General features: G+C 34.1%; 5 protein-coding genes across 6 annotated transcripts; 4 read left to right on the top strand and 1 right to left on the bottom strand.

Moving 5' to 3' along the window:
* Positions 1-2,770: 2,770 nt before the first annotated feature.
* Positions 2,771-6,131, bottom strand: LOC106720187 (juvenile hormone epoxide hydrolase). Of its 2 annotated transcripts, none has more exons than XM_045684266.1 (7): positions 5,975-6,131; positions 5,416-5,598; positions 4,983-5,231; positions 4,720-4,866; positions 4,268-4,613; positions 3,569-3,797; positions 2,771-2,990 (listed from the first exon to the last, which is right to left on the bottom strand). In XM_045684266.1, the coding sequence occupies exons 1-7, from the start codon at positions 6,065-6,067 to the stop codon at positions 2,777-2,779; spliced, it is 1,461 nt and encodes a 486-aa protein (XP_045540222.1). In that variant the 5' UTR covers positions 6,068-6,131; the 3' UTR covers positions 2,771-2,776. The 2 variants fall into 2 exon arrangements, with proteins under 2 accessions (XP_045540222.1, XP_045540223.1); XM_045684267.1 differs by having other exon boundaries at positions 5,990-6,131.
* A 17,207-nt stretch (positions 6,132-23,338) lies between these two features.
* On the top strand, positions 23,339-31,810 carry LOC106718894. Its single transcript, XM_045684138.1, has 5 exons — positions 23,339-24,671; positions 27,863-27,869; positions 28,328-29,573; positions 30,317-30,341; positions 30,525-31,810. Exons 1-5 carry the CDS (start codon positions 23,490-23,492, stop codon positions 31,734-31,736), a joined length of 3,672 nt encoding a protein of 1,223 aa, XP_045540094.1. The 5' UTR covers positions 23,339-23,489; the 3' UTR covers positions 31,737-31,810.
* Positions 31,811-37,447: 5,637 nt separating this feature from the next.
* LOC106718976 (serine protease inhibitor 77Ba-like) lies at positions 37,448-38,958 on the top strand. The gene has a single exon (XM_014513240.2). It carries the CDS (start codon positions 37,542-37,544, stop codon positions 38,730-38,732), a length of 1,191 nt encoding a protein of 396 aa, XP_014368726.2. The 5' UTR covers positions 37,448-37,541; the 3' UTR covers positions 38,733-38,958.
* Positions 38,959-44,557: 5,599 nt separating this feature from the next.
* LOC106719069 (DExH-box ATP-dependent RNA helicase DExH6-like) lies at positions 44,558-62,379 on the top strand. Its single transcript, XM_045684137.1, has 22 exons — positions 44,558-44,760; positions 45,250-45,402; positions 46,457-46,661; positions 47,374-47,594; positions 48,513-48,605; positions 48,817-48,876; positions 49,742-49,886; positions 53,059-53,254; positions 53,634-53,751; positions 54,118-54,274; positions 54,386-54,545; positions 54,932-55,086; positions 55,304-55,467; positions 56,251-56,331; positions 56,991-57,063; positions 57,595-57,731; positions 58,342-58,530; positions 59,399-59,563; positions 60,348-60,549; positions 61,423-61,615; positions 61,692-61,765; positions 62,175-62,379. Exons 1-22 carry the CDS (start codon positions 44,646-44,648, stop codon positions 62,377-62,379), a joined length of 3,261 nt encoding a protein of 1,086 aa, XP_045540093.1. The 5' UTR covers positions 44,558-44,645.
* An 813-nt stretch (positions 62,380-63,192) lies between these two features.
* Positions 63,193-64,750, top strand: LOC106719702 (serine protease inhibitor 77Ba). Its single transcript, XM_014514163.2, has one exon. The coding sequence runs from the start codon at positions 63,488-63,490 to the stop codon at positions 64,709-64,711; it is 1,224 nt and encodes a 407-aa protein (XP_014369649.2). The 5' UTR covers positions 63,193-63,487; the 3' UTR covers positions 64,712-64,750.
* The last annotated feature ends 7,339 nt before the right edge of the window (positions 64,751-72,089 follow it).

Genomic DNA, 72,089 nt, shown 5'->3' with positions numbered 1-72,089 from the left:
ATGCTTTTACGCATATACTCGTAATGAAATATACTACTTCGAACCTTCTTTTTATTTTGTCCTGTTGGTCACGTCTTTCCCGGACGTTCTGATGCATACACTTGCACGCGAACTTCACATATATCAATTATCAACTCATTCGTTCACCATTCGAGTCGCCGACAGTCGTCTAACATAGCTGTACTTACGAGCGTGGCGTGGCGCGTAATTTAAACAAAATAACAGCACGTCCCAAAGTTTCTAATTTAACGATTAACGGACTTTTATTAACGGAAGTTGAGTTTAACGGAAGTTAACAAAAGCGTTAACACTTTTTGAAGTTAACTTAAAAGTTAATCCGTTAAGCAAAATGTTAACTTCGTTAATTAACGATTAACGGATTAACGAGTTAATGCCCAGCTCTGAAGAAATGTAAATCGTCGAAACTAATATCGCATTGTTGCGTCGCGAGAATCGCTTGTACAAGCAACGTTGAATCTTCAACACGAGTTATCTATTCGGTCAATACAATAATTATTAGTACAACAATAATAAAATTAGAGCGACTTTTCTCACGACGATCTTGAAACACAGATTGCGAGGGACGTCATTTGCGAAGCCAAATAGAAATGTCGACAACGAGTGGAGTGCACGAAGCCCTATAATATTATATGGCCTCTTACTTAGCGACTTAAATGCCTAGTATATGAAGGGCCTTACCGTGAATTACTATTGCCGTAACATCAATACAAACCATCGATATCATTGTTTTTAAAAAAAGGTTGAGGGGAAAAATATATTCTTACACAAGTTAATCAACAGTTGAAACCCACAAAACAGAACAGAAAGTAAATATCTCTGAATTGTTGAATCAAAGAAATTGTGTTAATCGATTATTATGTAATTTCCATTTTGAAACTTAGTACTATATATCTTGGAGATATTAAATCAAGAATTTTATAAGTTTACTAGCTTTTCCCCGCGACTCCGTCCGCGAGGAATAAAAAATAGAAAACAGGGTAAAAATTATCCTATGTCTGTTTGTAGGTAGCTTAGAACCAGGAAATCCACCAATTTTCAGTCAATCGGCTGAATCGAGCCGTTCTTGAGTTATAAATAATGTAACTAACACGACTTTCTTTTATATACGAGTATATAGATAGATTAAATTGCTGCTTAAGGCATCTTAACTAAAAATAGAATTCTTAAATCCCTCTTTTGAGAATGATGTGAAGCGTAAACTGTTACGCTCTTCAAATTCAATTTACTGAAATCCCTTTTGCCGAATACTAAGATAGTGAATAAAACGCAGGCTTTCCTTAGTAGCAATTCACTGCAGATAAGATTTCAGACACAGATTCTTGCTAAGAAATTATTATTCGTCGTTAGCTAAGAAGTCGAGCCTACGCTATGTTGACTAGGCCTTAGTTAAGCAAGTCCTGTATGGTTGATTGACTTCACAATGTTTTCCATCGCCGTAAGAACTTCGGATAAATGTACATATGAAATTATAAAATCAAAATACACATTGGTACAAGGTGGGTAATGAATCTGAACCTGTAAAAAACCACTGCTCCACCCGGAAATTAACAAAGATATTATATATACAATATTGGGAACGTATTGGACAATCCAAAACCCATCAAAGGAAAACAAGATGTAAAATCGTTAGTTAGAAAATTCCCATTCTCACAAATAATTTAAAACATTTCCATCTGTCCATTAAATCGCTTGAAGAATCAACAAGAGAGCTAAAACGAACGGAAACGTTCAACATATTTAAGATAGTAATTTAAGTCCTTCGTAGTACTTAAACGCCAAGCCTAACCACTGAATCGTTTTAAAAATCCCCACAGATTTTAACTCCAAGGGTATCGCAGTTTATGGTAAAGTACAGTCTATAGACTACATTATGTATTTCTTTGGCTTATTTACTACTCGCAGTCACCCGCGACTCCGTCCGTGCGTAATAAAAAAATAATAAGTAGCCTATGCGTTCTTCCAGACTATGTTCTAAATCTGTGCCAAAGGAGAAAATTCTTAAAACAGAATTCTTTTTAAAAATTTAGATGGATGGATGGATAATGATGTTTGTTTGAAGGTATCTCCAGAAAGACTTAATGTATCTTAATGAAATAAAACATAGTCTGGAAGAACATATAAGCTACATATTATTTATTTTTTTAAATTCCGCGCAGACGAAGTCGCGGACGACAGCTAGTAAATAATACTTATGCCAGTCGTTACAATGTACGTTATTGGATTTTGGACGAAATGACACGTGATCAACTATATTGGCTTAACTATAATAATATGCTAGTCCATTTTTATCTAACCCAGTACACTTTAAAAGAGTATCTTTTTTTCCACTATTAAGACAAACAAAAGAAACATTGGTACGGAATGCGATGAGAATCGAGAAAAGCAATTTAAGTAATTCAAAAGCATTTCAGCGCAAGTTTAAACGCTTTGAATTCATTTAACGATCTACAAATGCTTTGTCGCAACTCTCTTCTTACTTTAAATATTGATAATGACGTAAATGGAAGCTTAACTACTGTTTAAATTCGTGAGATAATCAACTTGTCTTTCTTACGAAAAGAAACAGCCAAGAAAAGGGTCAAGAACCAGTTTGAACATGTTGATATAGTTATTTCTGAATAAGAGATCACCTTCATTCGATTACATTGTCACTTAACATAAGATTATGTGCTTAAAAAATATCTGCGTACAAAAATTCCTTAGATTTTGGATGGAAATAAACATAATAAATAGAAAATCTTCATTTGAATTAAATTTATTTCTTTCTATAAAATTCTAGAAAACTTTTCACAGCTTTAAAAACATCAGCTGCTAATTCTTTAGGTTTCTCCAAGGCAGCGAAATGTCCACCGTCATTTAATGAGGTGGTACCAAGTAACGAAGGGTATTTCAATTTAAGAAGCCAGTCCGGATGATAGCACAATTCGTATTTTAACCTTAGAGCCCAAGTAGGTACAGGAGTTGGGATTCTGAAACAGAAATTCAAAACAAATATGAAATTAAACAAGGAAAACCAGATCTTTGAGACATACATTATTATATTTACAGTGATTTTGCCTTCATATTTTTGGAATCTTTGAATAAAAACAAATAATAACACAATTCTGCAGCAATATTCGTTTTGTAACACTAAAACAGGACCACACAGAGGACAGGTTTGAAGTGGAAGTAAATCCGCGTCTTGTCTGTTGAATGTGCATGCCGAGGGCCTTATTTTAGTCCTCTTTCACCCTTTTCTTAGAAAGTAAAGGATGGTAATGGGATGGGAATTCGTCGGAGGAGGGGACGCATAGCATAGGGAAATGTTCTCTTTCTATGCGTCTCCTCCTCTGTCGATTAAAGGTAGGCAACGCATCTGCCATTGTGGATGTCTGTGGGCAGCGTTCGCTTCGTTATTTCGGGGAATTCGAGTGGCTGCATGCACTTTTGACACCTTACAAAAAAATTACCTTTTATCATGAAGTATTTCACTTTTAAAGTCGTAAAAATAATTACAGTCCTTTGTATTCTGAACTATGAAATTTAAAAAAAATGTTCAATAGATTACCTTGCCAAAATCAATTCCGTTTCACTAGCAAAAGTCTCTTTGTACAGTCTCATAGCTGACGTCATAGAACCTGTTATCCAGTACAGCATCACATTATCCAGCATGTCAAAAGTGGATATATTATCTAAGCCACCTTCTTCTGTATTCTTGAACGAAGAGTTTGAGAACGCCATGTATCTGTCAAGCATATACGCAGCTAGTCCAACGGGGGAGTCTTGTAAAACGTACCCTGTTTTAAATTAAAACATTAATTAGTGACGGTTAGACACCTAATACCGACTACGATTACAAACACACTTATCATTGGTTTCTGAGACCAAAATCTGTGTATTAAATATGTCATCATCCCTATCATTATCTTTGACAAAACAGAGATAATATTAATCTTACTTTTATTATAAAAACGAATGTTTAGATGGATGGATGTTTGTTTGAAGGTATCTCCAGAACGGCGCAAAAGATCTTGATGCAATTTGGCACTGATGTTGAACATCTGTAAGAACACATAGGCTGCTTATTACGTTTATTTTTTAAATCCGCGCGGACGGAGTCGCGGGCGACTGCTAGTAGTATATAAACGAGTATTTTGGTCCAGTAATGCACGGTTAGTTAGCATCTCCATGAATCATTAAAATTCAATGTGGAACAAAAGTGTATATCGAAATGTTATATTTATTACGAATAATTATAAAAACATACCTATCGTGTCGGGCTTGGTACCCTGTAAATGCATATAACCAGATTCTTCCAAATAATAACTCAATTTCTCGCTAATCGGATACATTTTATCCGCCTGATCTCCAGCAACCAATGTTGGCCAAATAGATCCAAGTAGCCAAATCAAATTAGCCAACTTGGAAGCATTAATTGGCGTATTCGTGTGGAAGCCTAGCACTTGATCAGGGAATAATGTTGCCATATGTGATCCTATAAAATGACCAATATCACCAGCTTGAATAAAGAACTTCTCATGACCGATCTTCTTCATCAGGTTTCGGAGAATTACAGCTATTTGAGTTGGTGCCAATCCACGTTTATTAGTGGCCTGAAAATTTTTGATGCTATGAAATTTATCCACAAAACTGCTGTATAACTGTGTGTTGGAAACGCATTTTCTTCTGGCAAAAATCGAAAAAAATATCAAAGAATACCTGTGAATAAACATATCCAGGCAAACTGGGGACGATGACTTCGAATACGAAATCATATCCAGGTCTTGGTGTGGTTAAAATTGGTATCACATCGTAAAAGTCCTTGAAAGTACTTGGCCATCCGTGAATAAGTAGGATTGGAAAAACCTGAAAGAAAAACATTTCTTACATTGTTTTGTTTTTAAAATGACGTGTGAAGACAACCTTCTCAGAATGTGTCCTCTATTAATTCATTTTTTATCTATAAGTATCTGAACATCTACCTTTATGTTTGCATCAACTTTAGGCTTCACATGAACGAAATGGATATCCAATCCTTGTATATAAGTTTTGAAATGCTCGTACTTATTAAGATATCTCACACGATCTCTAAACGGATACTTAAATTGCCACTGCGCGAAGAATTGTCCAAAAGCATCAGAGTGTACGCCATAGCTCGAATTTTCGGTTAAACTTTTCAACTTTGGATGTCTACGGTAACTGTCGAATAATCGACGAAGACCTTCTTGCATCTGGAAATTATATATACTGGCTAATAAGTAAAGGTAAGACAAGATTCAGAACTGTGATTACTTCATTTCGTGTCTGTGAAAAAGTTTGGCCATAAAAATATTTGGTTTCTGATCGACCCTTCCCTCATATAAATGCTCTGCTTTCGCTGGTTCTAGATTAATTGATATCGTATTAAATACTTACAGAATCAATGTATAAAACTCTAAATGGTCTTATAGAAGTATCTTTTGGTTTGGTCGTGTTGGTACCCCACCATTCGTTCAAATCTATCGCTGGTAAATTTGGAACTGCAATCACGTTGACATAAAATTGGAAACAAGCCAGACCAACTAGAAGAGCTATTATAGATGTTACTAATAAACAGATCTGGAATTTAAATAACAATTATTACAAAAATATCGATGTTTTGAAATCATCATCAGCTCACTATACGTCCCCACCGAGGGGCTCGGTGCCTACCCCAAGTTAGGGGTGACTAGGCCATAGTCAACCACGCTGGCCAAGTGCGGGTTGGTTGACTTCACACATATCATTGAATTTCTTCTCAGATATGTGCAGCATCACGATGTTTTCCTTCACCGTAAGAACGTCGGGTAAATGTACATATGTAAATCGAAAATCGAAAAACATATTGGTACATGGCGGGATTCGAATCCAGGACCTGCATGTTGCAAGTCAAGTGCTTAACCCCTGAGCCACCGATTGTTTTGATATAATTTGATAAAATATTATAATTACTTACATTGCTAGAACCGATTTTTTTTGTTTCTTGAACTACTTTTTGTTCTGTAACAGAACTAGCTTTCTTCTTTTGTACTTTATTTTTCTTTGCCATTTTACAAATTTATTTATTAAAAAAAACTTAATCACATTGCAAATCACTTAATAAAACGACTTGTCCTGTCTACTATATAAATTAAACTACTATCAAGAGTATATACAATCTTATCAATAAAGTAATCGGTTAAAAAAATCAATGTGTTTATTATGGATTGGATTGTCACTATCTAATCTGACCTTTTGGGGATTAAATTGTACGTTGATTTTTTAAATACCCAACGAAGTTATAACATTAAATATTTTGATATGTTATCATTTAACATTACTTATAGACGAATTTATGATCAAAGAAACTTGTAACTAATGAAAAAAAGGACAAAATAGCCTTATTATCCGACTGCAAAAACGAGGAGGTTATCAATTGGACTTTATTTTTTCAATCTTTTTGTAACTATTGAAGAAAGATATCCATCCATTCAACCTCGTTACGCCCACTGCTGGGCATAGGCCTCCCCCAAAGATCGCAACGATGATCGGTCCTGTGCAACCTGCATCCAGGATACTCCCGCAACCTTAACCAGATCATTGGTCCATCTTGCGGGAGCCGCTATTCCAGTACTTTGCTGCCCCATCGGCCGCAAAAGAAAGAAAGCTATAAAAGACTTTAATTCATATTAGCAGTCAACCGTGATTTAGTCAGCGCGCATTAAAAATTAGCCTATAATACTCCCGCGTACATCAGCTACCTTCTACTCAAAGTCCCGTCAAAATCAGTCCGGCCGTTCCGGAGATTACCCGGAACAAATGTGGATTTGCGAGCTATGAATAGGAATGGAAAAAGCTTAGTTGTTTAAGTAAACAAAGTCATCAATTCGTCGTTCCTTTTTCAACGTATTTCGAAGTTAAATACGCGAGTTTTTCTAGGTCATTCGGTCTACGCGGTGGAGGTAACAAAGCACATTTTGCTCTCACATAGTCTGAATAAAACACGTCAGCTACGTTGTAAAACAAGTGGAACTCGCATGAGTAAATACTTTTCTAGTTTGACAATGTTTTTCTGCATTTTTTGAATGGAAAACTTTTGTATCGCACTCTTTAATAAAACAGGAAAACTTTTCTAGTCTAGCAAAATAAATGCTGCAAAATGTTCTGTTAAAATTGCCATTTAAACTACGTATTCTATAATTTTAATTAGCTTAAGACATTACTTTCTTTATTTTAAGACTTCAGTTTTCGTTCTAATTAGTTTTCATGAAAAAATCACGTTACCATTTTTACAATAAAAAATTTATTGAAACTCACAATAAATATTTCGGTAGTATGTGTCAACGTGTTCAAATGTTGGAAAATGCATGCTAACTTATGTTGCCGTAGACCTCATTTTAGTTCGCGTTCCATCCTTAGGGAGGGAGAAGTGGCGGAGGAGAGAACACATAGGTAGGCGAAATATCGTCTTCCTGTGTGTCCCTTCCTTCGTTGGTTAAAAGTAGGCAACCCATCTGCGGCAAAGGTTACTTCGTTGTTTGGCGAATTCAAGTGGCCGCATGCTTGTTTGCCACCTTATAATAAAAAATAAAAGTTTTTGCGAAGCGAATTCTACAAAATACACAAATCGTACATTTAAAAATCTAACGTGAAGAAATATTTTATCGTAATCTTCGTTCCGTTTTCAGTATAAATAACACCGATTTTTTTCTATCTGCATCCGAACGTCGCGACATCGGATATTACATAATTTCAGAATGTAACTAAGCGAGAATTGAACTGAAATATCAATGAGATATGTTTCAAGCATACCGTAAGTTTCCTCTAAAGAACGTTCATGGTTTAAAATGGCATTTCAATCAGCAATTTCATGAAACAAAATCTTAAAAATCTACAAAAAGCCTCCTGCACGCTTGATCGCCGCAACATCGTAAATTTGCAAAGACGCCAGCTGTGCATGAAACCTTTTATCTGAATTGAATCGTTCACGAGTCTGCAGTTTATATTCAGACATTCAGGGATGTAGGCAGGGACTGGGAAAAGAAATTTACATCAACGGATTATTCATAATTTCTCAAGGACAAAAATTTTAACATGGAGATAAGATTTTCGCCATTTTCATTCAATCTCAGAGAGGTTCTTAATGTATTTGTCATTTGTAACAAGACAATTATAAGTTGATAGTAAAAAAAGATGAAAAGGTTTTTTTTTTATAGACGTAGGAAGACAAAGCAGCGGACACCTTTTTCGTGCAAGTAAAGGATAGAAAGGGGAAGTGGAAGTGACGAGAAGGGGACGCATTAGAGGATATACCTTTTTTCTGTGCATACCCTTCTCTGTTGATTAAAAGTAAGCAACGCTACAGATGTCAATGGGCAGAGGTCACTTTGCTATTTTGTCGAATTCCAGAGGTTGCTCGTCTGTCACCTTATGAAAAAAAAATATTCTTTGTACGTACGTTTCAAGTAATTTACCTAAGAATATGTCAATTTTTCTTCGTCGTCATATGATGAATATAAATTAGAGTCGTTGAGGCGCTTCAATTCTGATAAAAGGTTTCACGCACATCTGCTAAAGTTTCTTCAATATTCATTATATTTAGGCTTCCTTACACGAGCAAAGGTAACTTTGTTGTTAATAATTTTAAAACTGTACGATAAGTTTAATAATATATTCAACGTAAGGCCTGTTACACAATACTCAAGTAAAGTGCTAGAACTTACAAATAAATTAACTGATATATTAGGTCCTTACATATGAAATTGGCGTTTTGTATGGGAGGACCAAAAAGTCGAATATTTTTTAATATAATATATTTAATTAATCAAAGTATGAACCATTATTTTCTATGCACTTTTGCCATCTCATAGGTAGTTCATTGATCCCTTTACTAAAAAAACCAGTCGGACGGGAATCAATAAAATCTTTGAAGGCAATTTGGACTGCCCCATCGGAGTTGAATTTTTTCCCTTGCAAGAAGTTATCCAAATTTCGAAAATAATGGTAATCTGTTGGAGCAAGGTCCGGGGAGTAAGGAGGATGTCTTAGACTTTCCAATTGAAGCTCTTCTAATTTAGTAGCCGTCTTTTGCGCAGTGTGTGGTCTAGCGTTGTCGTGAAGCAGCAGTGGCGTGGAGCGATTGACCAGCCTAGGTTGTTTAGCCGCTAGCTTTTCCATCATGGTTTGCAATTGCTGACAATAGACATCAGCCTTAATAGTCTGGCCAGATTTCAGAAAACTGTAATGAACAATACCGGCACTAGTCCACCAAACGCTTACAAGTAAATTTTTGGGGGTTAATTTTCGCTTGGGGCAGGATTTGGCTGGCTGGCCAGGATCCAACCATTGCGCTGAGCGCTTCCGATTATCGTAAAGAACCCATTTTTCATCACAGGTAATGATTCGGTTTAAAATACCTTCATTATTGTGCCGGTTTAGTAATGTAACGCAACAGTCGACGCGCGTTTGCCGGTTTGCTTCAGTCAATTCGTGAGGTACCCACATTTCAAGCTTTTTAATCTTCCCAATTTGCTTCAAGTGAATTAAAACAGTTTTATCACTAACATCGCAGCCTGCAGCTAACTCGGACGTGGTTTGCGATGGATCCGCTTCCACAATAGCCTTCAACTCTTCATTATCAACTTGAGTCTCAGGCCGTCCACGGGGCTTGTTCTGCAGATCGAAATTTCCAGAACGAAAACGTTGGAACCAAAAACGAACTGTGTTTTCTTTTGCAACACGACCGCCATACAAATCATTCACCCTTCGAGTCGTTTCCGCAGCACTAGTGCCACGGCGGAACTCGTACTCGTAAATAATGCGATATTTTAAGTTTTCCATTTTGTAAAATGAGTGACGCAAACAGAAAAAAACAGAAGAAAAAAAACAAATGAATGACGGCCATCGAACCACAAATACATGAGTCTATAGCTGTACAAATTTGAATTTGGAATTCCTTACCAAAGAGGAGAAATTCGTGATTAAAGTGGCCAGTACGAAAAACGCCAATTTCATATGTAAGGACCTAATATAATACTTCCTGTCAAAATAGTTTGCGTTTCACAACTCATTTGGAGATTGTGAATCGTTAACGACTTTATTTGTCAAATAAGTTCCAACAAGTTTATTCAAAACTTACGAAAAAAAAATGATCTCATTCATATCCCGTCAATGTAAAATTAACAGTTTTCGTTCTTCAAATCGATCTATCTAAAATTACTTTAAGAGCGTTAAAAAGAAAACCGTGTTTTCTAGAATAAGTTCAAAAATCACTGAATGTATAAAAATGTTTAATTAACTTATTCAAACTCAACATCAAGGGCAGGAAAAGTAAAAGTTATCAAGTATTTGGTAAGCTAATAGGCCGTAATATTCTCTTCTGCATGAGACTAACATTTGAATTGCAAATAGCAACAGAATGGGCGTCTTGTAACTTTAGCATTAATTTTGCGTAACAACATTATGTAAATCGTGTAGTCCTTGAAAATTTATGCACAAATATAGAACAAGAAGTTATTTACTTTTGAAATTCTTTTTGAGTTTTTTTTTTTTTTTGAAAGCTCCATAAAAAAGTATCGAACTACATCTAACATAAAATCTATCTATATATATATAAAAGAAAGTCGTGTTAGTTACACTTTTATATAACTCAAGAAAGGCTTAATCGATTTGACTGAAAATTGGTGGGCAGGTAGCTTAGAACCAGGAAAAGGACATAGGATAATTTTTACCCCGTTTTCTATTTTTTATTCCGCGCGGACGGAGTCGCGGGTAAAAGCTAGTAAGGTATAAAACGTTTTAATTTGCCTGATTATAGTATTACTAATATTATAAATGCGAATGTTTAGATGGATGTTTGTTTGAAGGTATCTTCGTAACGGCTCAACGGATATTGAAAAAAATTGATACAGATGTAGAACATAGTCTGGAAGAACACATAGGCTACTTAAGTTTTTTTTTAATTGCGCGCGGACGGAGTAATTTATAGTCATCTGCAAAACAATAAATAGTGTTATAGACACTTTGTTATTAGGAAAGGAACTCCTAGAATATAAAAACAAGAATATGTTTAACTATCTATTAGTTTAGAGACACTTCGAATTTAAATTAATTTAAAAACATATGCCATTTCCCGAGACAACGAACGAACTATAAGAAATGTATTTATTTAAAGAGAGGCAACATATCTCCAATTGCAGTTATCCATTAGCAGCGGTTGATTCGTTATATCGACGAATTTAGGAGACCGCTTGCTCGTTTGCCACAAAATAAAGTTATGCATACATGATGATGAAATTGTTCGCGGCAGAATCAAATTAACTGACAGTAACTTAATAAGGTTAAAAATCACATTTATCTAAATTTCAGTCAAGATTTCGAAAAACGATTACGTAAGAATATAAAGGACGGCAACGTGAAAGAAAAATTTACGTGTAATTTCGCTTGAAATTTTTTCTACAGAAGCAAGTTCTTCACATAATCGAATCGTCGTTCGAAGGATCGTCTCATTGATATTCCAAATTCAATCTCCACTTACATTCCAAGCCGGCGATTTGTCCGAGCAAAAAACAAATTTCACATAAAAATACGATTATGCACAAATACTCTCTGATCTAAATTATTAAAATTCTAATACTGAGTTTGAGTTTTGCGGCTTTACGAGTATATTCCCCTCTCCAGGTGGACCGATGACTCAGTGCGAACGGCAAGAAGACCATACACTATGGAAGGCAATGGAGTAGGCCAATATCCAGCAGTGAGCAGAAAAAGGCTGAAGATAATGATAATATTTGAGGTACTTTTCGATAGTCGAACTTTTTCCTTTGAATAGAAATTTTCTTTAGACACACGTATATATATATATACGTATATGTATATATATTATATACACGCTAATAATACTTTGAATTTCTAATCTAGAAATGTAATAAGAGTATAGTTATATTATTTTGCAAATGAGAAGGATGTAAACATTGTTTTTATTATAGTTGTTCCGATAATGGTGACAAAGGAAGAAAGTTGGTATGACCTAACCTTAATTAAAAAAACCGACTGACTCAGGCTCTAATGGATGACCATCTATTGGCTGCAGTTTAAAGCAAAGATTTTTTAATTTAAACTAAATAAACTATTATGTTATTTGTAGCAGCTACCTGCCCACCAATTTTCAGTCAAATCGATTCAGCCGTTCTTGAGTTATAAATAGTGTAACTAACACGACTTTCTTTTATATATATAGATTTAGACAACTCACTCGTCAATATCTGTTCAATAGTTTAGGCTCTAAGCCGTCACAATTGAATTTACATACACACAAACTCACATACATAAAAACAAACTTTCAAACACGCGAAATACATTACCCTCTTAGTCAGGGAATAGCTAATATTAATATATGCAATTAAAAATATATCTCATCTTCTCATCTCATCTCATCTTATCTATATTATATTAAATATTCGTGATATCCAAAATCCCTCTATACCCAAGAATACACAGACATCCACAAATTGGCGTAGTGAATATATCATAATTTCCACCACTTTATGACGCAACCCATCTGTAATTGACTGAGATGGATTATGAAATTCCTACTCTTGATAGTGTATTTGACAGCAACAATGTAACTTACGTCGGTAGTGTATTTGACCTACTATTAATTTAATAAAAAAATATTAAACTGTACACAATATCTTTTGCTACAATTAACATAATATTATGACATACTAGCTGTCGCCCGCGACTCCGTCCGCGCGCAGTTAAAAAAAAAATTAAAAATAGATGTTGGCCGATTCTCAGACCTACTGAATATGCTCACAAATTTCATGAGAATCGGTCAAGCCGTTTCGGAGGAGTACGGGAACGAAAACTGTACACGAGAATTTTATATATTAGATAAAACGACAATCAATTTTGAAACATAATCACAACTATGTTTTAAATCTTTGCCAAAAAAGTATAACCGATTACTTAAGTGAAAGCAATCGTTATAATAAATTACTACAGAAAATTTAAGTTTTCTACAAAAGACAAGTTTCACTGAAATAATAATAATATTCAAGAAAAATTAAATGACAAAGATACTAATACGAACTTAATTTCCCTGGAGACTGTAGTTGACTCATATGGATCAATTACGTTGACATTAACAGGAATTCATTTATGGTGATGTCACAAACATTATTGATGAGGTTTCAAATGAACGTCAGTTTCAATGTGTTTTATTACATCATCAAATATTAGTGTACACGCCCTTCGAATGTTACTGTCAGCCTAATTCTATAATTACTATAACAACTTAGTGTAAACCAATCTTTAGAAGTATAGTAGACGACATTTGACTTGTCACGTCGGTGTAAGATAACTATTCTGGTCGAAGTGCCAACTCAAGTACGATTAATATCATTAAAAAATAGTTAAATTATGTTGTTGATTCTTAGTTCTTATGATGATGTTTAATAGAGTCATAACTTAATATTTTAAGCCTGCTAAAGATATTTAGTTTTAAATTACAACTCTCGAACTGTTCGGTTAAAAGTGAACGTCCGTAGCGGGCTTTACACGTACTACGTACGACGGAATGGAGTCTGGGTGATTTTTTAGTAAACTCCATCGCATATTAATGACAAAATACATTGTTATTTTTTGCTTACTTAAACACCTGATACATGTATAAAGTAAATAACGTAACAGTAAACCGTTTTGACCATATTATAAAAACATTCAAAATGTTCTTCAAAAACATATTTAACAATCCCTTGGGGTGCAATACAAAACTATACCTCTGTGAGTTGTCTAGCAAGTGAAATATTTCTTATCCCATAGGACTCTTGAATTTTGAAACATGTAACCTATCTCTGAATACTATGCTATGCGACTTTTTTCTTTTAGTTATTCTTCTACAGTTTATTAAATAAACCCATATAAATGTAGACAGTGGCTCGTATTAAAAAAAAAAAAACAATATCATCGTAAAACTTCTATCATCTAACATCTTTACATTTTACATCGTCGTTCCTTCTTCAAAATCTTCTTCTATTTACAACATTACAACAATCATAATAATTTCACGAACCCTTTTAGTATTGTCAAAAACCACTTTTATATCCTGCTTTGGCGGAAATTCTATATTCATCTTTTATTTTATTTTTAATTTCCAATGAACTTCCGGCCAAATTATTTTTCGTTCAGAAATATAAACATACATAAATATGAGACATACGAAAAGATTACGATTACATTGACACCACAATTTTCGAAAAAGGCAATGCCGTCACTTTTTTTATGTTATCTGGGAGGAAATCTTAAAAAAGGTACTCCGCTCCCGGAACAAGTTTATGTGGTGTTTCACACACTAAAACCCCCTGGGTGGCCATATAGTGCCACCGGCGGGTCTCCGGGATCTCCGGTGGTACGGACTGGTGCCCCACTGCACTCAGCTTGCTAGCTACCCAAGAAGCAAGCACGCTCCTATATAAAAATGCTACAACAACATGTGATCACGCCGTATTGCTCTCTTCCCTGGATCTATTACACATACTGATACTTTCCCAGTAAAGTTTATTCATAAAACTAAATATGTTATTAATTATTATCAAAAACAATCTTACTAATATTATAAATGCGAATATTTGGATGTATGGATGGATGTTTCTTTGACCTGGCTGATATTTGGCATAGTTTGGAAGAACACATAGGCTACTAACTTAGGTTTCTTTTATAATTCTGCGGACGACAGCTAGTATTAAACATAAAATATACTTGAAGACAATGGCCATTAAAAAGCTCACAAATTAAGCTAGACGTAGAGTCAGCAGAAATACTTCATTAAGTAAAGAGACATCCATAACAACATATGTTGTTTGTACACGAGAACTCAACTCATGAAATGATTTCCCAAGAGGCGGCACTACTGCTTTTGTAAGATTACGTATGCTTCTCGTATACTGTGTAGTTTACAACACTTTTTATTTCACTGTAGTGGACGAATTAATAAAAAGTACTCAGATCAAAATCTTCTAATATATAAAATTCTCGTGTCACAGTTTTCGTTGCCATACTCCTCCAAAACGGCTTGACCGATTCTCATGAAATTTTGTGAGCATATTCAGTAGGTCTGAGAATCGGCCAACATCTATTTTTCATTTTTTTTTAACTGCGCGCGGACGGAGTCGCGGGCTACAGCTAGTATTAACTATAATAAGCACACTAGGCCAAGCTTGTCACGCAAATATGTCATACTTATTTTTCTCACGACACACAACTTACAAGAAACTAATGATAGGGATAACAGAATAAACTGTCGATGATACCGATGTTTTTTTTTTAATCGTCAAATTTTAAATACATTGTCTTGTCTACGAAGGGCTTAAACGTACAGTATAAAGGTAAACGTAGAACATATTCTTTTCAAAGCATTGGAACGTAAAGATAAAACGCATGCACGGCACGTCGCAGCCATTTTTAGGTAAATTTACCGCAACCCCTGTGGAAATGTTTACTTTATAAACGTGACGGAACTGCGCGGAGTATGGCGTTTATTTCAACGGGAAAACTCTAAACCATTAAGCAATATCTTCAGGTATCTTCCTTTATAATGCATGTTACGTTAAATAAGTCTTTGTCGTTTTATCTTAAAAGGGATAAAAGTTTCCTTTGCAGTATAATAGTTTTATCTTTTAAACTATTGTATTTCCTTAAGCATGTATTCATAATCATATTTTCATCATTCCAACCGTCTTTAAAAAAGTGAGAGAAGTGAGCAAGGAATTCTCACTAAAAAGAGGAAAGATTGTATATTTGTTCGCATTAAATAGGTTCCGGAACTACTGAACGGATTTGAAATATTCTTTCACTGTTGGGAAGCTACATTATCCCCGAGTGACATAGGCTACATTTATTACTAGCTTTTTTTATTCCGCGCGTACGATATCCCGAGCAACTGTTAGACTTGTATAAATTAACCTGCAAAATTGTAAAATTATTTATTTGCGATTCAGGAACATGGTGGTAATTTTTAACTGTTAACTTTCATAGCAGTATAAGAATAATTAAAATTGCAAGTACACTGGTAACACTGCTTTAATTTTCCCGTTTCATTTAGCGCGCTAGTTATCATGGCGGCGATATTAATGATGCAACACTTCCGCTTCCGGAGGCTGTATCGCTCGGTTGTTGGCCACGAAAAACTTTTTAGAATTTACTTGAACGTAGAATTGTTGTTTATTAGCAACTCTATATGGTTACCCGTATGTACATTATGAAACAAAAAATAATCTGTTTAAATATTTTACATTATAATAACATTTGCCTTAACAATTTAAACAAAAGTTGCATTTCTAAAGATTTGCTATTATTTAAAGGTAGGCGCTTTAGTGCCGAATTTGCCATTTCAGTAAAATGTGATTTTTTTATATAAATTAACCTGAAATAAGTTTTACTAATTATACTATGTTTTCACTGTCCGTTCAAAACGTTAAATGATTATTTAATATGAATTTCATAGTTGATTTTATGTGAGAATCCGCCAGATGTCGCTGAGAAGCGGTTCTCTCGTCTTTATAAACAGTGGCTGTTATCACTTGGACCTTTCGTGACTTAGATAAACCTACAATGTTTTTGTACAATCGCTTCGGGCATTTGATAAGTAAAGCTATATACAATTGTCATTCAATTCATTTTATATATTTTATAAAAAAAAAATTATAAATCTTTAAAATAAGTAGATTATAAATATTTATTACAAGTTAAATAGTATTGTTTTACAAAAGCGTAATCCCACAAAATCCGTACATTTTTTCTCGTTTCTTTTCTTAAGTATTAAAAGTATATACACACAAAGTGCTACAACTCGTCTGCTTGTTTATTGCGGATTTTAATAAGATCATAGCGGTCGGTAATAAGTACGACTCTATATTTATACTCTCCCTTTTTCTCAATTCCAAAATTTCCGATTTTGATAAAAATTATTTTAATCGAAAGGAAGTGCTTGCAGATGGGTCCCATTTTTTTTTCTTTAAATAACAACAAGACTAGTAGAATTTCAATTTAGCTTCAAAATGTGTTGCGAAAATTAGGGACATTTTTCCTTTCAGCGCTTACGTAGGCTAAACTATAGGATCTACATAAAAATGATCTATGGAAGAATTGTAGCTCTTTAAATGTGCTAAATAAAAGTCCGTGATAGCATATATCTATCTTTTATAGTTTTCTCACAAAAAACATTTTTTGCAGATATTTACTATCAGCGTTAGTCAATAAAAATCTAAACCTTTAATTTTGAATAAAGATCTTAATTATACACATACATAAATAGAATTCAACAATCTTATATATATAAAAGAAAGTCGTGTTAGTTACGCTATTTATAACTCAAGAACGGCTGAATCGATTTGACTGAAAATTGGTGGGCAGGTAGCTTAGAACCAGGAAACGGATATAGGGTAATTTTTACCGCGTTTTCTATTGTTTATTCCGCGCGGACGGAGTCGCGGGTAAAAGCTAGTATTAAATAATCGATTGCATAACTCTATTACAACATCACTACACCTACACGTATAAAACATAGCTGGTATTCCAAAGGGAGTCCGCAGGCATAAATTATGATATAGTAAAGTACATGCTGGCCGAGCATTGTACCAAGTATAGAACACGGTCGTTCAAAACATACTGAGAGAAATCACAACGAACAAGTAACATTACCAACATTTGTTACCACAATCCATTCAAGATGCGAATTTCCTTTTATCTCTATACTTTTACATAGGAATAGATTAAACGAAGGTAACAATACAAACGTTTCACGTATAATGTTCCTAACCAGCGTAAGCATAGGCTACTTGTAAACTCGTTGCCTGTGCAATATATTCGAGGTGTTCAGGTTTATTTAGAACCTCTCAACCGTTTTTCCTTTACCTTCAACTCTGCCCTTTCATTACTATAAAATAAGTGAAACAATTAGAACTGGGTCTGCGGTACTAATGACGTCAGAGTAAGACGCGGATGGGCGACCGTTCAACGCGACCCAACACAGGATAAAAAGAATTGTTACACCACAAGGCAGTGAATATAAAACAAGTCTTATATAACCTTGTTAAAGCCCCTAAAGACATGATATAAAAGGGGGCCTTAGTAAGCTCGCCTAGGGTTCTGGTTGCGCTAAAACTGGCACTATTCTCCGACACCACAATCATCTATAGAAATACTAGCTGTCGCCGGCGATTCCGTCCGCGCGCAGTTTAAAAAAAATGAAAAATAGATGTTGGCCGATTCTCAGACCTACTAAATATGCTCACAAATTTCATGAGAATCGGTCAAGCCGTTTCGGAGGAGTACGGGAACGAAAACTGTGACACGAGAATTTTATATATTAGATAAAACCGGTTTATTTATGCAACAGCTATTATGAACTCAACCAATGTTAATTAATAAAAATAATTCAGTTCAATGAAGGGGTTAAACACTTGGTTTTGAGATCCTCAGTAACATAAAAAGATCTAACAACGGAGGATAAAGTTCGTCAAACTTTGACGCCGTATGTTTTCACACCCGCTTGTAATTACGTCATAACATGACCGCAGTGCACAGTTAATTAACCGCCATGTTAGTCAATATAACGATAACGTAATGTTTAAGTAAACAATGTCATAATAACTAATTAATGTATTTTTTTCCACAATAACTGGATAAAAATATGTTTTTTTTTTCATTAAATCGCTGAAACTTTGTTGAAATGAGGAGAGGATAGAGGTTTTAAATTTGTAAGAGCAATAGATTATGGAAAAACATTCAAAATACATAATTAACCTTAAAGATACACCTACGATTTAAATCAAGGATTAGTAAATGGTTTCAATTATTAAAAGTGCCATCTATAGCATTGTATACAAAACCAAAAGAATATTACGAACATAGTAAAGTAACGAAACAGCTTTCCGACTTGTACAAAAGATGTTGTTATTTAATCTTGGTTACGACATCGAATATATAAACTTCATCAGTTTACAATCGGACTGGACATATTATATGCCATCATCGAATTGAACTGGTAATAGTACCCTCTGCCTAACTCATGTAGCCTTAGAAGTTTGATTGTTTTTAAATTCTGAACTATGTGATTCGTGTTCTTTCTCAAAATGCCAGTCATGTTTTTTACCTATCCTGGGCTGTGTATGAGTCAAGCGTAGCTTATGCAGTTGCTGTTTGTACTAAAACATCTAGACTACTTAATAAGTTCATGAATTGAAGTTGTACATAGTAACAATTTTACATAATTGGTCTAAAGAAATATTAATTGACAAGCTATGAGGTCATTGAACTTGGCCACGCGGGGCCATCGTGACGCGAGCAATGCACACAATCCGATCCAAGCCCGCATACTGAAAGAATATTTGCGATAATATTGCAAAAAAATAACAAATAGCAACAAGCTAGAAACTGTTTTTATGGAATTCTGTTGCTAGGTTAGTTCAATTAAAAGTAAAAACTTTTAATTGAACTGTTAATGGCTAGTGTCTAATGATCCTAAAATGGCGGGCACGTATTACAATATTCAAACTTTATGTCGGCTCGTTATACTTCATTTTGATCCCAAGAATGAATTATGTAAACAAAGACGTCAAATTCCATATAAGACAGCTATTATGATATTTAACCATTTAAGTTATTTTGTGAAATTAGTGGGATAAAGTGAATTGATATTGTAACATAGAAGAAGAATGTGTTTTAGCTATACGTGTTTATAAGTGTTTCACCTTAAATATTTTACAGTTTGGATTTAAACCAGGTATAGATGCGAACGCATTTGTGACAGGTAGTTCCTTGATGGAACACATATCCCAACGATGCCTAAAATTGTGTTTTGCGGAGCGTCTCCTGTGATTTTTCGAGCCGCCATAAAGTTTGAATCATGTTATACATATTGATGCAGCATAAATAAGACTCCTTTAAGATGATCTTTATAGATAACTAAAAAAGAAGGAGATTCACTAAATGTTAAAAGATCGCTACGCTCAGATTTCTACAATAATAAGTTGCCTTTAATTTAATGGACTGAGGACAAAAAAGAGTCATCTCCCTGGACTGAGGACAAAAAATAGTAGCAAAAGAAAAAGTTGTTTTTTACTGTCTTGATTATATGTCCTCTCCCCTGTTATATCCATTTCGTTTTTCAGTTCTGTCCTTTTTTTTAAATACATAAATTAAGATATGTTTGTTAGTTTTTTTTTTAATTAATTGCTATTTGTCTGTTGTTCTTATTAGGTACTATAAAAGTAGTGGCTTGTTAAATTCGAATCGTGACTTTTTATTCTTAAATTATATATTTAATGTTAAAAACCTAACATCACGTTGTAAAACGTAAACACTATTATTTTTATCTTAATTTCGCATCCTTATTGTGATCGTGATGTTTTAAAATACTTTAATTACCCACATAACGGAAAATTACGGAAAACTACTGATAAATTGTTATAAATAAATTTGTAACCGTATTGTAGGAAATTGGGTTAATTATAATTTACTGTAATAATTATCGATTATAAATATATCATACTAATATTATAAATGCGAATGTTTAGATGGATGGATGTTTGTGTGTAGGTATCTCCAGAATGACTCCACAGATCTTGATGAAATTTGGTATAAATGTCGAACATAGTCTGGAAGAACACATAGGCTACTAAGTTTTTGTTTTAAATCCGCGCCGACGTAATCGGGTGCGATAGCTAGTATTTTATACAAGAGACTTATAACAACCAATAGTAGTATTACATGATTTCAAACTTTACGAAAGCTTGTAGTTAGCTGCTAGCACCTGTCTTCGCGGTTATGAAGAATGGCATGACATGCATTCCAGGAGTCAAGGAGGAAAAGAAGGAAGACATAAGAAAGGTTGTGCACCTTCCTCTCTTCAATTTACGTCTTACTGACTGGAAAAACTCAATTTCGCAAACAACGATAAAGCTCGGAGTCCACTGTATTACATTGTTTTTTCGATTGTAGGATTTGATATTTTGGTCGTGAGAGCTTACGCGTTATTCCAGTTCTAACACTGTGTGTATTATTGTTAAATATCTTGGTTAACTTGTATTAGGCAACATCGGATATCGCGGACCACATTGTCTCGCGATTGAGGTCGATAGGGTTGCCACATACTTCAATTTTTGAAAAGAATTACTTTAAAACTTTTAAAGAGAATAGGTTTAAATAAATAATGCCTTACACCATGCTAATTACTCCATATGAAATGTTCTTCGTTTCCTTCTTTTTTAATTTTATATTTAAAATAGATTTCGCCAGGAACGCCGTCCGCGCGGAATTAAAAAAAAACTCAATAAATAGCCTGTGTGTTCTTCCAGACTTTGTTCTTCATCTGTACCAAATGTCATCAAGATCCGTTGAGCCATGCCGGAGTTACCTTCAAACATCCATCCATCCATCCATCTAATCTTTCGCATTTATAATATTAGTAACATGTGGAAAATACTAAGTAAAAAAAAAATACCGCGTAAACTAAACTAGACTTAACTAATCTTACTTAAACCAACTTTATCATTCTGGTAAAATTACTGTTTTACACACAAATCTTTTTTTATTAACAACATAATCGACAACCCTAGTGTTCTTTGTTCGCGTCTCATTGTTTTCTTACACGGTATTTGAATGCACCGGAAGTATGAATCTACCTAACACTAAAGTTTTATTCTTTTATACATCAAATAGTTTTATTTACAAGACAGTCATTATTATTCAAAATCAATTAATTTATGTCATATACATTGATTTTTTAAGAATAAAGGAAAATAAACAATACATATGAGAAAAAGTGATGGCTACTAAAACATTAAGTCAAGTCAAGTCAAGACTACAAAGCAAATATCTCGTACTTTAAAATCAATTATGCCTTTTAGGCTACAGTCCATGACAGTGTATTCCACTGCCGAGATACTTTTATTGAGACGGATTGTCGTCCTTTAAATAATCTTTAAAAAAAATCGTGTCACAATGTTAGTTACTATACCTCTCCGCAATGACATGACCGATTCTTATGAAATTTTGTATACACGTTCAGTGGTCTGAGAATCGGCTACTATCTTTTTTTCATACCCCTAAGCGATAAGGGTTGTAAATTTGACACATATATAGAACACAGTCTGGAAGAACACATAGGCTACTTATGTTTTTTTAACTAAGCGCGGACAGAGTTGCGGGAGACAGCTAGTAATTTATAAAACACTAGCTTTTACCCGCGACTCCGTCCGCGCGGAATAAAAAAAATGCACACAAGATAAAAAAGTTCCTATGTCCGTCTCCTAGTTCTAAGCTACCTCCCCATCAATTTTCAGATAAATCAGTTCGACCGATCTTGAGTTATAAATAGTGTAACTAACACGACTTTCTTTTATATAGATAACCCCCCTCATAGTCGGGCAAAAAATGATAGCTAGTTAACAGTTACACAGAATAATATCGCGAGGGTTCAATGAACACTATTATCAGGAAACTACTCTTGACACGACATATCATGAGGGTAATTTTTTGACGTTCTGCAATGTGTATAATTATAAGGCCGAGTTTCCACTGTCGGAAAGAAATCTCCTACCAGGAACTATAGCTTAGGTTTAGAATTAAATAAAAACTAACTAACTAGGGTTACGTAGTGACCCGAAGTGGGCAATGGCCTGCGACAACAAGTCTCCACTTTCTCCGATCCGCGCCGTCCCGACCCAATCCCGGACCTATAGTTCCCGAAGATCTTTATCCACCTCATCCATCCAGCGATACCTGGGACAGCCAATTTGGCGCCGACCACTCGGTCATCTCATATAATAATACTTCAGAAATATTTACTTTTTTTTTTATAAACTTGTTATTAAGTTTACGAAGAAATTGTTTATTTATCTGAGATATCCATGCAAGGTTTTAAATTAATATGGTTCAGTAAACAAATTACTATAAAACATACAAAAATTGCATTATTTCTAAGCATAATAAAGCGACTCTGGTGTGCATTACCAGGCAGAAATATTTTTAGCATAAACTAAAACTAACTTCATAGTTATACTACTATGAATCACAAAATATTATTTTGTATAAAAAAACAAAACTTGTATCAAATTCATATTTCGGATTAAAGCAACCGTGACAATTTGAAAGAAACTATTAAGCGATTCGAGCGGTTAAATTGGGCACATAGAATTCCAATAGATTCAACTAAAAATAATGGCATAATAACCTTAATTTTAGGCTGTGTAAAATCAATTAATCTTACAATATAAAAACACCCATATAAATGACATCAACGGCGTTAAAATCATAGATATAAACTCGTCCCATACTCGAGGTGGGCTAGTAGTGGCAAATCCACGCGCATCGTCGCTTCACAAATACTCGTACATTCATTATACGTTCGTGAGAAGGTCTTCATTGAAATTGATAGAATAGCGCCTCACCGCAACAGTATTGTATCCGACTCGGCCCTCTCTAGTCGCGCGATGTGGAAGATACTCATCTTGGTTAGCTGCGCACTAGCCGTTCCAAGAAACGACCTGGATTTCACGTCTTTGAACACATTCTCCTTGCAACTTCTTTACAATACATACGCCTTCCAAGAGAGCTATGGAGAGAAGAACATAGTCATATCACCTCTATCTATTTGGAGCATGTTCACTCTACTAACTGAAGGGTGCTCGGGTGAAACTTTCAACCAGTTAATGAAAGAACTACGACTACCGAATGATGTGAAAGCAACCACGGCTCTTCATTTAGCGGTCTCCAATATGCTGCTGCGTAAAGACCAAGACGTAATTTTAGATGGAGTATCAGGACTATTTGCTGATTATAATTTAAATATACATCAAGAATTCTGTCAATACGCTAAGAATTTCGATACACAAATATTTGTTGTTGATACTAGTAATGAAACTTTACTAGCTGACGATATAAATACTTTTATTTGCAAAGTGACTCGTGGAAGAATACAAGAAGCTGTTAAACCTAGTGTTTTAGAAAATTTGAGAATGATTATAGTCGATGGATTGTATTTCAAAGCGAATTGGACGTATCCATTCGATTCAACGCAAACAAGAGAAGAAGCATTTTATAACCATCAAGGTAAAATGATTGGATCTGTTAATATGATGTATCATAAAGCACCTCACAATGTGGGAGATTCGCCACTCATAGGAGCTCAGATTCTTGAAATGCCATACGGTAAAGACGAGCAACTATCTATGTTGATACTACTACCATTCGACGGTATGCCATTACAAATATTGTTGGAAAATCTATCAAGACAACCTCTAACATGGATGAATGATATTCTTACTTCTGAAACATTACCAGAATTGGATTGTTATATACCAAGATTTAAAATTACTTCGCAATCTGATATGATACCGCCTTTAATGTATATGGGGATACGCAATATTTTTGATAGTACTAAAGCTGAGATGCCAGGTATATCTGACAGTCCTCTTTATGTGTCTAAGACTGTACAGAATGTGAACATTGAAGTAACAGAGGAAGGAACTGTTGCAGCATCATCTACTGTCGTTGGCTTAGAAGATAGAATTCTTTCACAGAGATTTGAAGCGAACAAAGAATTTGTATTTCTAATTAGAGAGAGACAATCTGGTGTTATTGTATTTGCTGGTGTTTATGCTGAACCATCTTTGGTGTGATTGTTATTATTAAATATTTTTTTGATTTGTTGTGTATTTTTATCAATAACGTAATTTATCAATGTAAGTATTTGTATGATTTTAGTTATCAATTGCAGCAAATTGTAATATTTTTTGACGAACACGTAAAATATGACAAAAATATTTATCGCTCAAAACGGTACCATGCATTATTTGTTGAAGAATATTTTTAGGTAGTGTTTCAATCCTATCATAAATTACTTAAGTAACTTTTAAATTCTATTTATAATACAAGTGTTTTTATCTTACTAATATTATAATTGCGAATGTTTACATGGATGGATGGATGGATATTTATTCGAAGGTATCTCCAGAACGGCTCAATGGATATTAATGAAATGTGGCACAGATGTAGAACGTAGTCTGGAATAATAAATAGGCTACTTATTAGTTTTTTTTTTTAATTTTGCGTGAACGGAGTTGCGTGCGATAGCTAGTTTTCAAATAATTTCAATTAATATTTTAAATGCAACAATATGGAAAGGAATCGGCATACAAAAGCGAGAAACGATCACAAACGCGGTTCTCACAAAACCGGAAACAAGCAAATTTAAAACGACAAAAAATACACAAGGAACGAGTTTAATTCTTGCAGGTTTTGAACTTAACCATCTTAAAAGCCTTTATTGATGCTAAAACAAATTTGCTTCTAAAAATAAAAATAAAAACAAAGTGAAAAAATATTAAGTAACATTTTGTAAATAACCAATCGTTACAAAAAAAGAACCTAAAACAAAATTAGTTACGGTGATAGATTTACTACAGATTACAGATAGTTTTTTTTTTTTTTTATAAGAAAAGGGGGCAAACGAGCAGCGGGAACACTAAGGTGTTCATCGATGCCCATGGACATCTGCAATACCAGAGGAATCGCAAATGCGTTGCCGGCCTTTGAGATGGTGATACGCTCGCTTCTTGAAGGACCCTAAGTCGTACTGGTTTGGAAATACCGCCGAGGACAGACCATTGCATAACGCGGCCGTGCGCGGCAAGAAATTTCGCGAGAACCGCACTGTTGTGGAATGCCAGCCATCCAGATGGTATGGATGTACCTGGCGGTCTGTCGGGTCGTCCGATGACGAAACTCGGCGGCAGGAATCGTTCCAAACAGTTCTTCGGAACACTCCCCGTGGTACAAACGATAAAAGATGCAGAGGGAACTGACGTCCCTCCGCAAGGCCAGAGTATCAAGCCGATCGGTAAGAGCTCGGTCGTTGACGATTCGAGTCGCTCTCCGTTGTATGCGGTGATCAAGTCAGATAGTGATCAGGTCTTAGCCAAAAGAAAAATAAATGGAAGGATAGTGCATATTTAAGGAAACGAGCGGAGACATACAGAAGTTATTTTCATATGTCAAAATAAAAATACAACAAAATAGGCACATAGCTTAGTGGCTTTATTTGTTTAAATGTCATCAAATTTCTCACGTTCAAGCAAACAACGTGATGAGATCATACGAAATCAGAGACCGTGACCGACAAGATGCGAGTAACATTTTTATTGTTTTATAACCAAGTTGCCTGTGAAAACGTCTTACAGATCTTCAATGTCAAGGTCAGGGCTACCACCTGTTCGAATTTCGATGTCTCCGAATTTACGTTCAGCAAACCTATGAAAAACGATTTCTGTCAATGCTCGCTATAAAATGCATTTGTTAATGTGTTGTTATATTTAAAGGAAAATCTATCTATTAAAATAAAATGTTAAAAAAAAGAAATAAAAAACTTTTGAATACCATAAAATTAAAACATAGGCTACATTAACTTTTCAATATGTCATAACTTAATTGGATATCATAACATGACTTTAATAACTTAGTAGATCACTTACAACGAAGTCTACTGTTGTAGTAGTTAGTTCTCAAAAATATCAATAGATGGCATTTATTTTCATTTTAAAAATATTTCTATCAAAAAAAGTTTTAAGACGTCAGAAAAATGTTGTGCCTATAAAATTTACAAATTAACATGTAATGTTCCTTACATAACCGCTATTAATAAGCCCCCAACTTTTATTTTATTTCTTTTTAGCGCAAAACGTTGTTTGAACAAAAAATATTGTCACTTATCAACCGCAATGTACAAATATTCCAGGAAAAACCCAAGATAAGAAGAACAGACGGGAATGTTAAATTCTGTTTGATAAGTCATTAGGTTAAAAGTTTAATGTATACGAATAAATAAAATTGGAGTGTCTCTGTACGTATATAAAAATCATGTTTCTTGTACATGATGTGGTTTGTCTTTACACAATCTGTCTGTCGGGTAATCTCTGAAACAACTGGACAGATTTTGACGGGACCTTTAACTGAAGGTAGTTGATGTAAAAGAGAAACGTAGGCATATTTTTTTTAATCCACGCTGACCAAGTTGCATGCATCACCTAGTGAAAAATATTATAACCTTTATTTGAAAAAAAAAATCGGAAGTAACCAAAAAAAATATTCTTTCCATTTGTGTAATCGAAATTATTGGGACTTAGTTCTGAGTCTTTATACACTAGCGGTACAATAATTTTAAATGAAAAATAATAGCCAAGTTACTCCCGCACACCTAAGCTACCTTCCAGTAAAGTCCAGTTAAAATCAATAAAGTCCTTTCTTAGATTACATGGAACAAACGCAGATATGCAAACAGTCAGGCACACGAATAAAAAAATGTATTTTTGTTATATTCCACGCAAGAACATCGTGTTAAATGTGACCTTTATTTTATACTAGCTGTCACCCGCGACTTCATCGGCGCGGAATTAAAAATAAATGATTAGTAGCTTATGTATTCTTCCAGACTATGTTCTACATATGTGCCAAATTTCATCAAGATCCGTTAAGCCGTTCCTGAGGTCCTTCTAAAAACATCCACCCATCTAAACATTCGCATTTATAATATTAGTAAGTTTGCATAATTAAAACACCCTAATGTCAATTCTATCAAAGTGTTACTTTAACTGTGGATCTACACTATTGTTAGCCGACTTCAAAAAGAAGGAGGTTATCAATTCGACTGTATTTTTTTTCACAAAAACATAAAGCCGTCTCTCATTATATCAAATAATGGAGATAGCACGACATATGTACGTTTTCGGTTAAACCTTATTATCACTTAGCGTAAAATAAATTAAATTCTGTTTATTACATTACACAACACTAATTATGTTGTACCTAGTATATGAGTATAGAGGACCAAGCACGAATATTTGCGACACGCACCTACGTAACGTCATCAATAAAATATATCAAAATTTGAATGAGATTTATTTGTGTACTTCATGACCGGAAATAGCGCTGCACAAATGTTAAAACAAATTTTGTTGATGACGATACAAAAACGTTACAATAAACAAGAATATTCATGCAAGACCCTCTGATCTAAAAAGACATCTGAATTTGTCACTTATCATCTATATATATAAAAGAAAGTCGTGTTTGTTACACTATTTATAACTCAAGAACGGCTGAATCGATTTGACTGAAAATCGGTGGGCAGGTAGCTTAGAACCAGGAAACGGACATAGGATAATTTTTACCCCGTTTTCTATTTTTTATTCCGCGCGGACGGAGTCGCGGGTAAAAGCTAGTATTGTATAAACAAGTGAGCAATGCTTAAGATATTCGTCATAACGTGCCGTAGAACTGAATGATTCAGTACAGTTTGTAGATCGCGGTCAAACGGTCGGCAAAATGCGACTACCATTTATCATTCTCACTTTAATATCAACATGTTATTGTAAAATTGAATTCAGTGAAAGAGCTAGGAATTTTAGTATCGAATTATTGTACTATACCGCTGAAGAAACACAATGGCACACGGTAATATCACCATTCGGAGTGTGGACACTGTTGACTGCAGTATCAATAGGAGCTACGGATTCAAGTCGAAAACAGATGTTGAAAACTTTAATCCTACCCAAGAAACAACAGACCTTAATCGATGGATATAAAAATCTAACCAACTCAGTCTTAAAAACTGGTACTCCTGAAGTGGAATTAAAAAGTAGAAACTTTCTATTCAGTGACACAAATTTTTTAATGAAAAACGATTTCACAAAAAGCATGCAGAGAAATTTTGGTGCCATCGTTAACAGGATAGACTTCAAATCAGACATGGCGACATCGATAGCAAATAATATTATTAAAAATTCTGGCCTTAGAGTTACAAACGTTCTGAAACCCAGTGATTTTGAAGATGCGAAAATGATATTGACCAATGTAATATCTTTTAAAGCATATTGGAAAACACCATTCAACGTATCAGATACAAAAGTGTCACCATTTTACGACGAAAATGGAAAAGAAATTGGTAAAGTGAACATGATGTATTTAGAAGATACACCCCCTTATTCTAGTTTCGATGAAATTGGTGCATCCATTCTGGAATTAGCTTACGGTGATGAAGAAGACAGCAAATACTCTTTCCTTGTAATTTTACCCGATGCCGGTGTGACTGTAGCTAATGTATACAGTCGTTTAACTGATATTAGTCTAGAGGATATATTTGATAAACTACAGAGTGATCTGGAATTTTACGGTATGACTTCAGTCGTTGTAAATGTGCCAAGGTTCAAAATTAGTACAAACTTGGTATTAAATAGTCCATTATTGAAGATGGGTATTGAAGATATCTTCGATCCAGGCACAGCCAACTTTAAAGGTATAACCGAATCCAATAATGTGTTTGTATCAGCTTTAGTTCATAATGCTGTTATAGAAGTGACTGAAACTGGAACGGTAGCATCAGCGGCGACGTACGCATATTTCGCAGATAGAGCGAGACCGTCTGTTTTCAATGCAAATCGACCATTTATATATTTCGTTCTTGAAAAAACAACAAAAACAATTTTATTTAGTGGTGTTTATACCAAACCATCAATCTTTTAGCCTATTTAATAGGTAAATAGTGAAGATGTCAAGTTGTTATCTATTGTGACGTCGGATTGTATATTTTAGTCTTTAATATTTTATATTAATAAATAAAGATAATTAAGTAAGAATAAATTGTTTAATTTAATTTTTATGTTTATAAACATTTTAATTAGGTAAGTAAAAACCCATCCTGGGTTTTAAATAGAACTAATACTATTCATTATTAGTTACTAGCTGTCACCCGCGACTCTGTCCGCGCGGAATTAAAAAAAAACATAACAAGTAGCCTATGATTTCTTCTAGACTATGATCTATATCTGTGTCAAATTTCATCAAGATTCGTTGAGCCGTTCTGGAGATACCTTCAAGCAAACATCCATCCATCCATTCAAACATTCGCATTTATAATATTAGTAAGATGAAATGACCACATAACTTTGTAACAAGCTTTTGATGTAAGAAACAAGATAAAAAACGTGCTATCTCGTACATCAAACAAAACCATTGAATATAAGAACAGCACCGGAATATGTTTAAGTATGCATGTACTAAGTCTACTTGGAATATACCTTTTAGGCTACACCAATTACACTAGAAAGTATAGAGTGGACAAACATTAGTCATAAATAAAAACTAATTCTCAAAAAATAAAACGAATGAGTGAGAAGCTCGGCACCGGACTTATAACGATAAATGTGAGTCAAATTCCTCTGAAAGCATTCCTAGTATTATTTTTCCTTATTGAGTAATTACGTAGTGTAGATATTAAGAAATCCCCACTCGTATGGTCCAATTCTATAGCTTGAATATAGTATATTGTACACACATAAGGCAAGAATTACCAGGGTTATTTCTTATATCTTATCAATTAAATATATACATACAAATATGTATATGACTAAATATAAACATAATTGTAAAAACAGTTCGCAATAATTCAGTTCTGTTAAAAGACGTCGCAGTGACCGGACGTCATAATGAAAGTGATTTTAATAATATTTATTTTGTTTTCAACTTGCTATTGTAAAGTTGAATTCAGTGACAGAGCGAGAAACTTTAGTGTGGAGCTATTATATTATACCGCGGAAGAAACCAATTGGCATACGGTGATATCACCGTTTGGAGTATGGTCACTGTTAACAGGGGTATCCTTAGGAGCTACAGGATCAAGCCGAGACCAACTAATCACCACATTGATCCTTCCTAAAAAGAAAGAAAACTTAATCAATGGATTTCAATCTCTAACTTCAGCTGTTCTAAATTCTGACACTGGAGCAGTTGAATTGAAGAATAGAAACTATTTGTTTAGCGATAGTGATTTTTTTATGAAGCTCGATTTTATAAAGGACATTCGAAATAATTTCAAAGCGATACCAATAAAGCTCAGCTTTAAATCTCCACAATCCGCAGCGAAGATAGCAAACGAGGTTATCAAGAAGTACGGAGTGACAGTTTCGAACGTGCTAAAGTCTGATGATTTCGAAAATTCTAGAATAATATTAACCAACGTGATAACTTTCAAAGGTTTTTGGCAATGGCCCCTCAATGCATCATTGACAGAAGTAGCGCCCTTTTACGATGAAAACGGAATAGAAATAGGAGAAGTCAACATGATGTATCAAGAAGGTAGTTTTGCGTACTCCAATTCTGAAGAGATCGAGGCGACGATTCTTGAAATGCCTTATGGTAACGATGAAAACAGCAAATACACATTTCTAGCAGTTCTACCATATAAAGGTGTTAAAGCTTCTACTGTATACAAAAAATTATCTATTATTAATCTCAAGGATATAATAAATAAGTTACAGAACGAAATTGATGTGTTTGGAACAACAGAAGTCGTAATTAATTTGCCTCGATTCAAAATTAGTACCAATGTAGTGCTTAACAGGCCGTTAAATAATATGGGTATATATGATATTTTCGACCCTAGTTTGGCCAGCTTTGGTAAGATAACTGAAGCGAATAACATATTTATATCGTCAATCGTTCACAAGGCTGACATAGAAGTGACAGAAACGGGAACCGTAGCCTCAGCTTCGACATCTGCTTACTTTGCTGATAGAATGTTGCCAGTTAATTTCAACGCAAACAGACCTTTCATATATTTCATTATGGAAAAAACAACAAACACAATAATATTTAGCGGTATTTACTCTAAACCATCCAGATTTTGAACCAATATCTGTTTTTTATACATTGCAAAAAGGCGGACCATTTTAAGACCGATTCGTCCATTACATTGTAAATAGTTTTGTTAACTAAGTTAGGATAATTTAAGATAATAAATGAATACTAAATTAGAACCACTGTCTTATTTCAATCATTTCTCATCAGCTTTTTCCCGTGACTTCTTCCACGTGAAATTAAATATTGTAACGAATTTTTAGTTAATTCACTTTAAGTAAAAATAAATAAACCTGTTATTTTTCCGCATTCATCGACTTACTTCCATTAACATTTTTTTTTTTTTTATAAGAGAAGGGGGCAAACGAGCGGCGCGAACACCGAAGTGATCATCGACGCCCATGGACATCGGCAACACTAAGAGAATTGCAGATACGTTGCCGGCCTTTGAGAAAGATATGCGCTCGCTTCTTGAAGGACCCTAAGTCGTACTGGTTTGGAAATACCGCCGAGGACAGACCATTCCACAACACGGCCGTGCGCGGCAAAAAATTTCGCGAGAACCGCACTGTTGTGGACAATTCCAGACAGACAAAAAAAAATAAAAAACCATGTATTGTAATAACAAGATATAGGATGTGAGTATAAAAAAAATATTTTGACATTACCTACAGACAGACCTACATTATTTATCTGTATAGATTTCTACTCAGGATTTTTCCTCCCAAAAACTACGTCGCTACATTTTCCCGAATGATAATAGGTTAGGGTTTTCGAGGAATTCTTTTGTCATACAAGACGACTAAACGTTGAATTCGTATTCAAGCATATTCTTCACTCCCAGTGTGGTGGTCAGTCGAGTTAGTTGAATGCTTTGCCATCGCCCAGTCTTTATTTCACTCACGGTCAGAACACTAGGTTTATGTCATCCTGGTTGTTAAGTATCTTCCGTCATCTCAGTCCTCACTGCCTTCCCAAACTTCTTTCACAAACATTCCATCTCTAATGTACCTCTCTATATTCATAATTAAAGTTCATATATCAATGTTATTTTTAGAGAATAGTGCCCAGCGTTTGAGCTGGCGCGTAAGTTACAATTGAACTTTTGTTTCCTGCGTGCCAGTTCAAATACCGATCACTATAATTTCATATTTTTAAACACGTACAAAGCGAGACGAATTGTATCAAAATTGCCATTTATTGATAACCTTTAAAATATAACATATCTTGGATACAAGAAATATAAACAAAATTGTAGATTTTTATATCTCAGAAAACGTACGCGATAAAAATAATATCCGCTAGTATAGGGTTTTTCAACAAGAACTTTTTTTTTTCAATTGGGGTCACACCAACAACATACAGTTTTGACATTTAGTTTTTTGACCCATTCGTAGTAGATGCTTTGGCAATTGCTACAATGAATTCAATTTCGCTCGAAAATCGCATTAAAATAATTAAAATCCACTATGAAAATGGTGCAATTTATTGTGAACCAAATTTCCCGATCGCTATTAACGAAACTCAGCTGTTAAATGGCTAGCCAGATCGTGTGATTTAACACCACTGAATTATTTTTTGTGGGGCTATGTTCAGGACAGAGTCTATACGGAGCCAATCGAATCGATCGCGGCCTTAAAACTCAAAATCCGTGACGTGATTAACGAAATAGACCCGCCATTTTGCCAAAAAGTGATTATAAAAACTTTGATGAAAGAATCTCTGTCAGCGTGGTCGTGGTGGACATTTGCCAAATATCATTTTTCATTCATAATTGCCAAACTTTTTTTTCCGTAATACAATAAAAATTTGAATCATCTTCATCTAAACTCTTTGTTTTATTTTATTTTAGAAAACAAAGTTCTTGTTGAAAAACCCTATATAATATAAACCGAATTAGAATTTTGTCAGCCACATTGTATATAAAAAAAAAAAAATGGCATAAAATAAATATTTGTACATCCTATTTTTTCATGTCATTGTTTGACAGTTGACACATAAAAAATCCTACTGCCCTTTGATTTTTTCACAGTTAAAATGCACTAAGGTACCATTTAACTACTCTAGGTAGGTAATCAAAATAAATCAATGGCCATTGTGGTGTATTCAAGTAAACACGCAATTGGTAACACTTGTGTACAATGCTGAAGTTCTTATCGCGTTTGTTGTGGATATAAAATATTTATATAGTTATAAACATAATTTATATAGAAGTGCTTTCCAATCAACCCGACTTCGCACGGATGGCAAAGCATACCTCAGATTTTTTTCTGTCTTACCACGGCATTATCATTTTGCCCTGTTCCCTGCGTAGTGTAGGCACAGTATATAATACTCTTCAATACATCTATATCAGAAAAAACTTGAGAGGTGTCAAGGGACACCCGGATGGAACGAAGTTCCTTTCAATTAATTAGTGAAGGAACCAATGTTTATTCTATGAATAAAAATCTTAAGTCTTCACAAGAAGTACATTTTATTTCTATGAATTTTCGTTATATATTGTCACGTCGTTGCCATGGTGAAGTAGCGCTCATTCGTCTATAGCAAAAAGTGTCGTGACAACTTTTCGTAAGAATTTTTCCGTCTAGCCCCCTTTCACAACGCGCGATAAGGAACTTCGTTCCAAAAAAATGTTATTATTTTTCAACAACAATTTACCCTTCCTTGTAAATTCTCATGTATTAGTAAAAACTCTAGTAAAAACGTTTGCGCCTAGAAAATTATATTAGCAATATTGACGTTATGTAAAACCAAGTAGCTAAGAAACCACCGCACATGCGATTCTAATATGAATTCTGATTTATTTAAGTAATAATCAATATGAGAAGTATTCGTTAAAGTGCTAGGAGAAAAAAACTAATTTCATTTGTAATTATTTTAACTAGATTGCATCATTTTCAATAAATGTTCTGATAGATATTTTTTCATGTATAAAATATGCTAGGTCTGAAGTTAGTCAAATTATCAAATGTTAAATACAAAATTCAAATCAATGCAAATCTCAAGACAAATGCTCCAAACCAAGCAAAATGCATGGTACACTCGTTCGTATTTGCTCAAGAAAAAGCACGTAAGTACTCATCCTTATGGCACAAACACCGTAACAATCATATCAAAAAAATAAATTGTTACGAAACATTTTCAAAGCCTTCACTCAAAATGGAGCGACTGCAGTTTATTATTCCGCAATTCTTTAAAACACCAACTGTTGCTTCATTTATTTTCCTAATTAGCGAAATTGGACTTTACAATTTCCCTCTTTTTTACTTCAAATGTGTTGAAATAACTATCGTTCTGTACCCACTGTTTTAATCTAGTTAATTACCTACATAAAACAATGCCTTTGATGTACGGTAAAACCAAACTATTAAATTTAAAGGAAACATACGGGGTTCAAATAATAAAAATTGTGAAAGTATACTCAATCGGGAATTCCAAGTTGAAATTAATACTTAATTTTAAATGAAAGTATCTACACGGCATCTTCCTACCTGTCTGGGTTACGAGCATGTATGTATAAGACTGTTGTAAAGGTTGTAAATAAGCGTAGACAATTAAAGTACCAAATTTAATTATACCCAAATAAAATTAAGGTATATGAGTTCTATTTTGACAGTGAATATATAAATAATACGATATTTAGATTAACATTAAAAAAACTAGTTTCTACACATTGCGCTGAATACTCCATTACATGTTTTAACAAATATTACAACTCTGCAAATAACTCGTCCAGAGTCCGAAGTGAAGTCAGTGCCAGATTAAAAAACACAGTTACCAACATTATTTATCATTTGAATTTAAAAAAGGTCGTTCGTTTGTCTTGTTAAAATTGAACATCACAGTTCTAAGAGTAATCAACTTAAATCTTACACAGTACACTGATACTACTTTTCTCACGTTGTACTTAAATGTACGAAAAAACTAACTTCTCATATATTTTAAAATTTAAAAATGGAATATCAAATATTTAAAATATATGTCACAGATTGCATTTTAATGACTATGTCAAATCGAGTTAGTTATGCTTTTAAAAATCATACAAACTTTTTTTCAATTCGGCCAGGACTAATTTTTGACATATTGATTAAAACATGAATACTCCTTGTAAATTTTTGATATAATTTTTTTTTAAATTCATAATATAATTTATTAAAAACAAATACACAACTTAACATTTAAATTAATGTGACGTCATTACACAACACAATCCCCATTCAAAATATAGTGTAATCTCTGTTTTGTAAAGATAGAAGGATAACGGAAGATAGAACGGAGAAGTGGACACACAGAAAGAGGATATTTCCCCTTCCTATGCGTCTTTCGCCAAATCCACTTCCCCTTGTCATCCTTTCTTAATATGAAAAGAGCGGGAAGAAAAAGAGGACTAAAACTAGGCCTCCAGCACCACACTCATCAGACGAAACACGGAATTGCTTCAACTTCACGCCTGTCTTCTGTGTGGTCCTGGTATTTCACTGATCGACCCGGCACATTCGTGCACCCTACAAATATTGTTGTTGCCGGATCTACCACTGCTTTTTAATTCCAAATATTATATGCCAGGTATATACGTAAGTAAATGTAGGCTAAAAACCGAAGAGACTCGTGACTGTGATCATGAAGTAAGGATTTAAATACGTTAATGGTAAAACCCATCGCGAGGAAACTAATCGACCCTCAGTACCGATCATTGGATATACGTACTTTTTAAAATGTTGAAACTTATTCGTCATTAACATACTGCTGATTGGAAAATAAAAAAGTTTTTGTCATTCGGGAAAGAGATTTTTTTATCGTCATAATGTTTGTAAACAAAAATATACTTTATCAGAAAGGCCTTTATTCACTCACCAGTCGATTCAAAGGTTGATAATCTTAATATTATAAAGACGAAAGATTTTAATGTTTGCATTAAATAGGCTACGAAACTAATAAACCGATTTGAACAATTCTTTCACTGTTGGGAAGCTACATCCCTTGGTGAAATAGGCTACATTTATTAGACATTTTAAGGTGGATCTCCTGTGATCCATGGAAGACAAAGGGATAAAGCTGAGGAATTACAAGTTAAAGAAGAAATGTAGCACCGAAACCAGAAATATTTTGAAAGTGGTCTACGAGCAAAAAAGTTTGGGAATCTCTGGTCCATCTTGTGGAAGGTCTACCTTCATTACGTCATAGTAAGTACTTGGCGGCCATTTTTCTTTTGACGTCGCAGGCAGTTTTACCGCACAAAATTTAGCGGTTCTTGTAAATAATGCAACTATTTTGATTTCTATATATGTACTAGCTGTCGCCCGCGACTCCGTCCGCGCGCAGTTAAGAAAAACTTAATAGAGGTATGAAAAATAGATGTTGGCCGATTCTCAGACCTACTGAATATGCTCACAAAATTTCATGAGAATCGGTCAAGCCGTTTCGGAGGAGTTCAAGTTCGAACCCCGTGACACGAGAATTTTATATATAAGATTACATTGGTTTTGAATACCTTGTATTTCATTGTCTGTCAAGTTTCAAAACAACTATAAAACTCGTGAATATTCGCAATTTTTAAAAATTTATATTAAGAGTCGATTAAGCCGTTCCTAATGTCAAAACAAAGAAACAATATGAATAGTTTTACCGAGTTCATATTAGTCTTGGCTGTGTTAATAGAAACCGGTTTTATAGTCTCCAACGGCTGGATAAAATAAAAAACAAATCTCGAAATACTGAACGCAAATGGCGACGTTATGTATGACGCATAGAATATACAATCGTGCCAAACCGGTGTCATCTATAAGGACGGTGTACGGTGAATAAAATACATACTCAGTCAGTCTCCGGCCAAGTCTGCGAACGGCCGCATTATGTATCGAATTGTAACCATTCTACTTTTTGCTTCGACGTGTTATTGTAAGACGGAGTTCAGTGGACGCGCGAGGAACTTTAGTATCGAATTACTGCACTACACAGCACAGGAGACAGGAGGCCATGTCGTCATATCTCCTTTCGGTGTTTGGACTCTGATGACGGGCGTCGCCCTCGGCGCGACGGGACAAAGCTACGAGCAACTGACGAATGCGTTCGTCCTACCGAAAAACCCGATCACATTGATAACCGGATTCAAAAAGCTATCGAACACCGTCCTCAATCCTACCACAGCAGCTGTTAGCCTCACAAGCAAGAATTTCGTCTTCCTAGACCACGGCTTTACGATCTACGATGACTTCAGAAAGACTTTGCTCAACGATTTCGGTGCTACCATACAAAACTTGAACTTCAAGGACTCCAATAAAGCTGCAGAGGCAGCTAACTCTATAATACAAAAGTCAGGCGCGACCGTATCGAATGTTTTGCGCTCAGATGACTTTATGGACTCAAGGATGATACTTACTAACGCAATATCTTTCAAAGGCCTCTGGGCGTTGCCGTTCAATAAATCCGAAACAACTGAGGAGTCGTTCTTCGATGAGAATAATAAACAAATAGGCAAAGTGAACATGATGTATCAAAAAGCACCTGTCGCATTCTCTAACATCCGAGCGATGAACGCTCTAGCATTAGATCTGCCTTATGGTGATGACGGAAAATACTCTATGCTCCTTCTTCTGCCGTACCCTAAAGTTAAAGTTACAGATGTTTACAAGAAGTTCGAAATTGTTAGTATCACTGATATTTACAAACAGTTGCAAAGTGACGTAGATGAGTTTGGTTTGGAGGAAATCGATGTTAGAATACCAAGATTCCGTATCAGTACAAATGTTGTCCTTAACAAGCCTCTAGGGTACATGGGTGTTAAAGATATATTCCAGCCTCATTTGGCTACCTTTGGTCGAGTCACCAAAGAGGAGATATTTGTGTCCGCGATTGTACACAAAGCTGATATAGAAGTGACAGAATCTGGTACAGTCGCGTCCGCAGCTACATCTGCCTACATCGCGGACAGGATCGCGACGCCAAACTTCCAAGCGAATCGACCCTTTATATATTTCGTCATGGAAAAATCCACTGCAACTGTGATATTTGGTGGCATTTATTCAAAACCTACTATTTTTTAGTTAAATGTTTATTGTTGTAAATTAATAATTGTACCTTAAGCTTGTGATTGTGTAATTGTTGTCAGGTTAATTTAAACTTCGTCTGAAATTATCTTAATTTGCTTCATTCTTTAAATGATATATAATAAATTGCTTTACCGTGGGTTTTGCAGACCAAATTCTCCGTTTTAAAACGTATTGTTATCTCTGTTTTGTCAAAGATAATGACAGAGATGACGATATGTTTTATACAGAGATTTTGAACACAGAAACCAACGGTTAGTGTGATGTCATAAACTATGCAATTATATTAAAAATAATATTTTATAATTACGTTTTTAATTTTCTTATTACTACTATATTCAAAAATGTCTAACGGCCAGTATCCATTTTTTACAAAACATGTTATGTTTTATTCAGGAATTGTTTGGAAGCGAAATAAATTTGAAATTCGTACTCTTGATTTTTGGCTATATTTTATTACATTCTTGAAAAAACTTACTGGACAGAAGAACGGATTCTTTTTATTGTATCATACAAGAGTTTTTGAGGTCAACATACAGTTAATCAGCTGAGCAATCAACGTACTTTATTTACTCTTTTTCCTTAAGAATCAATTCTTGGAAAAAATAAATAGGCAAAAATATGCCATTGATATAAAGAATTATATAAAAAAGTTTTTATCGTTTAAAGCATCATACAGTACTATGCTTTTTTGTATATTTTAAGGTGGCAAATGAGCACGCGGCCACTTGAATCCACTGAAATGACGAAGCGGCCATGGACATCCGCAATTGCAGATGCGTTGCCTTCGTTTAATCTATGGAGGACGATACTCATAGAAAGAGAATATTTCCCCTTCCTATTCGCCCCTTCTCCATCAAATCCAGTTCCCCTACTAGCGTCTTCCTGTCAATGCCAAAAAAAATGACACAGGGTTATCAAGGCCATTTTCTATGTCCATGTAGGTTTTATATATTTTTGACAAAACTAGCAGCGTCTCTCTCATCGGGCCAGATATCCTTGTTTGAATTTGGTTAAAAATATCTACAACCCTCCTGCCTGTTTTTTTATTTTTTTATCATAAGTTGGCAAACGAGCAAACGGCCACCTGGATTCGTCACAACAGCGAGGCGACCGTTGCCCATAGACATCCGCAAATGCAGATGCGTTGCCTATCTTTAATCAACGGAAAAGGGGACGCACAGAAAGAGGATATTGTTGTTGCGGGATCTACCACTGTCGGTCAAAAACCCACTAACTTATTGACTTAATGTCATCATGCTGTATTAAAAAAAAACAAATCAAATTGTATAAAACCTAACTATTTAAAATCGGTTAAGGTTAGGTTACAGGAAATATATCTTTTTATCTTTAAGACTATTCCAAATCAGTCATACTAAAAGTATCGACATTACAAACACGTAACGCACAAAGTACTTGAAATAGGGATGTGACTCAATTTCTTATCGATAAAGTTTCCGATTGATCATATAATTTATCGTTAACTACAATGTAGTCAATACTATCCGAAGACGGTTATTGGGATAGACAGTATAACTAAAAGTATAAATTCAATACTAGTAGCTAATACCTGCTTCGTACAAGTGAACAATTAATTTTTAAACAATGTTGAACATAGTCTATGTTAATCAGTAATAACGTAGCATTATAATGATTAAGGTTTTTTTTATTAATACAAACATACAAACATAGAGATTATTCCTCTTTATATTATTAGTTTAGAATAACCAGTTGAATGAGACACATATAACCTTACTTTAGTTTATTGGCTGAATTTAAAAAGATTTAAAAAAAATTACAATTTGAATTAAACAAATAGCAACGTTATAACATTTTCTTGTTTTCGAATATAGTAAAAAAAGTTATGGCGAGCGAAATTCGTACTCATTTTTCACTAATATAGAATTTTATTTCTTACGTTCGAAGTATGTACTTTGTGTCGATGTAATATACCCTATGATAATCCGGGGAAGAAGATGAAACGAACGACACCTCACTCGTCAAAATCTGTTCAGTTGTTTAAGTTCTAAGTCGTCACAAAGGTGCAGTTTTTATACACAAACCCACATACACCACATACATAAAAAAAACTTCATAGGCGTGAAAAAACTTCATCCTATTTAACAGTCGGATAAAATAAATCTAATCTGACTTTTAAGATTTGTTTTGATTTATTTTTTAACGTTTTTTAAGACAAAATAAGTTTCTATGAATAACATAACATAATGTAAGATGTGCCAAGTTTGCGGTGTCGGACCACATTGTTAATTTAACATTTCAAGGTAGACGAGTTCAAAGAATACGCATTACTTCATTATTAAATAACTTAAACGTTCAAATTCATCACTTATATGCTATCTTTACATCAAATTAAGCTGTGTTAAGTACTAAAAATAGATATACAGATAATCTATACGCAAAGCTGGGCATTAACTCGTTAATCCGTTAATCGTTAATTAACGAAGTTAACATTTTGCTTAACGGATTAACTTTTAAGTTAACTTCAAAAAGTGTTAACGCTTTGTTAACTTCCGTTAAACTCAACTTCCGTTAATTAAGTCCGTTAATAGTTACATTACAAACTTCAATACGTGCTGTCATTTTGTTTAAATTACGCGCCACGCCACGCTCGTAAGTTCAACTATGTTGGGCGACTGTCGGCGACTCAAATGGTGAACGAAGGAGTTGATAATTGATATATGTGAAGTTCGCGTGCAAGTGTGATGCATCAGAGCGTCTGGGAAAGACGTGACCAACAGGACAAAATCAAAAGAAGGTTCGAAATATTATATTTCATTACGAGTATATAAAAGCACGAGTATGTAAGACGACCACGAAGCCTTTAGAAAAAAAAAAATCATTTAAGTTTATTTGATTTATGAAAATATTTCTAAAAAGAAGCTCCTAATTTGTTAGAATATCAGATTTAATGTTTTGATTCAATTAATTAGGTTAGGTTTAATTTTATTTCATCTCATTAAATTTCATTTTTATTTCATATCAATAAAAATAATCTACTGAAGACTTGGCTGTTTGGGCATAGTTCCCTTTACCTACCCAGAATGGGTGAAGAAAACAAAAAAAAACTCTGTTTATATTCCTTTACGGTTGGCGCCATTTTCCAAACATTTTAGTTAGTTGAGTTTATTGTGTTTTTATTATTCTATTAAATTGCTTCACTTTTTGCAACTGTATTAAAAATAGTTGTTTAGTACAAGTGCGGAACCGTCATTATGAAATATGCTATACTGCATTCATACTTGTCTCTAATACTAATGTGTTATAGAATGTATAGTCAAATTTATATTTTAAACAAGTGTCGCCACAAAAGTATGAAATTAGTATGTATAATTTTGGTGTGGTTAACTGTTAACGATTAACTTTAACTTGCGTTAAATTTTTGAGATTTTAGCGCTTTAACGATTAACGAAGTTAATTTTTTAATTAACGAATTAACGATTAACGAAGTTAACTTTTCGATTAACTGTGCCCACCTGTGTCTATACGAGTATAACCCCGAAATATTGGCTGAACAGATCGTGATGAAATTTGGCACAGATGTACATAGTCTGGAAGAAGACATAGGCTACTTATTATGTTTAAAGCCGCGTGGACGGAGTCGCGGGCGACAGCTCGTTAACAATAAGTGCAACTTTATTAAAAGTAATAATCATTTTATATGTATTTAAAAAAAAATATTTTTTCCGTGAATATGATGTATTTGGTTTGCTTATAACAAAAATCAATTATTAATATTTTTCATTTTCATTCTGTCTGTCCGTCCATCAGTCTGCGATTGTTCCGGATAATCTCCTAAACGGTAGGACCGATTTTGACGGGAAATTTACTGGAAAGTAGCTGATGTATGCGGGAATGTTAGGGGCTACTTATTTATAATTTCAAGCAGACGAAGTCGGGATCATCAGCAAGTTGCATGTGAGGGGATTTTATCAAATATTATGTTTTGAATATTAAGTTAAAAATGTGGTCATGGGTCTATATCTCCGCTTGGTGGAAGTAAAGTCACTGGTAAAAGCTAGTTTTGTTTTTACAGAATAACCTCAAAACATATTTACTCCACTGTGTCGTGTATCAACTCTCGTGTTCTGATTTTAAAACCGCAATGGCCGCTTTAAGGATAACGGTATAAACGCTTTAAACGAACTTAACGCTCATTGCCCAAATGAAATTTTACACTATAATTAAATTACAGTTACTATTATTAAGTTATGCATGCACCAAGAAATCTATCATAGAGTTTTGTACAAATTAGAAAATTAACTTCGTATTAAAACATGACGTATGTATATACGTTTATTAAAACCTATGATTAAATCAATTGATTGCATTTTGACGTCACGTTTTATCGTCATACTGTGATATTTGGGTCAATGGTCTCTCTTCAATCGATAAACAAACAATAAACATGTAAGTACTAAGTTACCACAACTGCCCTTTTTATGTATGTTTAAAATAATATGTACCTATTTGGAATAGTGACAATGTTGATAGGATACGCTGCAGAAAAAATGTATTGTGCGTTACGTTAAGGTAAGAAAGGCGCAACAGTCTCGGTAAGTTCTGGCACAAAGTTTATAAAGCCTACTTGGGCACAGAAAATGTTAAAAAATAAAAAACATAACAGTTATAGTACAAGAAGAATCTTGTGACACTTTTTTAACATTAAAGGGGGGCTTTCCCTAAAATAAATAGGGGATTTCGCTAAAATTTGGCGTGTAGAACATAGACTGGAAGAAGACATAGGTTACTAATTAAGTTTTTTTTTCCGTGCGGACGAAGTTGGGGGCGACAGCTAGTAAATTATAAATAACTTAGCGCAATAGGAATTCATAAATATATCTAACCTTACTCTGTGGTTTGCCAATTAACTGGTTAACCCATTGTCGTCATCTACCGGCCTAGTTATATTGAAGGAATGTATTATATCTAACAAGCCTGTACTCGATAGAGCGAAGCAATATTTCAGACCAGCTTACAGCTTTACATATCATTGGGCCGGAGCTCAAAAATACCAGCTTCTTCCTTACTACTGCGTACAACGCGCGATTCGAATCTTCAGCGACCGGGGTCTTACTAATTGTCGTGGCTCATTGACTCTACGAAGGCATGTCAGTTTCCTTTGCATTTTACTGCCTTATACCACAGGAAGTATTCCGAATAAAAGTGTGGTGTGGAATAATCTCTGCCGCTGTGTTCCGTTATTGAACAAGTCGACAGAGCGATAAGTTCCATCGTTAAATAGTTAGCATTCCACAACGACGTGGTTGTCGCGTATCTTCCTACCTCAGCAGTAATTACAAAGTTACGACGTAGGGGCCTTTGAGAAAAGAGCGTACATTAACCTTAAAGGCCGGCAACGTCGGATCGACTAATATTAAACGATCCGCTGGTCCTTTAATTTTAAACAAGCAATATGTTGTTATTTTACAATAATAATAATAAAACTATTATTCCGGCCACATGGTATTGTTTTTTCTCGTACTTCAGTTAAACATTTTAGAATAAGTTTTTATGTTATTGTTTATATAATTAAAATACTATTTACCTATATTGACGTTGTAGTATTTTTTTAAATTAATTGATTTAAAGTCATATCATAAGAATTCCTTATTTTGTTAAATAACATTTCCAAACATTTATTTAAAGTCATTGTCACATTCAATGTTTGACAAGCGCTGCCAAAGTCAGAGTCTAATGTAAAAATCCCAATATTTGCGTGAAAATCTTCAAAATGAATTAAAGTGGATGATTTAAGTATATCAAATGCATTCGATGTCATTTTAATAATAAGTAGTTCACTGTGCAAAAAACCATGTTTAATGTTTTACCTTATATAACCTATGAAAAACTGAAGTTTTAGGTTATAATTTGTAAAAGAGTTTTTCCACAATGTTTTTAAGGAAATATCTTATTTCTAATGCTATTTATAGAAAGAGACTTTTACAATTTGATTGCTGTAGTCAAATTTGTAAAAATCATGTGGCGTTAGCCAAATCATATCATAGTAAGTAAAATTATATTCAATTTTTTAAATCAGGTGATGAACAATCGGCCTCTTGATTACACTAAAATCTAAAATAACGAAGCGACCGCTGCCAAAGATATCTCTATCGCCAACACAGACCTTAAACAAACATACAGAAAGATGGTAGTTCCCCTTCTCATACTGCCCCTCTATTGCCGAGTTTAATATTTATACAATTAAATTTTTTGTTGCACTTCTTAGAACGTTATGTTGCTATTGGCATACAACATAACAATTTTACATTTATATTTAACTAGCTTTTACCCGCGACTCCGTCCGCGCGAAATAAAAAAAAAATAGAAAACGGGGTAAAAATTATCCTATGTCCTTTTCCTGGTTCTACGCTACCTGCCCACCAATTTTCAGTCAAATCGATTCAGCCGTTCTTGAGTTATAAATAGTGTAACTAACACGACTTTCTTTTATATATATATATATGTATATAGATTTTCTACAACTTTTTTACAGGTATAAAGACTTCTGAAAACCCAACTTATGTTGAAAAAAAATTGTTGTCTTACTCATATTTGTCCAATTTGAACAATGCTTACAAAAGATATTATTCCAATAGTTTAATTGATGGTGATGTAACAAAGTTAAAAGATTCACAGCATGAAAAAGGTATGATAAAAAATTATTTTTGATAATAATCCATCCAATTTATAAAAACCAATATTTGTAGACCAGATGAGCAGATTTTGTTGAATTTTTTTTTAATCTATTCTTAGGACTCCAGAGAATGGATGTTTTAAAAAAAACTAAAAATAAAATAAAAATGATTATTAAGCTTGATTTAACTTTTTTCTTGCACATATTAGGTTCTGTAGCCATTTCATCATCATTAGCTCACTATATGTCTCCACTGAAGGGCTCATAGCCTACCCTAAGTTAGGGGTGACTAGGCCATAGTCCACCACGCTGGCCCAATGCGGGTTGACATCACACATATCTTTGAATTTCTTCTCGGATATGTGCAGGTTGCATCACAATGTTCTCCTTCACCATAAGAATGTCAGATAGATGTACATATGTAAATCGAAGTTCAAAACACACATTGGTACATTGCGGGATTCGAACCCAGGACCTGCAGATTAACCTGCAGATCAACTTAACCCTTGAGCCACTGATGCTCTTAGGTCATTTATTACCATAGACTTAAATCATGACTCTTGTATTGATTTTTATTATCTCTTTTTTATCAAAGATAATAAGAGTGTCAATGGCTCAGGGGTTAAGCACTTGACTTGCAATCTGCAGGACCTAGGTACGAATTCCGCCGTGTACCATTGTGTTTTTCAATTTTATATTTATATGTACATTTATCTGACGTTCTTATGACGAAGGAAAACATTGTGATGCACATATCTGAGCAGAAATTCAAAGTATGTATGAAGTCAACCAACCCGCACTGGGCCAGCGTAGTTGAATATGGCCTAGTCACTCCAAACTTGTGGTAGTCTCGGAGCCCCTAAATGGGGAAGTATAGTGAGCTGATGATGAATGAAAGGGATGACAATATTGATACAATTGTAGCTGCAGTGGTGTTAAACAGTACAATAAGCTTTTTATTCCATTCAGTGTCACTACATTTTCTCACAGACTAAAGTTTGCAGCATTTAATGTGTTACAATACCAATTTCTTCATTTAAAACAAATTTTTATTTATTTTTTTCAGAATTGAAAAGGATATCCCAACTTTTTCCACAACCGAGAGTAACACTCAACGAATTAAACTCAAAAACACCAGAAAAAGTTTTTGATATACACTACAGACAAAATGTAGTTGCACCAAAAGGTGTTAGGAAGAAAATGGGATTGAGTAACAATGATTGGACATGTACATATACTTTTATTTGGCCGGAGAAGATTAAATTTGAAAGGTAAATAGCAATTTTAAGTATGTAAATTAACTAGCTGTATCCCGCGAAACGTCCGCCCAAAAAAAAACTTAATTAGTAGCCTATATGTTCTTCCAGACTATGTTTTACATTCATGTCAAATTTCATCCAGATCCATTGACACGTTCTGAAGATCAAACATCCATCCATCCATCCATCTAAACATTCGTATTTATAATATTAGTAAGATAATATATTTAAGAGATGTAGTGTTAACCATTTATTGCCAAATAGGCTAGCTGAACCAATTAAATAACACAATGATAGCAGAGGAAATACATGGGAAAGGGAAATATTATCTTTCTGATGATTAGAGGTAGGCAACGGACAGCAGTTGCTTTGCTATTTAGATGAACTCAGATGGTCGGTCACTCGTTTGCCACCTTATGATATGAAAAGACCACCTCACAGTGCCTGAGAATGTTTTGGTTTATATTTGATTGACTAATGAGCTTGAGTCAAGTCTTTGATTTAAGCTGAGTATGGACTTTAATGAAAACGATCACAATAAATTGTATTTTAGTGTAAAAACTTAGTAATACTACTTTAGATTTAGTACTAAATTTGCTATAACTAAAGAATTAATGTGGTACTTTTGTGAGCTGGTAAAATACGCGTCAGTAATGAGTTGTGGCAACAATAACCCCTATTAGTATATTTAAAAGATAGATTTAATATAGATTACATATTTCAGTGTGGCAATATCAAAACGACAAGCTGCAGAAAAGTCAGCGACACAAGCACTACATTGGCTATATATGAACAAACGGATAGACAATAAAGGCAATCCTATATATGATAAGAAAGTGATAGAAGATATCAAATGTAACTTAAATGAACCTTTACATGTTGAAATCAGCGACAATTCTCTTCTAAGAATAGATAGGATATGGAATGATTATGAAAATGAAATAAGTAAGTATGTAATAAATTTACTCAGTTAAAATTCTTGTTATAACTAGCTGTTGCCCGCGACTCCGTCCGCGCGGAATTAAAACAAAACGTAATAAGTAGGTTATGTGTTCTTCCAGACTATGTTCTACATCTGTGCCAAATTTTGGCAAGATCTGTTGAGCCGTTCCGGAGATACCATCAAACAAACATCCATTTAAACATTCGCATTTATAATATTAGTAAGATATACTTATAAATTGTATTATATGACTAATATAATAAATTAGGAAGTTAATAGATGGATGGATGGATGGATGTTTGTTACAATCTATCTCCGGAACGACCCAATGGATCTAGATTTAATTTAGCATAGATGTGAAATATATATGGATGGATGCATAGGTTACTTATTAAGTTTTTTTGCATAGAAATAGGCTACGAGTTGTGGACAATAGCTAGTATATAATAAATCGATAGAAAATAACAGATTTATTTGAATAAATATTACATTAGTATTACCTGATTAGCTGAAATAGCAAAGCGAACATTGCCCATATACTTATGCAATTGCAGTTGCTTTGCCTTTAATACACCGAGAAGGGGACACACAGAAAGAGAATTTCCCCTTCATGTGTTTCCCGTCTCCAACAAATCCCCATCCCATCCTCTCCTTTATAAGAAAAAGGTGGCAAGGGGTTAGGACTAAAATTAGGACTTTTTATATATAAACTAGCTTTTACCCGCGACTCTGTCCGCGCGTAATAAAAAATAAAAAACGGGGTAAAAATGATCCTATGTCCGTTTCCTGGTTCTAAGCTACCTGCCCACCAAATTTCAGTCAAATCGATTCAGCCGTTCTTGAGTTATAAATAGTGTAACTAACACGACTTTCTGACTATATATATAAATTGTGATATTTTATAATATGTTTATTTATAGAGCATATTTATGAGAAGACATTTGAAGAGGCAAACCATAGACTATTTTTTACTCCGTCGATGTTAACCAAAGATTCAACTATAGATATAGAAGGTGAGTAATATCCGAACACAATAATTGATATTTTTTTTATGATTTCGTTCTCATGATGTTTATGTACATGTTTCGGCAGTGTGAACTTAATATAATTAGTTATTCTCATGTTTTTGTATGGAAAATTATATTAGTTCACAATAAATATGTTTTAGAGCAACTCGCTTTGGTAATTCATAAAATCTGGACTAAATAAAACATTTGTTAACAGATAATTTAACTGAAGAATCTCAAGATACTGAAGTTGATGAAGAATTAAATAATTTTACGGGTAATTTTTTTTCTATTGTTATATTTAATTTAAATTACATTATTTTCGATTTCGGTGTCTCAGTGGTTAAGCCCTTGATTTGCAATCTGCAGATCCTGGGTTCGAATCCCGACATGTAGCAATGTGTTTTTCGATTTTAGATTTACATATGTACATTTATTTATTCGACGTTCTTACTGTGAAGGAAAACATCGTGATGCTGCACATATCTGAGAAGAAATTCAATGATATGTGTGAAGTCAACCAACCCGCACTTGGCTATGGTTGACTATGACCTAGTCACTCCTAACTTAGGGTAGGCTCCCTTCAGTGGGGACGTATAGTGAGGTGATGATGATGAGTAAAATATTAATTCATAATTATGAATTATTTACATACAGAAAATTTTATCCCAAATTTCCAATGGGTCCGTCATAATAACATAATAAAGCAATTATATGGACTATCCAAAATCTTACTTCTTACTAATATTATAAACTAGCTTTTACCCGCGACTTCGTCCACGCGGAATAAAAAATAGAAAACGGGGTAAAAATTATCTTATGTCCGTTTCCTGGTTCTAAGCTACCTGCCCACCAATTTTCAGTCAAATCGATTCATCCGTTCTTGAGTTATAAATAGTGTAACTAACACGACTTTATTTTATATATATAGATATAAACTCAAATGTATGTATGTATGGATGGATGGATATTTGTTATAAAGTATCTCCAGAAAGGCTGCATTGATCTCAATGAAATTTGGTATAGATGTAGAACATAGTCTGGAAGAACACATAGGCTACTAATTAAGTTTTTTTTTAATTCCGCACGGACGGAGTTGCGGGCTACAGCTAGTTTATAATAATATTAAGTGTTCCTTACAGATGAAAGAACTCTAATACATCCAGTATTTGGTAGGCCTGTCCACCCCCCTTCAGAAGCTCAGTTAGCCAGACGTGATAGAACTTTGAAGCAGAAGTTTGAACGATATGATGAAGAGTTGACTCCTCTACCCATAGATCAATATACGTAAGTCTAGACTAATCTAACTTATTTCTAATATATAAAATTCTCGTGTCACAGTTTTCGTCACCGTACTCCTCCGAAACGGCTTGACCGATTCTCATGAAATTTTGTGAGCATATTCAGTAGGTCTGAGAATCGGCCAACATCTATTTTTCATACCCCTATTAAGCTTTTTTTAACTGCGCGCGGACGGAGTCGCGGGCGACAGCTATAATATTATAAATGCAAATATTCAGGTCAGGGGGTCGATGTCAACTACTTTGGGAATTTCACTCTGTCTTCTTCTATTGACCTAAGTCAGAATTGAAAAATAATAATAATAATTGATCTTAAAAGTAGGTAGTTTGGCTTTGGAAGTCTGAGGTAACAGTTCATTTTGGAAAAGTGGTTACTTGTCCAAAATAGTTTGGGGGTCCCTGATTTAGATGTATGTTTGTTTGAAGATATCTCCGGAACGGCTCTACGGATCTATATGAAATTTGACACAGATGTAGAACATAGTCTAGAGGAACACATAGGCTATTTATTATGTTATTTTAATTCCGTGTAGACGGAGTCGCGGGCGACAGCTAGTATTATAAATATTTGTATGTTTGTAATTAAAAAACGAGCGATAGAAAACAACTTTCAGTGATAATATAAAATAAATCTCTGTACAATTTACTCTTGATACCCCCCATGGTCATAAATAATGGTTAAAAATTTAAAAAAATTAAGAAAACTTAAGATGTGTATTATATTAAAAAATGTATTATTAAAAGTGGCAACCCAAAGCATACGTATAGAAAGACAAGGCTATCTGAACCTGTGGGCATAAGTCGTACTAAATTATGACAGATCACTAGCGCCCACCTCTCAACGTCAAAAAATGTCTCAATATTTTTTATGTACTTTAGTTGTCACGTAATTTTTTTATGTAATTATCATTGTCTAAGTAGGTTTTATATATATTCTGACAGAAGCAACCGCGATAGTAGCGCCTCTCACCAGTACAGATATCCTTGTTTGTATATACGATACTTTCTATTGTCAAACTACTATTCCTAAAACTGATGACAAAAAAAACATTATGACATCAAAACCACAAGTAGGTTGAATCCGACACGGTTCTAAGAATTCACCTTGAACCGTCGTTAACCGGGTTACGACCTCAAAGGTAACTTTTTCCCGCGACCTTATAACCTTTTTACAAGTAAACACATGACACAGATAACCCTTTTTTCACCCTGCGTACCTGTAACCTTGACATGACCTTGATTTAATATGAAAAGATCGATAGAATCTAAAAAAAATCATTTTTTTACAAGGTTTACTATCAAATGGATAACTTTATACTCGGAAGAATTTACCGTGTTTTTTTTTATTCAATTAACATAGTTTTTTCTCCAAGTAAATTTAGTACGATATTTAATTTTTTTCCAACACCCGAATATGAAAAAGTAAAGAAACAAAACAACGAAAGTGAATGAAATCGAAAGTCCACTCTCGCTTTCAACTACTAAAGTCCCGAATATACGTCACGTGACGTAAACGTCACCATGACGTCTGTCTGACGTAACGTCAAGCTGACGTTCACTGACGTCAAGATGACGTTAAGTGGCAAAGAAAGTGAACTGCGTTCACTCTCATTCGGCTTACTTTCGATTTTGTTTGATTTCACTGACGAAAGCGTTAATACTTTCATTTTCAGTGACGATTTTTACAACGGACTTACCGTTTTCGGTTGTATTTTTTAAATCTTGCATGTTGGCTAGTTAGAGGAAAAATAAATAAAAAAATACTTTACTTTTCATTCGAAACACAACGCCTTATATGATTTTTTATATCTTAATGACGAACTAGCTTTCACCCGCGACTCCGTCCGCGCGGAATAAAAAATAGAAAACGGGGTAAAAATTATCCTATGTCCGTTTCCTGGTTCTAAGCTACCTGCCCACCAATTTTCAGTAAAATCGATTCAGCCGATCTTGAGTTATAAATAGTGTAACTAACACGACTTTCTTTTATAAATATAGATCTACTTCTTACTTATATTACAAATGCGAATATTTGGATGGATGTTTGTTTGAAGGTATTCTCCATTACAGCTCAACGGATCTTGATGAAATTTGGCATAGATGTAGAACATAGTCTGGAAGAACACATAGGCTACTTATTAAGTTTTTTACACAGCAACAGCATATCGGAAAAAAATATATATTTCGCATAAATTATATATTTGTAGTTGAAAACGAAAACGAATTTTTAATTTTTTCTGTGTATTTTTGGCCGCGTTTGGATCGATTTTTTATGGGACTTATAAATTCCTCGCTTACGAAGTCGCAAGCAACCGCTAATAGGTTAATACTTTTATTCGTAAAATATGAGAGGAAAACTGAATATGTGTCACTGTACGAATTAATTAACGAAATTCTTTACCCAATTGACACGGAAAATACCTAGTTGAATTTTAAGAAATCCTATCTAGTTCAATTTGAAAACTAAATATTTATTTATGACTATATTTCTCGTTTGAATATTTTAATTAATGTTTCTGAGAACAAATGAGTGATAATAATTCTAAATACATTTTCTATTACATAAAATTAACAGGAAAATTAAAATCATTTGGCGGTATTGAGAAATTTTTATAAGACAAAGGGGCAAACGAGGAGCGGGAACACCAAGGTGTTCATCGACGCCCATAGACATCTGCAATACCAGAGGAATAGCAGATGCCTTGCCGGCCTTATATATAAAAATTCCCTACTTTGAATATTCACAGTTCCACCACATACACTCATTTATAGTCCTACTAGCTTGCACCCGCGAATCCGTCCTCGTGGAATTAAAAAAAAATAATTAGTAGCCTTTGTGATCTTCCAAACTATGATTTATACCTGTGCCAAATTTCACCGAGATCTGTTGAGCGGTTCTGGAGATACCTTCAAACATCCATCTATCCAAACACTCGCATTTATAATATTAGTAAGATTGCCTAAACAAGAATATAAAAATCCTAGCTTGGGGGCGCTTCTATCGCCTTGTGTATATAACTTTCTAATATGTACAAATGAAATTAGTATCATATTTTGTACAATCAATGTGTATTGTTTCGACTTGTACATATTTACTTATATTTAGTCTCTACTTTGTCAAAGAAAATGAAAGGGAAAGGGAATAATACGATCTACAGGAAGGAGATAACTTCAACACTGGAGACATCTCGCGTACTAGTCATAGTAGGAGCTGCAGGTTGTGGGAAGTCGACGAGGGCTCCTGCTGCCGTATTGAAGGCGTTAGGTTGTAACACAACTGCTATAGTGTCGGAGCCCAGACGAGTGGCTGCTATTGGACTGGCACAGAGAGTTGCTGACGAGATGGGGGAGGAGGTAAGATATAAAAGAGACCAGGGTTACACTGCATTTAATGGTCGTTAAGGATGACTTTATCCAATTACTGTGAGAATTGTACACTAAAGTAATATGACAGTCTTGAAGAAAATATAATATTGCCTTTACTTCCCTATAAAGTTCAGCTTAAACGATTTCTTTGTGACTTTTTGCTGAAACGAATTGTTCGATTTTAAAGTGTGAAGTTTAATTCGTATAATATTAGTTTTTAAAATTAGATGTTACGTTAGTATCACCTTGTTTTAGTCGATATGAGTTTGTCTAGGATCTTGTCTAGAATATTTCTATCATTTCAAATTGACTATTTCCCTAAGGGTCAATAGACTATATTATATGTGTATTAATATATATCTTCCAGGTAGGGGACTCTATAGGCTATCAAGTGCGCTTGCACTCGAAAGTACCAAGGCCCTCTAGTGGCATTGTACTGTACTGCACATCTGGAGTGTTACTGCGAAGATTGCAACTTAACCCTGGTCAGTGAATTTATTTAACAGTGTTTTTTTTAACAGAATACAGACATCAAGTGGAAGTAATTCTGCATAGTCTGATGAGTGTGCTTTCTGGTGGCTTAATTTTAGTCTTCTTTCCCTTCTCATTCATTTCTTATAAGGAAGAGGAAGTAAATTTGATGGAAGACTGTATGCATAGTATTAGGAAATGTTTTCTTTCTGTGCGTCTTCTCCGTCTATTAAAGGAAGGCATCTGAAATTGCGGATGTCTATGGGCAGCGGTCGCTTCGCTATTTCGGCGAATTTAGGTGACAGCTTGCTCGTTTGCCACCACTTACTCACTTACCATAGTATGTTTCACACAGTGATGGCATTATGTCTCTGCGATAGGTCTGGAAGGCTGCTCGCACGTGTTCATAGACGAGGCCCATGAGCGTGACGTCAACACTGACGTCACTCTGCTCCTCTTGAAGCGCGCTCTGGACATAAATCCTAACCTCAAAGTGGTAATCATGAGCGCCACTTTGGATACAGAAGTCTTTACCAAGTAAGTGCTTCTGACGAGGAAAAGTGAAGATGGAAGAGATTGTCCCTTTTCTGTACATCGTCTACTCTTCACATTAAAAGTAACGCTGTTCAAAGTTAGATTTTTTTCTAGATATTTCGATCCTTGTCCAATAGTAGAAGTTCCAGGACGTACTTTCCCAGTACAAGTGACGTATTTGAATGACATTGAAGAGAAATATCGTATAAAATTACCAATGACTCTTGAAAATTGTTGTAAGGAAGATGGAAAACCTCAAGTATATTGTCAAGAGGTAAGTTTATTAAAAACAAGTATTATGACGTAATTTTTACTGTTACAATATTAAAAAATGTAAATTTTAGAAGTTGCATTTTTATTACAAAACATCCAAAATTTAAATATAAAAAAACAGACTTTCTAACGTAATATTAGTGAAAAAAAAATATAAAATGCAATATTTTTAACTTCTCGGCAATTTCGACAGAAGTATTTGTCAATTTTCACGAAAAAAAAATAACTAAAAAAAGAGTACAGAAAGTAATGGCCAACATTTTGTCTATTTAATTTTCAGCGTTAGATTTTTTTTATACTTTAGCTTTAGATAGTTGATGTCATCAGGTCCATTTACAAGATAGAATCAGAAACTACTTGTTTTTTTTTTTGGTTTTTTTTTTTCAGGTAGTTGAAGTCATCAAATCAGTTGATAAGTCAGAATCGGAAGGTGCAATACTAGTTTTCCTCCCAGGCTGGGCTGAGATCAAACAAGTAAAGAAGATTCTAGACGAAATATATGCGGGCTCCACGACACATATGGTGTTACCAGTACATTCCAGGTAAACAATAAAAAAAAACTTCTGTCAAAAAATAAATACGAAATAATAACTATTACTTTTTTTTTTTTTTTAATAGAATACTTGATAAAATTGGTAAATAAAAATACACGCATAGAAAGATAATCTTTCCCTTTCTTATTTGTCCTCTCCATTACCAAATCCCTCTTAAAAGAGAAGGGTGGAAAGGGAAAGAGAACTAAATAAAAAAAATTTTTAGGTTATCAACAACAGAACAGACTAGAATGTTCGAGAAACCAGCACCCGGTATTAGAAAGATAGTACTTGCTACAAACATAGCGGAGACTTCTATCACAATACCTGATGTGGTCTACGTTATTGATACTGGAGCTCACAAGGAGAATAGAATTAAAGAGGGGACTGGTAAGATGTTTCATTCATTCATTCACTGAGTCAATTCACTCGTTCGTAAAATTTTTTCTTTATTTTTTGAAATGCCACAGATTTTGACTATTGTAAAACTTTGAGGTTAATTAATCACGTGATTTTTTTAGCAATTTTTTGACCCAACTTTCTCTCTGATATGTGGTGAGTTTATAAACTCCCACCTTCCCCTATTATCTAAAATCACGTTTTTTTTTCGTACAATGTAATGTAACTTTTTTAAATATTATAAACTAGCTTTTGCCTGCGACTTTTTATGAATGTCACCTGGGGATAGTGTAACTTCCAAACGGTGAAAGATTTTTTATATATGTTAGTTACCATAATCCTCAGAAACGACATGACTGATTTTTATGTAATTTTATACACACATTCAGTAGGTCTGAGAATCGGCTATTATCTATTTTACATACCCGTAAGTGGTAAGGGTTGTCAACCCCTAATGTTTTTAAAAATTTTTGGACAAAATTTAAATTTAAAACGGTCTAGAAATAATTTAGGTCAGCTTAGTAGTAGATTATACTTTTTTCGTCAAATTTACGTTGTGATTTTTTTTTGGGACCCCTCATCCCTCTTTCGAGCATTACGCGATTGGACGACCCCTTAGTTTTATTATGTTTGTTTTAACATATTCGTCAAATATGTTTGATCGGTTATCACATTAGAATTGAAATATACAGAGTTAATATCGAAAAACATGTTTTTGTGTATGTTTCGGTAATGGAAACTCGCGTTGCAACACATACTTTTGTTCTTTCTTAGGAACTGCAAGTTTAGAGACTGTATGGGTTTCAAAAGCGGGCGCTAAACAGAGGACAGGACGAGCTGGAAGGGTACAGCCAGGTAATAAATATTTGTAATTTATATTGTACTAGCGACCCGCCCCGGCTTCGCACGGGTGCAATGCAAAATATACCTACTACAGAATAAATGCACAATTTATTTAAGGTACTTAAATGGATAAGGATTAATGCTGTATTGTTTAAAATCACTTCGTAAAAGAATAAAAATGGTTATGCTGGGTTATCCCTAAGAGATAGACATATACCATCGCGGACTTTTTTGTTGAACTTTTTAAGGTGAACAATACTGTAGTACATTATTTTGGTCTATCTCGTAGGGTTCAGCCAGCGTTTGCAATATAAGCGCAAAAAAACGTGCTTATTTACGACATCACATTAGAAAACTTTAAATTTATCAGTGTTTCTCTACTATATTATGCATTTATTATATGTACATACAAACCTTCCTTAAGAATCACTCTATCTATTAAAAAAAACCGCGTCAAAATCCGTTGCGTAGTTTTAAAGATCTAAGCATACATACGGACATACAGCGAAAGCGACTTTGTTTTATACTATGTATTGATTGTAGGATATTCAATTTTCCGACTTTTTACAATCTGTCTAGGTAAATTAAAAACAGGTGTTGTTTAAGATCCAGTCATATACATTATGATATAAAATCAAAGGTTTTTTTTTAAATTGTTTAACATTTTCTAGGACATTGCTTTAGGTTGTATACTAAAGAGAGAGAGGAAAGTTTCGCACCGCACACTACGCCTGAGATATTAAGGTATGTTGCCAGACTAAAAGTAGGGTAATTTTAAATTATGTTTGTAAGACCATTCCCTAATATTACAGTAGTTATTCACTTAAATAATCTTCTTTCCCAAAATGTCTATATTAATTTTATGGAGAGGAAAGTTTTTTTTTGTATGTAACATATAAACTCTAAAACTATTGAACCGATTTGAAAAATTCTTTTGACATTAGAAAGCTACATTAATACTGAGTGACATAGATTATATTTATTATTAGAAAAAAAATCATTCAAATTATTAAATGCGAATGTTTGTATGTATGGAATGATGAATGATTGACAAGGTATCTCCAGAACGGTTGCATGGATCTCGTTAAAATTTGGTATAGATGAAGAACACATAGGCTACTATGATCTTGGAAATGTGTACGGTACTTATGAGATATGTTTTATTCAAGTTGAAATTTGACACAGATGCAATACATAGTCTTTTCTTATTTCTGTACAGGCGAAGTCGCGGACAAAATCTAGTTTAATAAGTATACCTATTATTAATAATTACAGAATACCTCTAGAGCAAACAGTATTGAACTGTAAAATATATGCACCACAAGATAAAGTGGCAGATTTTCTATCTCTACTGCCGGAACCGCCCAGCGATAAGTCCATACGATTGGCCATCAACGATCTAATTGATTTAGGTAATAATACTACCTATTATCATTTGTTAGACATTTATCCGACTTGAAGGACCAATATTTTTATCATCATCATCATCATCATCAGCTCATTGTACGCCCTCATCGGCCAAGTGTGTGTTGACTTCACACATATCTTTGAATTTCTTCTCAGATATGTGCATCACGATGTTTTCCTTCATAGTAAGAAAGTCTGAGGGTCGGTGGCTCAGAGGTTAAGCACTTGACTTGCAATCTGCAGGTCCTGGGTTCGAATCCTGCCATGTACCAATGTGATTTTCGATTTACATATGTACATTTGTCCGACGTTCTTACGGTAAAGGAAAACATCGTGATGCTCCACATATTTGAGAAGAATTCAATGATATGTGTGAAGTCAACCCTCACTTGGCTATGGTTGACTATGGCCTAGTCACCCCTAACTTGGGGTAGGCTCCGAGCCCCTCTGTGAGGACTTATAAGTGAGCTGATGTTGACAAGAAAGTCTAATTTATACTCCCATTTGATATCTTCTAGTAGATTCAGCAAATATGGAACACGTTTTAATATTCTATCTCCATAATTGTGTACCTCAGTTAATTCTGAAGTTCATAAAGTTAATTTATATTTCCAGGTGCATTATCACAATCAGAGAAACTAACTCGTTTAGGTATACTGTTATCAAATATGACTATACATCCTCGTTTGGGCTGCAGTTTGTTACATTCAGTTGTGTTAGGTAATACTGTGGCTACAGCTAATATAGTCAGCCATTGTTCAGATAATATAGAGTTATTCAGTAATGCACCAGACAGGAGAGAGGGTGAGTTAAGATAACAATTAAGTTAGAATAACTTCAATATATATACCTTCCCCCCTTTCTTTAATTTCTTTTGCCTTTTACTCTTTCTGTTGATAAGTTTTCTTTATCTATATATATAAAAGAAAGTCGTGTTAGTTACACTATTTATAACTGAAGGTCGGTCGAACTAATTTAGCTGAAAATTGATGGGGAGGTAGCTTAGAATTAGGAGACGGACATAGGAACTTTTTTAACTTGTGTGCATTTTTTTCATTCCGCGCGGACGGAGTCGCGAGTAAAAGCTAGTTATTGATAAAAAGACACAATAAAACGGTCGTCTTCTAACTTTGGGGCTTATTTTTTATATTATAAGGTAAATGAACAAGCGGCTACCTAAATTGCCGCGATCGGTGCCCGTAGACATCTCTATTTCCAGATAGAGAGAGTGAGAGACACACAAATAGGGATTTTTTTCCTTCCTATGCATCTCCTTCTTCGTCGAACACTTCACCTTCCTATTATTTCTTAATAAGAAAAGGGGAAGGGATAGTGGACTAAAATTTGACCTCCACATTCATCAGACTGTATCTAGAATTGATTCCATTTCACGCCTGTCTTTAGTATGATTGTGTCGATTTTATTGCTTGCTCTACCACTGTTACAAGTTACATTTTATTATATATTACTAGGTGTCGCCCGCGACTCCGTCCGCGCGGAATAAAAAAAAACGCACACAAGATAAAAAAGTTCCTATGTCCGTCTCCTGATTCTAAACTACCTCCCCATCAATTTTCAGCTAAATCAGTTCGACCTATCTTGAGTTATAAATAGTGTAACTAACACGACTTTCTTTTATATATATATATATAGATTATGTATATTTCCTTAGAGATACGTGAATTCAAACGTAAATATAATGAACATTCGGACCATTCCGCGCTGCACTGGATACAAGACGAATATGAAAGAATACTTCAAGAAAAAGGCTGGAACGAAGTCAACGAGTGGTGTGAGAGATACGGACTGAGGAAGGACAGGCTGAACTATGTTAAATGTAAGTAAATTAATCATTAAAATTAATTTAAACCACATAAGTTAAAGATCAAGGTTTAATTCAAGTGTATTTCAGACTAGTTTTAGACTCATAAGGGTAAATAAGTGAAATGATTTATACTATTAAAAAAATTGTATGTCTTTTCAGACGTATGTCTTATATAAGTGTTAAATATTGCGAAATTTCAATAACGAAACACATGTGTCGGAAAACTAATTTTAATCCACTTCTCCTTCCCATTCAGGGAAGGGTATTTGATAGGGGAGCGGATGCATAAGTAGGAGTAATATAAGACGACATATCTATTTTCTGTGTGTTCTCTCCTCCGTCGATTAGAGGTAGGCAATGCATCTGCAATTGCGGATGTCTATCGGCATCGGTCGCTTCGCTATTTCGGCGAATTAAGGTGGCCGCTTGCTCGTTTGCCACCTTATGATATTAAAAAACCTAAACCTAAATATTACAATACCTTTTTTATTTCATAAGGTGGCAAACGAGCAAGCGGCCACCTTAATTCGCCGAAATAGCGAAGCGACTGATGCCCATAGACATCGACTTTAATCGACCGAAGAGGGGATGCACAGAAAGAGGATATTATATCTTCTTCCTATATTATATACGTCTCTCCATCGTCAAATCCACTTCCCCTTCCCATCCTTTCCTTATAAGAATAGGGTGAGAAGGAAACGTGGACTAAAATTAGTCCTCCGGCACCACAGACGTCTGTCTACTAATGTTAAATATCTTCAAAGACCATATTTCCAGTTAAATTTATCCATTCCAGCGATATCCAACCTCCATTTGCAACAATTATTACAATCCAGTATTATAGAGGCACATCCTGACGTGACGGAATTGACGCGTTTCTCTGACATAGAGGAACTGTCAGCGGGGGCATTGTTGTCAGGTGTTAACACACTGCTGGTGACAAGGAAACATGTCCGCACTAAGGGCAAGCTTATGACTATTGTTGAGTTGTTTACTAGGTAATGTGCAGATAAAATTTAATCTAATTATTTAATTTTTTTTATTATTACAAGGTTTCAAACGAGCATGTCACATGAATTCGCCGAAATGGCGAAGCGATCGCTACCCATAGACATTCGCAATTGCAGATGCGTTGTCTACCCTCAATCGATGAAGGAGGAGATGCACAAAAAAGAGAATATTTAACCTTCCTATGTATCTCCTCCATCAAATCCACTTCCCCTTCCCATCATTTCCTTATAAAAAAGGGTGGGAAGGGAAAGAGGACTAAAATGAGTCCTCCAGTGCCACACTCATCAGACTTTAGTTGGAATGACTTCCACTTGACGCCTGTCTTCTGTAAGGTCGTGGTATTTCACTGAGTGAGGACAATTTCTGCAACTGATGTTTTTGAAGTCAATTTCAATCTGCTCGTTATACAAACATCTCTTGTGTTGACACTGTTGAATGGAATTTTAAATTTTCTTTTTTAACTAGCTGTCGCCCGTGACTTCGTCTTCGCGGAATAAAAAAACGTAACAAGTAGTCTATATGTTCTTCCAGACTATGTTCTACATCTTCTTTATATAAAAGAAAGTCGTGTTAGTTACACTATTTATAACTCAAGAACGGCTGAATCGATTTGACTGAAAATTGGTGGGCAGGCAGCTTAGAACCAGGAAACGGACATAGGATAATTTTTACCACGTTTTCTATTTTTTATTCCGCGCGGACGGAGTCGCGGGTAAAAGCTAGTCTGTGATAAATTTCATCAAGATCCGTTGAGCCGTTCCGGAGATATCTTCAAACAAACATCCATCCATCCATTGAACGTTTTAAAAAATTACAATAATACTACAGATTTTTTTTTAAATTAACTTGTTTTTTTTCAGTTCTGGCGACAGAGCGCACATCGGCAGTGAGAGTGTTAATTACGGTATAAAGAAGAGGAAACCCACAACACAGTTATTAGCTTACTTTGGTGGTCACCATTCTACGGAGCGACGAGCTCTGGTAGTTTATAAAACGACGGTGGTATCACCACAAGCTGTACTACTGTTCTGTAAAGGTGATATAGAAATGATGGTAAGTTGCTGTCTTTTTTCTTACATATTAAATTTAAAAGGAGAAAAAAAAATGTAAAAGTTTTTTTTATGGACAGAAATCTGAAGAAAATGAAGATACTACAGTATTAAGTCTGCCTAGACATAGACTACGTATTCACGTGCCAGCCAAGTAAGTATTTTTTATTTTTATATTACAGGGTTTAAATCAAGTCAAAATAATATATCTATATATATAAAAGAAAGTCGTGTTAGTTACACTATTTATAACTCAAGAACGGCTGAATCGATTTGACTGAAAATTGGTGGGCAGGTAGCTTAGAACCAGGAAACGGACATAGGATAATCTTTACCCCGTTTTCTATATTTTATTCCGCGCAGACGGAGTCGCGGGTAAAAGCTAGTTTTTAATAATTTTTTACACTATTGTTTCATATATTCACGTTATTTAATTTTTTTACATAAGATGACAGTAAAAACGCAAGTTAGCACTAAAAAAAAAGAAAAGTCAACCGATCTGTCACATTTGACAAGTATTTTTTTTAATATGGTCATATTAGGCAATTTTATTTAATTTACAGTCAAGCTGAGAGCATAATTAAAATACGAGAAATGCTTTGGAAGACTTTCAAATATTATATTGAAAGAGATTTAAAGTCTATATCTTATGATCAGTTCACAAATATATCAAGATTCAAGACCAGACTTGTAAAGGCGGTAGCAAGAATACTTGTTGAAGCAGATAACGAAAATGACAAGAATATAAATGATGAAGATTACATATAAATAAATTATTTAAAACAAAACGTTTTTTTTTTCTAAATTGCTACGCATATTAATATTATTAGAACTAACCCATATTTTTTTTTACTATTTCAGACGTTACAAGTTAGTGTTTACATATTTCTAAATGACGTACTGTTTTTTACAGTAAATTTCGTGTGAAATGTAACATGGGAAAACCGTTTGTTGATTCATACAATTTCAATATTTTGGTTTGAGGTGCTTTTGGAACGAAGTTCCTTATCGCGCGTCGTGAAAGGGAGCTAGACGGAAAAAATTCTTACGAAAAGTTGTCACGACACTTTTTGATAGTAAGTATGTTAACGACGAATGAGCGCTACTTCACCATGGCAACGACGTGACAATATATAACGAAAATTCATAGAAATAAAATGTACTTCTTGTGAAGACTTAAGTTTTTTATTCATATAATAAACATTGGTTCCTTAACTAATTAATTGAAAGGAACTTCGTTTCATCCGGGTGTCCCTTGACACCTCTCAAGTTTTTTTTTATTTTTAGCGATACTTAAAGTTTGTTACACTTCTATTCATGCAATGTAAGGCACTTCACTATTATATACATAGATATAATATATTGAATATTTAGATTCGATAAAATAAACTTTTGGTAAATTATAATATGATCATGTAATTGTGGGTCAAAATTGCTTTGTTCTCAAAGGCTCTCTATTTATGCTTTATTATTCTTAAGTTAAACAAAACAACATAAAATGAAATGTAATTTTTAATCTGAAAATCTAATTTTCATCTGTGATTTTAATTGGTTAAAGTGACATTTGTCAATGTCATCAAATAAACTTTCAAAAAGTGTGGGAACTGGAGGGAAGGCAATAATACTCAACCAGTTTTAGTTTAGTTTTTCCGCTTACTTTAAAGGGGGACGACCGCTTATTTACATACATAAATATTTGCTGATATAAGCAATCTCTAGTGGGGACATATTTACGTTGGAGCATACAAACCGGTCAATCAGTATCAGTAGAGCGGTTTACCTCGTCTAACGCGTGACTTCATTCGTTGCAAATGTGTCAATGATATAGGTATATTATATGAATATCCGTGTGTAAATTCAAGTTTAAACTATAACAATGCGTTTAATCGCTTTTATATTTATCCTGTTCGGATTGTGTTACACCCAGACGAACATAAATCAGATGAACCTCCATCATGGACTCACGGAGAGAATTGGTAATTTTTCCATCGAAGTTCTTTATCATACTACCACGATGCAAAAGCAAGTTGAAAATCTTGTGATGTCTCCGTTTACGCTGTGGACAGTTTTAGCTGTAATCGCCGAAGGTGCTTCGGGTGAGACTTTAAAACAAATTAGTCGTGCAATAAGAGTCTCGCCAAAATTGAGAGCTAAAACTAGAGAAGATTTCCGTAATATCGCCCAATGGCTTCTAGTAAACACTTCTACGGTAGACTTGGAGAAGTTTAATGCAATTTTTGTCGACGAAAAAAAGTTGCCACTCAATGATTTTGTCTCTATAGCAAATCAATATGATACTAAATTGGTTAAACTCAATTTTACTGGCAGTAAGACTTCGGAATTAATAAATAGAGCTATTGATAATGTGACTCATGGAAAAATACCAAATTTAACTGATCCTGGTGACTTTGGAGAAACACAAATGATATTGACAAGCGCTTTATATTTCAAAGGGCAATGGACAGTACCTTTTAACAAAAGTTCTACAACAAAACAACCATTCTACGACAGCCACAGTAAAAAGATAGGTGAAGTTAACATGATGTATAATAGGCATAATTATCCGTTTGCTAACATACTAGAATTGAATGCTAGAGTCATAGAAATACCTTACGGAAAAGAAAATCGTTTATCAATGCTTATAATGTTACCTAATCCAGGATTCTCTCTACAAGATATGTTTTTAAACTTTAACAAAGTTCCATTAGACACGATTTTTGAGAATTTGAAGTTATCCACAGATGAGTATGGAGATGAAGAAGTAGATTGTTTAATTCCTCGTTTTAAGATCGAATCTAGTCTAGATTTAACTGAAATGTTAAAAAGACAATTAAATATAAGAGATTTATTTGACGAATCTAAAGTTAGTTTACCATTTATGTCAAGGATACCAATGTATGTGACAAAAGTTACGCATAAAGCTGCTATAGAAGTGACAGAGGAAGGTACAGAAGCAGCAGCTATTACTGCTGCGGAGTTCACAAACCGTATCGGAGTCGTCAGGTTTGAAGCTAACAGACCTTTTTGCTATCTTATTATAGAAAAAACAACAAACTCCATTGTATTTGGTGGATTCTATCAATATCCATCTTTATTTTAATTCATAAATTTATGGTTTTTTTATCTTTTTAAATGTCACAAACTGAATATTTGAGAAGAATACTATTTTATTATTTATTTTAGTCTAAAATCCTTGATTTTATAAGCTGTAGACTACTTTTAAATAATTTGTGTTGGAAAAAAGAATATAATAATCATACTGACCATGAGTTTTCACTAATGAAACATGTACAAAAATGTATTTTTGACTCTATTTTTATTCATGAAAATGAGAGGAAGGAATATATTTTTTCAAACATATGTTTCGGTGTTGAAACTTTACATTTAAGATGCCATGATTTAATTTAGAATCAATGAAATATTTTGTTAAATGTGAAATGAAAAAAAAAAGACCTCCACAAGACTTTTGTTTGGATAAATTCCCTCAGTGTTGTCATTTCAAATACAAAATGACATTTCAAAAATTGACTCAAAATTAAATCTTTTTGAATGAAGAATTTTATGCATAGATAATATATCTATGTTTTCATCCATATTTTTATTAAAGATTTTTCTTATATGTTTTGCAATGAAAATCTATGGTCAATTTTTTTTATATGCTAACTACAAATGATTAATAAAAAATATGGTAAGGTTAAGTTTAATAGTATTTTGTTTCAATGAGATCTGCTTGTATTTAACTAATTTATATAAACTGTTTAAGGAACTGTGATAAATATAGATCATGAAAATATAATTACGAAAAATAATTTAATAAAAATATGAGAAAAAACTTACTTATTTTATTATCCTATACTAATATTATAAATGGCTATTATTTTTTTAATTCCACTTAATGGAGTGTAGAGTGACAGCTGGTTATCTATAATTAAAATTACATAATGAGCAATTTCCAGTTTACTATCTCATTAGACATATTGTAAACTGATGGTTAGTGAACTGTATGAATTCTGTAACCGTTACTAAAGTGTTCGTTCAGAAATATTGTTGTCCCAGTTTATTTGAAATTAAAGACAATGATGGCTATGTTTTAGTAAAAGTTTTTCAATAAAAAAATCATGTATCATAATTAATATGTAAACAGCAAAGTTATTTCTTTTTACAGCCATTGCTGTGCAAGCCATTGACCCAGTCTTTAAAAGATCAAAAAAAAATAACAAAATAGAAACATACTTTTTTCACCTTCGGAAATGATTATTTTGGAGACAAATATATGTGATCATAATATCGTGATTGTTTTTCATAGATTTTCAAAGATATGATTTTCTCAAAGTTCTGTTTTTCAAGATTGTATTGTATTAAAGAATGTCAAAGGTCTAAATAAAAAAAAAAACAAATGTCAACATGCAAGCAAAAAGTGTCATCAAACCGGATTAATATAATTTTTTTATGTTTTATCAATATCGGTTTATTTTAAGAATCCAGTGGACAAAAATATAATTTGATTCTTATTTATATTAAAAATATTCTACAATCATAGTACGCTTGGCAAACGAAGACCACGATTAGTTCAAGGAAAACCCCATGTTTTATATGACACTGTACTACTAGTTCTAACTAATTAATTGTTATTTGATAGACTTCACAACATAGTCGGAACAAGCTTTCCGGTGACTTTGACAAATGGTTTTTATATTTATAAATATGAGTCACCAACTTGTAAAACACGTCTGCAATAACATGACTTTAGTGTTATGACGACAATGTAAGTATCGTGGGTTTTTGAGACCAAAATCCCAGTTTAAAATATAATGTTATATCTGTTTTGTCAAAGGTCATGACAGGTGACAGGGATGACGATATGTTTTATACTAAGATTTTGGTCTCAGAAACCAACCTTACTAATATTATATACTAGCTTTTACCTGCGACTTCGTCCGCGCGGAATAAAAAATAGAAAACGGGGTAAAAATTATCCTATGTCCGTTTCCTGGTTCTAAGCTACCTGCCCACCAATTTTCAGTCAAATCGATTCAGCCGTTCTTGAGTTATAAATAGTGTAACTAACACGATTTTCTTTTATATATATAGAGATGCGAATGTTTAGATGGATGTTTATTTTAAGGTATCTCCAAATCGTCATAACGGATCTTGATGACATTTGGCACAGATGTAGAATATTATCTGGAAGAACACATAAGCTACTTATTACTTTTTTTTAATATCGCGCGGACGGCATCTTGGGCGACAACTAGTGTTTTATAATGCAAATTGTAATGCTTAATTGTGGCTTTATTAGTTAATTTATGACGAGGAAATATATATTTAAAATGATACAATCTATTTCATGTATAAGGGCAAATGCAGCAGCTCCTCTGACGTTTCTGATGTCCATGGGCGTGGTATTAACTATCATTAGACGATCAGCTGATCTTTTACCACCTTAAAAAAAAACTAAAGCATACTCGCTGGTGTCGATGGCAATGAAAGTGTGACAGTGCCTTCGTCACTTCACTCATTAGATGTAACTAAAATTATAATACTAGACTCGTCTAGAGACCTAAATGTTCATCAAATTATGACCACCTTGGCTTCAACTGATGTACTATCAAGCTGTCAACCTTTCCCACACAACAATGGTCACATACAAAATGGCGGATGCTGATTATGTAATTTTTTATCTGTTTCCGCTGAGTTGACATTCATTGTGTCCTTAATTCGATGATTACATGGATTAGACCATGAAATTAATCTGCGCTTTGATGTTTGAGCAAACAGCTGTAATTTTTTATATCAAAAATTGGTAAATTCGCAATCAGCCATCTAAATTCGCTAAAATACACAAACCACTGCCCGTAGACGTTGCAGATGCGTTGCCTACCTTTTATCGAAAGAGACGCGCAGAAAAAAAGATATTTTCACCCCCTATGCATCCTCTCCTCTGACAAAACCACCTCCCATTCGCATCCATTCCTTACAGGAAAAAGGTGGGAAGGGGAAGTGGACCACAATTAGGCCTAAAACTCATCAGACAAAACGCGGAATTGCTTTCTCTTGTCGCCTTTCTTCTGTATGGTCGTGGTATTTCACCAGTCGTGCCGGACCATTCGTCGAAGTTACGAGACGTTATAACACAAGCTTACTAATTACATAAAATATTTTTTTAACTGAAAGTACTTGTTATGTCAACAATGTTTTTAATAGTACAAATTTTATCACGTTTTTATTACATTTTCCTGGGAAATACCGTCATTTGGTTTCTACGCGTTATGTTCAATTGATTGGAGAATGAGTCAGTCGTTACGTCATCGTTTGGGACAATTTGCGCTTTATTTATTAGACCAGAGATCCGCTATTTATTTTTTGTTCACGAGTCTCTATTAAATATCTTACTAATATTATAAATGTGAATGTTTAGATCGATGGACATTATGGATGGATTGATGTTGGTTTGAAGGTATCATCGAAACGGCTCAATGGATCTTGATGAAATCTGACACAAATGTATAACATAGTCTGAAAAAACACATAGGCTACTTGTTACTTTTTATTTAATTGCGCGCGGATGGAGACGCGTGCGACAGCTAGTATTTTATATATAATAACCATATTACGTTTAAATATGTTTTTAGCAAGAAAAACTATTTTTATGCAAGACATTTACTGGAATCGTTCGTTTTTCCTGCTTTAAAGTGATTTACACCTTCAACTACTTACATCTCGGACAGAGTCGGAGCCTACCAAAGTTAGGGTGACTAGACTATACTCAACCACGGAGCCCAGTGCGGGTTAGTTGACTTTACACATATCTTTGAATTTCTGCGTAGATATATGAAGGTTGCATTGCGATCGTCGTATATAATAAAAATCGAAAAACACATAGGTACATGGCGAGGATCGAACCTGGGCGTGTAAATTTCTGTCCTCTCAGGTCAAGCGCTTAACTGCGCCACCGCCGCCGACCAGCTGATTACAGATTGCTTATATATTATCTACACTAAGGTGACCCTTAGTGATCGCTCGTCTTTGAGTGCTTAGATAATAACGTGTCACTTATCTGAGAGTCATAAATTTTTTGCTTAGAAAACTCTTTTCACTGTAGAAGACAGGTTTGGATAAATTAAAATATTTTATCATTAACTGTTAATTTATTTATTCTAAGCTTAGATAAACTGTAAGATGCAAAATGAACGGGTTTTGTGAAATCTTATGGTGTTTATAATATTAATGATACCGCATTTCAAATGTGAATTTTCACTTCCAAAACACATGTACAGTCAGCTGCATAATATACATAGATATTTCTCATTGGGCAGATCGAATCCATAGAAATCATAATTTTTTTCCCATTGGACTGTATAATTGGAATGTCGATCGGTTCAACGGGTAACACTAGAAAACTTTAGAAAACTATATAGTCCTTCGGTTTCAAAAATATTCACGTCTTCGTTAATAACTTGTATTCATTGTCGGAAGCGTACGAACGGATACGCACCTTGTGGGGTTAAAAGTTATTTTATCAAGATAACAAAATTTCTTAGTACTAAAAATGTTATTCCCCTTTTTTATTACGGAAAACGTAATCTGCCGCATGATACTTGGAAATAGAATATGTACGGAAGTATCATTCTAAGATCGGACGTTCAGACATACGGATGGAGTCCATCCTTATGTAGTAAAATGTTTGAAACATTGTTCCTTGTACGTACTGTAAAGGATTGGAATAAGTTGCCGGCGTCAGTTTTTCCGTCCAAGTATGATGTGGGCTTCAAGAGTAGAGTGAATAGGCATCTACAAAACTAGCGTGTACCATCTTTAGACCACATCATCACTTCATCGGGTGGGTTCGTGGTCAAGCGCTAGGTTTTTCAATATAAAAAAAAATAATATCCAGTGTGTATATCGTCAGCTTATATATGAAATGAGATCTAGACTTGAGCTTGATCTAGGAGGCTAGGTAGTAAAAAAATACTTATTCCAAAGGTAACGCTTATTACTTAGTTATTAAAAAAGTGACAAGTACTTTTTCAGTTGTCTGTGTTGATCATAAGGATTGTAAATATCTAGTAATAGTCTAGTATTTAATTTAATAGACCTATTTCATATTTATTCGGTTATCTAATGAGTCTACCAAATTCACAAATATCATTGAATTTCTTCTCAGATATGTGCAGCATCACGATGTCTTTATCGTAAGAACGTCGGATAAATGTACATTTGAAATGTATTACTTCAAGTATTTTGTATTAAATTGCAACTATATTGATATACCGTGTGGTTACACGACTGGAAGACATATAAAAAACAATCTCAAATAAAATGCACTAAAAAGTAACAAAATAATGTCATGAAAACTCTAAACTCTAGTAGTTCGTAGTACGGGCTCAGTTTTCCGCAACTCCACGACAAGCGCGTATTTCGCGTCTCTCTAAACTCTAAAGAAAGTTCTCTTCTTTCTTGTAACATGTCTATATTGTATAATCTTCTATCTATCTATATATATAAAAGAAAGTTGTGTTAGTTACACCATTTATAACTCAAGAACGGCTGAATCGATTTGACTGAAAATTGGTGGGCAGGTAGCTTAGAACCAGGAATAGGACATAGGATAATTTTTACCCCGTTTTCTTTTTTTTTTTTTTATTCCGCGCGGACGGAGTCGCGGGTAAAAGCTAGTTATATATATAAAAGAAAGTCGTGTTAGTTACACCATTTATAACTCAAGAACGGCTGAATCGATTTGACTGAAAATTGGTGGGCAGGTAGCTTAGAACCAGGAAACGGACATAGGATAATTTTTACACCGTTTTTTATTTTTTATTCCGCGCGGACGGAGTCGCGGGTAAAAGCTAGTTATATATATAAAAGAAAGTCGTGTTAGTTACACCATTTATAACTCAAGAACGGCTGAATCGATTTGACTGAAAATTGGTGGGCAGGTAGCTTAGAACCAGGAAACGGACATAGGATAATTTTTACCCCGTTTTTTATTTTTTATTCCGCGCGGACGGAGTCGCGGGTAAAAGCTAGTTATTGTTATTTCGCAGTCGGTGTCGGCCGAAGTAAATAGGTGACATTTTATATTTGAGATGTATTAGACATACTTACGTTTATGTCCCTACTTACGCTGTTGTCTGTTGTAAGGATTTATAACTTTATGTATTTAATAAAGACATAGTTTATTTTTGATATTACGTTTATTTTAATTACATACTTTGGCGATTTTTGATTATATTTTGGCAGTTTAAAGAGTAATAAATAACTAAATGTCTTAATTATAAAATCTAAATTTACATTTAATTAATAATAAATATAAATAAAATCTACAAGCATTTATTTCTATGCAATATTTAACAAATAATTCTACAGTTTAAATAATATTATTTGTAAATTTTATACAATATTTAAACAAAAAAAACAACTAAGGCAAACTTATCTGACAATGTCTGATTAGTGCAACAAGATGACGTACTCTATAAAGACCGACAAAGTTTTCTGACCTGAGGCATAAATTAAAGTAAATTATAATAGCACACTAGCGCCCTCCTCTCAGTATACAGTACTGTAGCTGTCATGTTGTTTTTGATGTGAAACATCTATAGGATCACTTGTAAACCGAATTGTTGGCGTGGCGACGCTTGCCGTGGCGACGGGTCGCCAAGCTATACTAAGGTATACATATATATATATATATATATTATTTTAATTATTATTATCATCATCATTATTATTATTTATTTATTTATTTATTTAATTATAATATTTAATATTTTATACATATTACTTGTACACACACGATGTTTCACATCTGCCAGGCGTCCCATGACGGCTCACAAGTTTTTTTTTTTTATATCCATGTAAATTTTATACATTTCTGACAGAAATAATCGCGATAGCAACGCCACTCTGACCTGGCTAGATATCCTTGTTTGTCTATACAGAACGACAAATATATCTGATCCGGTCATAAGTCAAACTAAATTATGACAGCACACTAGCGCCCTCCTGTCATTAGATCCTTGTTTTGTAGCTGTCTTTTTGTTTTTAATTTTCTATGCTCAGGTTTTACATATTTTGTGAGACACCTAAAGGAACACCTTTTAACGACATATTTTAGTTTTTATGTATTATATTTAAATTAAATCCATGTTTATTTATTTAATTTGAAATAGTGTATTTAATATAAATAATTTTATGTTATTACTTGTACAAGTATATAAATAACTTTTATGATATATTTTATGAGAATTCTAAACGCGATAGCAGCGACTTTCTCACAGGTTCAGATAACATTAGTCTTATGCCATCAGAGTTCAAAATATACCCGTGGGTTTTCACTGTCATATGACTTGTATAAAAACATATTGCAATTCTTACTCTTTTAGTTATAAAAGAGCTCGTAATATGTATCTTTACAAGTGGAAACTCAGTAATTTCTTTTTTTTTTAAACCGGTAAGCGTTTTTAAGGGCTTTCACT

The sequence above is a fragment of the Papilio machaon genome, chromosome 25 (genome assembly GCF_912999745.1).
Source record: "Papilio machaon chromosome 25, ilPapMach1.1, whole genome shotgun sequence".
Lineage (NCBI taxonomy): Eukaryota > Metazoa > Arthropoda > Insecta > Lepidoptera > Papilionidae > Papilio > Papilio machaon.
Note: the sequence above shows the minus strand (reverse complement) of the source record. Positions and strands in the feature narration are given on the sequence as shown.

Coding starts and splice junctions, on each gene's coding strand:
- LOC106720187 (XM_045684266.1), bottom strand. CDS start 6,067: ATGGCAAAGAAAAATAAAGTACAAAAGAAGAAAGCTAGTTCTGTTACA. Junction 5,232..5,415: donor GAGTTTTATACATTGATTCT/GTAAGTATTTAA, acceptor TATAATTTCCAG/ATGCAAGAAGGTCTTCGTCG. Junction 4,867..4,982: donor AAGTTGATGCAAACATAAAG/GTAGATGTTCAG, acceptor TTTTTCTTTCAG/GTTTTTCCAATCCTACTTAT.
- LOC106718894 (XM_045684138.1), top strand. CDS start 23,490: ATGTGGAAGATACTCATCTTGGTTAGCTGCGCACTAGCCGTTCCAAGA. Junction 29,574..30,316: donor ACCAAACCATCAATCTTTTA/GCCTATTTAATA, acceptor GTAATTACGTAG/TGTAGATATTAAGAAATCCC. Junction 30,342..30,524: donor ATATTAAGAAATCCCCACTC/GTATGGTCCAAT, acceptor ACGTCGCAGTGA/CCGGACGTCATAATGAAAGT.
- LOC106718976 (XM_014513240.2), top strand. CDS start 37,542: ATGTATCGAATTGTAACCATTCTACTTTTTGCTTCGACGTGTTATTGT.
- LOC106719069 (XM_045684137.1), top strand. CDS start 44,646: ATGTTTTTAAGGAAATATCTTATTTCTAATGCTATTTATAGAAAGAGA. Junction 54,546..54,931: donor CTCAAGTATATTGTCAAGAG/GTAAGTTTATTA, acceptor TTTTTTTTTCAG/GTAGTTGAAGTCATCAAATC. Junction 60,550..61,422: donor ATTGTTGAGTTGTTTACTAG/GTAATGTGCAGA, acceptor GTTTTTTTTCAG/TTCTGGCGACAGAGCGCACA.
- LOC106719702 (XM_014514163.2), top strand. CDS start 63,488: ATGCGTTTAATCGCTTTTATATTTATCCTGTTCGGATTGTGTTACACC.